This window comes from Phragmites australis, chromosome 4 (genome assembly GCF_958298935.1).
Source record: "Phragmites australis chromosome 4, lpPhrAust1.1, whole genome shotgun sequence".
NCBI classification, from domain to species: domain Eukaryota; kingdom Viridiplantae; phylum Streptophyta; class Magnoliopsida; order Poales; family Poaceae; genus Phragmites; species Phragmites australis.
In genome coordinates, this window is record NC_084924.1 from 22,082,136 (window position 1) to 22,154,224 (window position 72,089).

Below are 72,089 nucleotides of genomic sequence, written 5' to 3' on the forward strand. Positions count from 1 at the left end.
AAAAATAGATGAACCTATTAGTAATTTTGGAAAAGTCTAAGGACTAATCTATAAAAAGACACGGGCTTTTAGGTAATTATAGAAAAGATGAAGGGCTTAATTGCAAAAGAGTTATTTTATGGAATTTCTGGAATTATTTTTGTACTGGAAAAGAAGATTTATGATGTCAGTAGAGGAATTATGATGTCAACAGAGAAGAAAATAAAAGAAAAGAAAAGGCTTGCTCACAAGACATCATGACTGGCATATCGGTGATGTGGCATGGTGACTGAGTGGACATGTCAGCAAAGATGCTGACGTGGCAACCTAAGATGGCAAGCCTGGCTGACTTATGTATGGACACGTGGCAAAAGATGATTGGTCTGCAAAGGGGTAAGTTAGATCTAATTTGGGCCTTCAATTTTCAATCCAACGTCTTGGGAGTTTGGGGACAAAAGGACACTGGCGGGGAGGAAATCCACAGCGGAGCCGAGCTTGGGCACAGCAGAGACTCATCGGAGGACAGGAAAAAGGTCGTCGCCGACTTCTGACTTTGACAATGAGCGGTGGAGGGGTTTCAGGAGGGAGAGAGGAACCCGTTTAGGGTCTTACCTCGAGTGGTTCGACACCGAAGGGGACCAGCGGCGGTGAGGGAGGCAGTGGCGCACGAGACCTCGTCGGTGGAGGGGTTCTAGCGGCCGGGAAACAAAGAGAAAGGCACCGGCGCACTCAACGGTCAACAGGGAAGCTTCCAGGTGGCTCGATTGAGGCAATTTCAGCTCGGGGTGGTGGATCGACGAGCTCCGCTGAGATTCAACAATGGCAGTGGCGACGGCTCTAGGCTTTCGGCATCTCGGTGGATTAAGGTACGGAAGCGGCGACTTGCGATGGGAATCAGATCGAAGTGCAGCCAGGACCAAAATATATATAGGGCAAACGGGGGAAGACGTACGGGGAACAGAGTCCCGGGGTGGCGGCGCACTCGGCTCCAAGCTGGAGTCTAGGAGGAAGACAATGCTGATGCGGGCCCATGTGGTGGCGGCATGCAGCGAAGACGGAATGGTGCGGTGCACCTTCGGGCAAGTGGCTGGCGAGTGGGCTGGGCCACGAGCGCGGGCGTAACACAGGCGGGGAGGAACGGCAGGGTGAAGGGAAAAGGCTGGCTCGGGCCAGACCGGAAGAGAGGGAGGAGCGGGCCGACTCAGGCTGGGCCGAAAGGGAGAGAAGGGAGGGAGGGGCGGCCCGGGTTAGAAAAATAGGTTTTTCATTTTCTTTTTTTCTTTTCTTTTGAAATTCAAATCAAAGCAAATCAAATTCAAACAAAAACAAATAAAGTCTAAGAATTCTAGAAAAACTCCACCAAGCTTTTGAAAACATTTAGAAACCAAATAAAATATTTTGAGCTTATGAAAACATTTTAAAACTTTTGAAATTAATTTTTAACTCAAATAAATTCTAATAAACTCCAAAAGAGCTCAAATAAAATCCAATAAAAACCAAAGAAAACCTATATGACTATTTTCAGAATGAATGCATACAAACAACAATAAACCTTAATTCAATTTTGAATTTGAATTTAGAAAATAGTCTTTTTCCTATTCTAATTATTCAACATACAATCTAATCTTGAAAAAATTTAGAAATTTGAGAAATCTTAAAAATCAGGGTGCGACAAATGTACCCGCTTAAAGGAATCTCGCCCTCGAGATTCGGGCAGATCTGAGAAGAGATAAGGGAACTTGATCTTCAAACTTTTCTTCTCGCTTTCCAAAATACCTTTTCTTCTAGATGTTACCCTCATTGCTTTGACGTGCTTTGTTTACTTTGCTGTTGATGACTTTCTCATTTGTTAGTTGACCTTGGTGGACCTCCTTATCATTGACGACTTACTGAGGCTTATCTTAATTCCGAGGAAAGGGTACTTGCTCTTGCAAACATTTCTGGGATCGTAGTGTAGCTTCTTAGTATTGTCCTTCCTTTGGCACACCTTAATTACTCCATTAAACTTGTTGGTTAGCTATTTCCAATATTTGTATTTGGGTTCCAGAACCAAGAGATTGGCTAGAAATTCTACCCCCTTAAAAAGAACGAATTTACACTTTTCCAGTACTTGTGGTATCGACAAACTAGAGATAGGACGGAGAAACATCGAAAATTCTCAAGTGGAACGAGGGTCATCAAAACTTCCATTCAAATCTTAACACAGACTGTACTTTAAGCAATATGGTTCATTGATACTAAGAGATGACATCAGATCCACGTTATTACAAGGTTGCATTTGACATGTGATTTATCACTCTCAACTTCTTGGTGCTCACTAAGCTTCTTCTTGGAGTGACATAGTTGACCTTTCCACGATCGAAGTTTTTTTTTTTTTGCTATCCACAATTGTTCTGAGCGGCATCTAACTTCCATTACGTGCTTGAGGTTGAGACTGAGTAGGCTTTAGAGTGTTGATATTGACTAGTCCAGGATACTTCTTAGGACACATATTCACATAATGTCCTTCCTCTCCACAATGGAAACATCCTTTGCCTGTAGAGGGAGTAACTAAGCTAATCTTGGCTTGAGGAGTGACGGATGGAGTAGAACGAGATGTTTGATAATCTGAGCGCTGAACATGTGTCTGAGGTTGAAGCCTGTATTGAGCTTCTTTTTGCTTGATGTCATACTGTTGATCCTGACTATTTTGAGTTGCAGCTTGAAAGTCACAATGGTCTGAATGTTGAACTGAGGTCTTCATCAGTGGTTGATGGTTGATCCAATTCCAGGCGGAAAACTTCTTGGGACATCTTTTGGTCTTGTGCGTAGGATCTCCACAGCAGAAACACACTCTTTTCTTTCTAGAAGAACTCTGGAGTTTTTTTCCACCCAGATTTGTAGAATGGGAAATCTGAATATTGGGCATGGGAGGAGGGCTTTTTCTACGGCATCCTCCTTTTGTTGACTAACGGGATTGCCTTGTTGCACTGGTCCAACTTGATTTTTTCACTTCTTGAAACGTTTGGACCTGTTCAGTTGAAATTCGTTGTAGGTAGTCACCCAATCATTGAGGTTGAGATACTGAGAATTGCTTTGCGTCTGGGTGTTATGTTGGTCCTGGGAGTTCTGTCCTTGATCATCAATGTATTGGGTCTGATCTTGACGCCGCGGGGGTGTTATTGTCTGAAGATGAGAATTGCTTCCTGATTGCTATTGTGGGAGGGGCATCTTCATCTTCTCGTTACTGCTATGTTGTCTATGCTTGTCTTTTGCACTCAGGGTTTTAGTGATTTGCAGTAGAGTCTATGTCACCAGGATTCTGAGCTATGCTTTGAAGGATCTGAGTCTGTGTCACCAAAACTTATCCCTTGTTGAATTGAGGTGGCATCGGCTGGTTGTTGTCGTTGTTGTTGTTGCTGGTACCTTGACCACGCTGACCTTCCTTCGAGTTCACCATCTGATCAGGATTGCGGAGGAAGGTTGAGGCAAGAAGGGAAATGGCTAGAAGAAGAAAACCCAACTATACTTTTAGTTATAAATATATATAAAGAATGTCGCTGTTAGTAGATGCTACAACATCCCACAATGCATTCCAGCACTCAATCAAAAAAACCAAATCACACAAGGCACACAACACAAACACACGACCTAACATAGCTCTAACGTTTCTGAAGAATAGGGGAAAATCCTCCTATGACTCAAAAACCAAAATTGAGGGCAACACGGAGGTAGATCTTCATGTCTTCAGTGTTGCGGTAGATGATTCTTCCTTGTAGCGAAGGGTCTTCATCTTCATCATCGTAATCTTCATACGAGGTAGAAGCGTCAAGTGAGTTCTTCAAGGGCATCCTTCTCGATTAGAGTAACCAGGGCGGATCAACAACTAAAAGTTTTGAAACCGTGGGAGTGTTGAAAATTCATTTTGCTCAATAGATTAGAGTAGGTAAGTAGAGAGAGAAATTGAGGGGTCAGAAAAGCATGGGGATAGATTTTTCAAAATAGGATTTTAAAATATAACATTATGGCACGACCATTCTATCTAGGCTCGCGTCCTACGGTCAGTATGGCTCTGATACCACCTCTGTCATACCCGGTTTTAGCAGCCAAAACCAGATGTGGCTTATGTATAGTCAGGATGTTCATTACACATAAGGACGTCACAAGTGAAGTAACAAAAGCAATAATTTTATTAAATAAACGTTAACTCTTACAGCAATTGACATATATTATCTTCTATGAAGATATCTGCAGTCGAACAGAAGCACTGATGCCCAACAACACCGTAGGCAACCGACCAGGAGACACGCGCCTAGAACGTCACAACCTCGTCTTGATAGTCTTAAACATCTTCACTCACTGAGCAACCCACACATGTCACATGGCATAGAGAAAATAGCAAGTGTGAGCACATGACGCGCTCAGCACGTATACAGGAGAATAATGATATGCATAACAATGACATGCTACCACAAGGGTTTATTTGCATAAATGCGAGTAAAGAAAACAATTGAAGTTTAAAAGCATTGAACAATTATTAAGTGAATTTAACCCAATTAATCCAACCTTTATCCCACACCCAAGGCTACCCACCTTGTAAACTATAACCATAACCATAACCATAACCAACTAATCATGTAAGGATCCTAATCTCTCATGACCGCGAGCACGGCTGATATATCAGATTTTACATTTTGCAGAGGTTGTCCAGCTTTCCCCACGAGTCGTGATTTCCATGTTGTCATGTTTGCAAGACACTTAACACACGCTAGTGGTGTGCTGCCAGAAGATCACTACGAAGCATTATCCATTGATTAGGTCCTGGTACTCCAACAAATACCAGTCAGGCGCCTAACCAATATGCGAAACCTTACCCATATCGGTCTCGTGGTTGGTACGGTAATTTTTGGGTTGTTACTCCACGAACCAGTCCTTATATGTGACACTTTGGCAATGACTCTCCAACTATTCAACATCCAACTGGGAAATAACCAACCTAACATCTCTACCTAGAACGTATCCATAAGCCCACCACCTGAATCATCATCACCAAACCCATATTTGTCCAAGTCCTAGGGTTCCATAGTACTATACCAAATTCATCATTACCATTGCATAACTCCATTAATTATGTATATGACACTTCCCAACATTTTGATAGCATGGCTAAGCAACTCTACCCACAAGACACCTAACCATAAACCACATAGGCTTCAAGGAATAATAAGGGAATATCTAGGTAAAACCCTAACATAGGTGACTACCCATCAAATTGACAGACATTGCATGCAATGTATAAAATAAATCATTAAAAAATATAGGTTCAAGATGGTCAAGGAGTGCACTTGCCTTATTCTCAATGCTGCTCAGTGTTGTTGAAACCTTGGTCTTGAAGTCCCTCGAACTGATCTGAAGCATTGTCGACTAATCGCGAATTCTATCGACAAACAAAAGCAACATCGGATAAACACCAAATAAACTCCAGATTGCAAATAAAAGAAATAAAATGAGGATTGGGATTTGATTGGGCTAGACAAGAAGAACAGAATTGACCTGATTTCTTTCGAAGAAAGATGAAGAGCTAGGAACTAGGGCTTCACATGAAATGATAGAAAAGATTGAATGATTCATTAATATGTGTGATCTACAAATTAATATATTATTTTAATATCATAAACTTATGTTTGTAATACAATGACATGTAGATTTGATCAGGACCTATATGTCAAACTGGGAAATAAACAACCAAACATCTCTACCTGGAACGTATCCACAGGCTCACCACCTGAATCATCATCACCAAACCCATTCTTTGCCCAAGTCTAGGGTTCCATGTTACTATGCCAAATTCATCATTACAATTGCATAACTCCATTAATCATGTATATGACACTTCACAACATTCTGATAGCATGGCTAAGCAACTCTACCCACAAGACACCTAACCATAAACCACATAGGCTTCAAGGAATGATAAGGGAATATCTAGGTAAAGCCCTAACATAGGTGACTACCCATCAAATTGACAGACATTGCATGCAATTTGTAAAACAAAATATTTAAAAACATAGGTTCAAGATGATCAAGGAATACACTTGCCTTATTCCTAATGATGCTCAGTGTTGTTGAAACCTTGGTCTTGAAGTCCCTCGAACTGATCCGAAGCATTGTCGACTAATCGCGAATTCTATCGACAAACAAAAGCAACATCAGATAGATCATGAGGGAAAACCACTATAAAGATATGAGAATTGCTATTTCAAATTGGCATGGTTGGATAGATCATGATTTTAGAAAAATTTGAGCGCAAGAATAACTCAAATTGGAGCTAAAATGAAGAAGATATGGCTAAAACAATTTTAAGGTTAAATACGAAAAACAAAAGGACTTATTTTAAATAAAACAGAAAGTACAGGGACTTTTTTGTAAAAATTGAGGGAGCTATTTCCAATTTTGGAAAAGTCTAAGGACTAATCTATAAAAAGACATGGGCTTTTTGGTAATTATAGAAAAGTTGAAGGGCTTAATTGCAAAAGAGTTTTTTGGAATTTCTGGAATTAATTTTTTTACTGGAAAAGAAGATTTAGACGTCCATGCGCAGCGGCGCAGTCAGCTCCGAGTTGGAGTCCAAGAGGAAGACGACGTCGTTGCGGGCCCACGTAGCGGTGGCATGCGGCGAAGACGGAATGGTGCGGGGCACCTTCAGGCAAGCGGCTAGTGAGCGGGTTGGGCCGGGAGCGCGGGCGTGGCCCTGGCGCGGAGGAACGGCAGGGTGGTGAGAACAGGCCGTCTCGGGCTAGGCCGAAAGAGAGGGAGGAGCGGGCCGACTCAGGCTGGGCAGAAAGTGAGAGAAGGGAGGGAGGGGCAGCCCGACTAAAAAAATAGGTTTTTCATTTTCTATTTTCTTTGCTTTTGAAATTCAAATCAAAGCGAATCAAATTCAAACAAAAACAAATAAAGTCTAGGAATTCTAGAAAAAGTCCACCAAGCTTTTGAAAACATTTAGAAACCAAATAAAATAATTTGAGCTTATGAAAACATTTTGAAACTTTGCAAATTAATTTTTAACTCAAATAATTCTAATAAACTCCAAAAGAGCTCAAATAAAATCTAGTAAAAACCAAAGAAAACCTATATGCCTATTTTTAGCACGAATGCATACAAACAAAAACAATAAACCTTAATTCAAATTTGAATTTGAATTTACAAAATAGGGTTTTTCCTATTCTCATTATTCAACATACAATCTAATCTTGGAAAATTTTAGAAATTTAAGAAATCTGAAAATCAGGGTGTGACATGAGGGTTGCTTGAAGTCTTCAAAAGCTCGATCTTGTAGGTTCACAAACTGCTCACCTCCTAAACGGCACACCAGAAAAGCACACAAAAGAAGCTACTAAGAACAGTACACGAAATAGTAGTAAAACTAGATAAAAACCCTATAAAATGAGTCTGCATGACAACGAGAATTTGAGCATAAAAATTGCTCAAATTGGAGCTTCGAGCAAAAAGTTATGCGCTTTTGAGGTTCTAGGGGGTTTTCTACAAATTTTACTTAGTTTCAAGGAATAATTCGATTAATTTTTATATTGAAAATCCTTTTTATGATGTCATAAAGTGAAAAGGAATTGTTTTTCTATTGAAAAACCTACGGAATAGGTCCATGGACCCATGGACCACAGCCTGAAGGCTGGTCCATGGTCCACGGTGGACCAGTTACAAATGGGTGAAGGGGTATGCGATCTGGGCTGCTAGATCTTAATCGGATGGCCGAAAATTGATGTGGGAAAAGGACTCAGGCCGGTGGCTCTAGACAGAGAAGGCAACTGACCAATGACGGTGCATGGCTAGGGCTTCGCCGGAATCACGTGTGCGACGAGAAGTGCAAAATGAACAGGGTAACACAGGGAGTCTTTACCGAGGGGTATCGACGGCGGAGAGGGACGGTGGGTGGCCGGCGACAGAGAAAGGTGGCCGGTGGAGCTTGAGCTCGGTGAGGACAGTGCTCTAGCGGTGGAGAGAGGCCGAAGTCCGGTGCTACGGGATCCTCAAGAACATCCGTGCACGGTGAGGGGATCGTCTTGGTTAGTGAGAGCTCGATGGTGGAGGAAAGATGTGGTGGAGCAACTCACCAGCGACGGGGAAGAAGGTGATACCGATGGTGAATACTAGCGAGGAAAGGGGTGTGAGAGGGTGTGAGGGGTGCGGAAACTCACCGAGAAGGAGAAGGGCGGCTTATATGGGCGCGGGACGGAGTGGAGCGGCCAGTGCTCAGAGAGGAACGACCAACGGCCATGGCCATTAAGGCTGGCAGTTTCCCACTTTGATTTAGATATAGAGAGGGGTAAAGGAGTGGTTAATGGGTCGACGAAGGGGAATGGAGCCGAGCAGAGGAGGAAGAAGGTGAGCCGAGCTCAGGCGGGGTGGCTTGGGTCGCTTGGCACGGCTCGGCTAGGCTTGAGCCGGTCCCATGCATCGGTGAGAGGGGTGGGAGGGGGTGGCTCGGGCACAGGCGGAAGTGGCCGGCTTGTCGGCAAATGGGTCAGGCCCAGTGGAAAGAAGGAGGGGGCACAGAAATGAAAAGGAGATAGGAGAGAGGGTTTTGGGCTGGAAGAAGGAAGGATTAGGCCCAAGAAGGTTTTAGAAATTTAAGAAATTGCTTTTCAATTTATTTTTAAACCGTTTTCACAAAGAGTTTTAAACGAGCGCCTTCTAACGAACTTTTGCAACCATTTTTCACGCATAAAAGCCTATTGCAACTACTACAGTATGAATGCATAAAACACAAATATAACCTGTGGCAAATTAAATTGAACAAAACCTACAACTCCTATTTAATTCTAGTAAATTGTAAAATATTGCGAAAATTGAAAATTTAGGGTGTTACATTTAGCTTCATGTAGTACTTCCAGAGATTATCAAATGTTTCTTGGAGATCTGCGACTACGTCTGTCTTGGTCTTGCTCTTGACGACCACATCGTCTATGTATGCCTCGACATTTCTTCCAAGTTGTGGTTGGAGAACTAGTTGAGTACATTGTTGGTAAGTGGTGCCGACACTTTTTAAGTCTAAAGGCATTTTTATATAGCAAAAGACCCCCAAAGGGTGCAACAAAAGCTATTTTTTTCCTCATGTTCCCTCTCCATACTAATCTGATGGTATCCCGATCGAGCATCTAAGGAACATAACAGATCACTGCAGGCAGTTTAGTCAACTACCTGATCAATTCAGGAAGTAGGAAAAGATCTTTTGGGCACACCTTGTTGAGGTTGTTGAAGTCGATGCACATTATCCACTTACCATTGTACTTTCGGACCATTACAGGGTTAGCCAGCCATTCTGGGTACTGCACCTAGAGGAAGGTGATGAGTGTGAGTTCTTATTTGGGTCTAGCACGGCCTCTATTTGACTGATTTAGTCGGGTCGGTGTCATCTAGACTCACTACCTTAAGCTAATCGTCTGGGCTGGCGATGACATGGACCTTTACTGGCTGCCCACTGGGTTCAGCAGTTATGGGCTGAGGTCTAATGCAGTTGCCCACACCTCTCAGACCACCGACTTATATTCCCTATTAGAGGAATATGTTACAGTGCCTCCGAAGATGTGATTGACCATGAAATCGGCCTGCTGGTATCCCAGTGCCAACTGGTCAGGGGCGGCCCCATTCTTATCGTCATTGTTGTGCTTGTGCTTGCACTCTCCGAGCTCCTGGTCAATGATGCCTCGCACGACCTTGCACTCAGTCAGGTCATGGGTGTCTGTATGGTGGATTGAGCAGTAGCCTCAACCCTTTTTCCCATCTTTCTTTTCGAAGCGCCGGTGTGTTAGGCCATTTTGCTCGACCGCCAAGACCTTGGGAGGTCCGGCCTTGCGCTTGCTCTTCTTGTCCTTCCGGCCGGTTAGACGCAGGTCGTGGCCTAACATTGATCTGTCACTCTTAGGCCTCGATGGCCTGCACAGACTTGTTTACGAGCTTGAAGACCTCAGTTGTGCTTCGGATTACCTGGGTGGCCAGCTTCTCGGCCATTTTCTGGTTTTGACCCCCCGCTTGAGCGCTATGATCTCAGATTCTCCCGTGATCCTTGGAATGGTGTTCTAGCATTCAACAAAATGCCTGATGAAGTCTTGCAATAACTCACCTTGTCACTATCGAAACTAATATAAGTCGTCCTCGATCCCTTATCGGGTGTAGGTCCCCTAGAAGTTGGTGATGAACTAGTCGCACAGGTTCTCCCAGGAGTGAATTGACCCGCAGAGGTGGTTCATCAACCAAGACCGGGTCGATCCGGTCAGAGCAGTCAGGATGTAGTTGGCCATGACCTTACCATGACCTCCCGCAGCCTGCATCATGGTGGTGTTGATCTGCAGGAACACTTCCAGGTTGGTCGAGCCATCATACTTCTCGGCTGGGACCAGTCAAAATTTGTTCAGTCAGCGCACTTCCCGTAACTAGGTGGACAGGGCATTACACCCTGTCCCGTAATGGAGAGCCACTCGTTATTGGGAAGTGACACATGCCCAGGGAGAGAGACGGCAATCTCAGGGTCCCGGCGATAGGGTAGAGCCATCTGATGCCTCCCTAGAGGGGGAAGGAATGCGGTAGGGCTGCTTGCCCCTTTCCTTCTGCCGCTGAGCCCTGCCATCCTGCTCTTTAGTGGCCATCTGGCTCCGGATCACACCACGGAGGTCACGTTGGCGTAGAGAGTTGCGTAGGTTGGTGGGGTTGGCTATCCTAACGTGGCGGTGGTCCACAGGTACTCCATGTGGTTGGGGGAGCACGGGACCTATTCCACCATGGGCCATGTCATGACCCTTGGTGACCGTGACCCTCAACGGACCTTGTGATGGGTGCGGTGCATGTTGACATGGTCTGGCGTTGGGCGGTCTCGACCAAGAGGGTGAAATCACATAGCCATGGTGCCACAGGTGAGCCCTCTGGTACAGGTACCGATGGGTGGCTAAGGAGGACCCGCAGGGTCTTTAGGTTTTACACTGGCATCATGGTCTCGTAGTTGAGACGCTGGGCTCAAAGCAGAGATAAGTCTTGAGGTGGGAAGTCCCTGGCGTTTGGGCAGCGTGATGGCCTAGGCGATAACACCATCGTAGACTGCGCCCTGTGTAGGGGCTCCTCATGATGGTGCTGGGGATGTGGGAGCTGTCTTGAAGCACCTGCCTGTCCGGCACCAGGCTAGTTTCCCTCTGGGTGTAAAGTCTTGGGTTCGTCACCAGCGTTTGAGGCATGGGGGTCTCCAGTGCCCCCTACTACGTTGTAACACCCAATTTTAAAAGAACAAAACCGGGCACAACACATATATGCTAGGATCAAGTTTCATACATGCATTACATCATCATTGTATCATCATAGTACCCTTATTACAATAATGATATTAACTTATTATAAAAGGACACGAGGGTCTAAAAGAAAATACAGTGGAAAAAGAGAGCTTTAGCGCTAACGCGCCTTCCATCTTCCATAGGTGTCAACTTGGGGCACATTAGGGGACTACAAGTGTGAGCACAAAATGTACTCTGCAAGTGTAGGAAAAATATGCTATGGAGCTTAAGTCAAGGAAAGGTTAGACACTGGTTAACTACACTAAGCAACTATGACGTATGACTTCAACAACAGGCATCCTATTTACTAATTGAGGAGACACAACTATGACTAGGGGAACAAAGCATCGGATTCCATCCAACTATCAAGACTCACCAAGTAATTCCATTACCCGGCTACCCGACCAAGTATACCAAAACCCTGATCCCAACTAGTCAAGGAAGTCCAAGCCGCTCTTGACCGTGAGCACGGCTGATCGATCATAGTTTGCACAGCTTTCCCCGTGGTCGTGATTCCCGTGTTGATTCACACTTTCGGGGTGTGGAGTCGAGGTTTCACTACAAAGCCTTTACAAAGCTCCCACTAATCCGTAGGCACCCACTGAGGTTTCACCCCTAACAGACGGTTCCATTGCTACTGAAGCCCCCTCTCGTGCCACTCAACCGTCCATTAGTGCCCACAGAACCAAAGGGGTGGCTAATTAGTTGGCCAGACCATACCCATATAAGCCTCATGGTTATGCGGTTTAGCCGGGTCACATGCTTCAGGAACCGCTTCTTAGGATCCCACACAAGATCAACCACAAACCAACTATGCAATACCCGCACACGTGTATTCTCGCACCATCATCATACAAACATTCTGTTGGGATCCCCATACCATGTTGCTACAAAATTACCATTCCCAATTCTTGTTGCATAATTATTAGTCAAGAATAACATTTACCCAATTATGATAGCACTAGCATATCAACCCATCATTACCCATGACTCACCAACGATGACAAGGAATAATCATACCAAGCTAGTAAACCCTAACATGTGATTCCAGTTTAGACAAGAATGCAATGAAAGAATAAATAGATACACATGAATCCTAAAATGGGAGCAAGATGTTCAAGGACACTTTCCTTCACCTGAAGGTTGCTCGAAGTCTTGAAAAACTTGATCTTGCAGATTCCCGAACAAATCACCTCCTAATCGACAAACCGGAAAAATCACACAAGGGAAACTACTAAAAACAGTATACCAAACAGTACTAAGACTAGTTAAAAACCCTATAAATAGATTTTACACATAGCTATGAACATTTGAGCATGAAAATAGCCCAAATCAGAGCTACGAGCACAAAGTAATAAGCTTTTGAAGTTCTAGGGGCTTTTCTGCAAATTTTACATATTTTCCAAGAATAAACCGATTTTTTTTATACTAAACATCTTATTTATGACATCATAAAGTGAATAAGAATTATTTTTTCATAGAAAAACCTACAAAAAAGGTCCATAGACTCATTGACCATGGCCTGAGGGCCGGTCCATGGTCAATGGTGGACCGATTACAAAAGAGTGAAAGGGTATGTAATCTGAGCCACACAATCAAGATCGGACGGCTCGGGGTGAATGGGGGTGGACCAGGCGACACTAGACAAGGCCAGCGACCAACCGACGGTGGCGCATGGCTGGAACCTTGTCGTAGATGCATGAAAATGCGCATGGTGATGTCTCACCATGGGCTTCTCAACGGCGGAGAGGGACTGTGGGTGGCTAGCAACAGAGAGGGGCAGTCGAGTGGGGCTCAAGCTCAGTGCAGCGGCGCTCTGGGGGTCGGGCGATGTCAAAAAATGGACCAGGACCCTCACTGGTGATCCTGTGATGCTATTGAAGGGAAAAACGAGGTTGGAGGGGGCTTGACCACAAAGATAGACGTGGTGGTGGAGGTCTTACTGGCGACAGGGACGAAAGACATGGCGACGGTGCAAGAGCAAGGGAGAGAGGGCAAAAGCGGTTGGACGGGGTGGAGAACGGGCACACGGTGCTCAGGATGGACTTAAATAGGGAGGAGGGTGCTCATGGAAGGAGAGCGACACGGCTGGAGCTGTTTCCAAACCGGCAACCACCTTCCATAAATCGGATTGAAGAATGAAGGAAAGAGGGGAGGGGAACCCGAGAAGTTTCATGCAGCGTGCAAAGGAGAGGGCAGGGATCACGGGCACGGAATTGATTGGCGAGAAACGGCTCGGGGAGGCGCAGGATTTTGAATGGGCGGCGGGTTTTTGGGGCAGAAGTTGCGAGCGAGAGAAGGAAGAAATAGAGCCGGCGAGCTCAAGCACGCGGCTCGGCTCGACGCAGCCCAGCGTAGGGGAGGGGAAGGTGGCCCACATAGGGAGATAGGAAAGGAGAGAGGGGGAGGGAGGAGTTGGGCCGGGGAAAAGATGGCCGGGCCAGGCCCAAGGAGGAGAGGGAGGGAGGCAGCCTGAAAAGAAAAGAAAAGGGGAAAGGAGATTTGGGCCAGACTTAAGGAATTTGGCCCGGGAAGAGTTTTACAATTTTGAAAATCCTTTTCTTTTACATTTTGAACCAAATCCAAAAAGATTTTAAATGAGTGACTTCTAGCGATCTTTTGCAAACATTTTTCACGCATAAAATTCTTTTGCAACTATTGCAGCATGAATGCAACAAACTTAACTACAACCTAAGGCAAATTTAAATTTAGAAATTAATTTCTTTCTATATTGAATAAAATCTACAACTCCTATTTAAATTCTAGCAAAACTATTGCAAAAATTGAAAAGTTAGGGTGTTACAAACCTACCCCCTTAGGCTTTTGGAAGATTAGTTCCCGACAATATATCCATAAATTGACTGGGGACCTTCGAGTGTAGGGATTAATCACAAGGCGAGACAATCGATGTATACAGGTTTGTGCCTCAGATTGGAGTAATAACCTACATCCTGTGGGGCTGTTTTTGCTGTGTATTGATGATCTCGAGTACAAGTAAGGTAGCTAAGACTATTACAAGGAGTTGATTGAATCTAATCTATCCTAGGGCTAAAGTTGTCGGGTAGCTCCTCTATTGATGCTTGCCTCTCTCTTTGTTCTCTCGTGTGTTTTGTCATCTCTTTTGTCTTGTGTCCTCCCGTCAGCCTTTCTGTCTTATATAGGGGTGAGGTATCAACTCCTATCCAGCCGTAGTCGATAAGGAGTTGTCTAGATAGATCTGTTTTGAATACTGATCATATCTGGTTGGGTAACCAATCTAAACCTTCCTAGTATATACTTCCTTGATTCTGGGTGTATCAGGTACCGCTGATTCGGTTCCGTGATATTTGGAGTTGCCGAATATGCATCGTATATATCCTGTCTGTGTATGATGTACTCTCTATACGCATATACCCTATAGTTAGATATTCAACAGTAGCCCCCTAATTCTACCTCAAAGGAGAGGTTTCCATAAGCACCCACTCGAGTACCACCAAGCATAAGCTTGGTCAAGTAAAGTGGATCAGGCTCTTAGTCAAAAGAAATCAGTATGGACAGATCCTTAAAGAGTATTGAGTGGAAGCTCAGTCGGGTTGAGAGCCTTGTGGCTAACCGCACTCAAGACTTAAAGAAAAATATTAAAGAACTCAACTGATCAACAGCCGACTCAGAGTAGAGTTAAAAACACCTTTTGCAATTTGAATTGGTGGGTATAGGCGCATTTAATGCAGGCAGAAGGGCGTGCAGAGATTTGCATGTCATCATTGTTCCTCTTTTCGCGCCTTTCTAAGTGTTGTAAAGGTGGAGTGGTTGAAGAGGCGGTAACTTTTTGGTTATTTACTCGTAAGACCCAGACTTGTAGCGGCCATTCCTCATCATTGCCACCAGTCTTCCTGCACAAGCCTTTCAGCTTTCTCCGCCCCAGCATGCACCACCGCTAGAAAGAAGTTTAGATCCATGGATCCAAGAGCTTCCTCGAAGATCCTGACTTCCTCCTCACCGGTGAAGCGGTCTAACACAGAAGCCACCGGTGCCTCGCCCGATCAGTATGATGAGGCGAGGTTCATGATTGAGGCCTGGGCATCTTCCTTTATTGTTTTAACATCCCTCCTTCCAAGTTTCATCTCAATGTGCTCGATTGATACCAAATTGAATTTCACCACTTGAACCCCAACTCTGTTACCATGTTGAGTATTTTTGTTCATCTTTGTGAGGCTTTCCATGGCATCGAGCCAAGTTTGAATCTTTTTTAGTATTTTTATAAACTAAAGAGGATTACCAAAAATAAATGTGTCAGAGGATGTGGTTTCTAGTTGACGAGTGGAATGAAAAACTCCTATATCTTTGTTCCCCTAACCTCCTCTTGGTCGAAGGATTGGAAGAAACTTTGGTTTTTACATCTCCAATCCCGACCCAATTGGTTTCCCTTTAGTGTATAGAGGTATTTTTTCCGTCCAAAATCTTTCTTGGACACAAGAGCTTCGAGAGTCCGACCACACCACCTACTTCGACAACAGGATTGGCATGCTGAGGCAATTTGGCCTAACTGGGTGGCATGTGGCTAGAGACTTTATTAGTAAGAGATTGAGTCCCTTTAAGGCACGAACGCACCTGGCTTGGGAATACAGTGGGGATGAGGATGCTTCCAGGGATGCAGCTGGATGTAAGGCTTAGTTAGCACTTTGCCCTTTTCTTTTTGCTATGGTTTTCGAGCTTTGTCGAGTAAACCTTTCTTCTCTTTTTCAGCCCTACCTGCACAGGATGTCACCGCCCGGTTGAACAGGCTTTTTTCTTCTGGCGCACCAGAGTGTGGCATTCCACCTTACCCCTTAGAGAATCCTCGACCAGACGTAAGGATTTTCTTAATGGAAAAGTAGGACCAGTTATTGTTTATTTGGTCTGACTTGTCTGTATGACTGTAGGCTCCAGTCCTCCGCAAGAACATATCCTTTTGAGTGAGGCTTTAATCTAGACAGCGCTTCTTCCGCCGATGGCGTTGACAAGGGGAAAGGTCAACCAATGAGGAGGACGAGGGGTCTCTTCAATCAAAGAGATCATCCCCGTCTTCTCTCCTGCTCCCTGATCCAAGCCCTCTCAAGCGCAAGCAAAGGAGCCCTCGGGTATGCTGATCGAAATTCTTATTATCTTCTTATTTTTCTTTCAAAATATCAAGTGGATACTTGAATGCATTTGGTTTGGATGAGTGGCCTTTTGTTAGGGAACAGCGAGTGTACGCACCCAATCGCCTCCTCGAGCAACTGCCACTCTCGGTGACCTGGCCGAAAAGGTAAGTCTTCTCGAGTTATCCATTTTGTTTCAGTCATTCTACTAATGACGAATTTGCATGGGTGGCTTTTTTAGGGGACGCCATGCTTGCAATCGCCAACATGAGGGGCTGTCATGCGTGATGACTCGACTAGAGAGGTAATTTTAGTCGAATTATCACTCTTTAGCTGTTCATACTTTTACTCGATAATGAGTTCTTATCATTTGGTTCTTTGCAGGCTACTAATACCATGGCTTTGCCTGGTCCATGTGTAACTCCTCCACCAGCTCCGCCTGTTGGATCAAGAACAAAGAAGGTGACCACAAAAAGGCTAAAGTGAAGCAACATTTCGCACTTCCCGATTTCAAAGGGGTTTGTCCTGAATCCTGATCTCGACTAGTCATTTGGCAGTCTTTTCTTTTCCTCTTCCCTTATTTTGTTGATTGCAGACTATCGACTGAAGTGCATACCAAGGCTGCTAGTGTCTCGACCAATCATCCGAGGCTGACTTCCCCGGTCAACTCAACCTTGGCTCAAATTAGAGATCCTTCCTTGAGCGCGCCCGAAGAAGACCCGCGCAGCTCAAGGGAAACGAAACTTCAATATCAATCCCAACCAATGACCCGTGGGTAGCGATAAAGACTCTTCTCTAGGTTACAAGCACTCAGGTAGCTGCCGGCGATGCCAACCACCACAAGAAGCTCGAAGCCAAGAGGGAGACAATTGAGCGTAAGTTTGTCCCTGACTACAAGTGCGTGATTCGATTATTGGGTGACTAACAAAAATTACTTTCCGATTTACCTTTTCCAGGCCTTGAGTCCTCCTGTCGTTCCTATTGACGTAATGAAGAAGATTTACAATGACGTCAAGTATCGGGAGAGAATCAGGAATCAAGTGAACATTGCTCGAGCTGAAAAGAAGGCGATGTGTCTAAAAGGGATGCTTCCATCGCTGAGAGGAATGCTGCTGTCCTGTAAGAGCTGAAGGACTAGACCCTCGACCTTATGTCCCAAGCAGCAGCCTCTGCAAGCACCACCATATTGCTAGGTATCCTCAAGAGTTATAACCTAGCGCTCGATACCTCATTGGTGACAGTCGGGTTTAATTGCACTAGCAAGGAGGCCGCAAAACTTGTAGAGTGCGTCCAGCCGGTAGTTCCAGCTTTTGTCGAGTTATTGAGGCTTAGCCTGCCTAGTGACGATAGTGAGGGGAGTCCCTCGAACTGATGGTCCATCATGTTTTGGCACATGTAAAACACATTTTATGATCTGAGAATGCACGCAACAAGATTACATTTTGGCAGTCTACTATGCTTTTGTCAGCTATTTCCTTGTCGATGAAATAGGATTAGCATAAATAGAAGCAATAACTAATATGTTGTCATCGTTCTCATGACCATACAATTACGCATCTATCAACACCTGAAATCTTAACTAGATAAGCAATTAGATGCGCGGCCCTCGAGTACTCGAGAAAACCGTTATAGTGAGGAAAAGACGAATACAGATCTAGAAAAAGAAAGAGCATACGAACTTTTTGCGAACTTTTATCAATTTTCGCATTCGATCAGCATACAAGCATGAACTCGATAGAGAGCACACGCGAGGCAGACTAGGACTTCAGAACCCTTTTGGCCGTTAGGATTGAGATGTCTGACAATCTTTGTGTTGTTATGCCTCCTGAGGTATAGTTGTCCATCATCGACCCAACACATGCCTCCATTGGTTCTATTTAACATGATCAACGCAAACCTAGATAAAATTTTGCAAAAAAAAATGTATAAAAGAAATATGATATTACGATGTAGCCTCCAACTCTATGGTCGAGGAAGAAATTACTCGATCGGAGAGTAGAAAAGGACATACATGTACCATTGATCGGAGAGCAATGTTATAGCTCTCGACTATATACTAGATAATGGAGTCGGATGAAGAGTAAAGCTTGTTCTCGACTATGTACTCGATAACGGAGTCGGACAAAGAGTAAAGCTCGTTCTCAACCATGTACTCGATAACGGAGTCGGTAGATGGGTAAAGCTCGTTCTCAACTGAATACTCAAGAATGCAAGCCTCCGAGAGTTATGGTTTTAACTGCAACATGGTTATCGAGTAAACTCAAATCGCCAGGTAGGTGGGCATTAAAAGACCCCACTCCCATTTGTACTCATTTTCACAGTAATATTAATCCGATGTGTCATAATGGCCACCCATCCCTCTTTGTACAGTTGAGACAAGCCATAACGCCATCATGACTTCCACCAAACGCGCTACGCGCCCGAGGTGACACCATCGTTTCGGATCTTGAAAGCTATGTTTACATAGTACGACCCGTTTCCCCTGCTATAAATAGAGGGGACTCGAAGCTATTTGTCTGTCATCTCCTTTATTTCCTTTGCCTCCTAGGACTTGTCTGTCATCTCTATTCCTTTGCTTCTACATTGCTCCCGATTTGGGGTTGCAAATAGTTTTGAATACACCTTTGATACGTAGCACTAGCATTTTTTAAACCAAAAGGCATCTTTACATAGCAAAATACATCGAAAGGAGTAGTAAAAGCTATTTTCTCCTCATCCTCTAATCTCACGCTAATTTGGTGATATCTTAAATAGACATCTAGAAAATATAACAACTCGCAACCTACCATAGAGTCGACGATCTGGTCGATACGTGGGAGAGGAAAAGAATCCTTGGGACAAGCTTTGTTGAGGTCGGTGAAATGGATGCACATTCTCCATCTGCCATTGGCCTTCTTGACGAGGACCAGATTCGCGAGCCATGTAGGATGATGTAGAAGAAGAAGCTGAATTCGAGATCGAGTTTGAGTAGATACAGAGGACGCTCGAACTCTCAGGCATTCGCTCAGAGATCGAAGAACATCTTCATACAAACATAGAAGCCCAAGAACAAAGAGCTCGATACTCTAGGATAGACAGATATTCTTGTAACCAGTACATTCCTGAGAGACATTCTCAGAGTATTTATAGCATCCACACAGGAGTAGGGTATTACGCTCCGTGCGGCTCGAACTTATCTAAAAATCCCTCCAGTGCATTTACTGCGTTCTGTATTAAATCATTCCATCCCATCTGCCATCGTATTTACATCCATTTATTTCTCCAGCAAACATATTCAGAATTATCTCTCAACTGAATCTCTAAAAAGGGATTCCCAGGATACCTGCGACAGGAGTTAATCCTCCGACAGGTGGTGACGCAACAAAGATGACGGCGGTGGCTAGGTCTCGGCGCATGCGCTCGTGTTTCGGCGGATTGGGCGATGGAAAACCTGAGGACGGCGGCTGACTTATATATGCAAGCGGAGAGGTCTCGGGGTGGAGCGGACTCAAGGCGGCAGCTCGAATTCAACTCGGACACGGCAGCGGCGATGAGTCCTGCTCGGAGACGACGGCGCGGGTGCATTCTGGCTGGGCTGGCGCGGCTGCTTGCCTAAACACACCCTAATCCGTCGGGCAAACGGCTACATCGCCGCAGCGCGGGGCCAGCCCTAACCCAACCCACGCGGCTTTTGTTTCCTTTCGTTTCGACCCGCTCCTACCGGCTGCCAGTGCCAGCTCTTCCCAATAATACTGTATCTCCATCTGCCTGTCCGTCTATATAACGGCCGGTCCGCGTCCGCCCACCAAACGTGCCGCCTCCGCCTCCCCAAAACCGAAGCCTCCGCCGCCGCGATGAGCTACTACGGTCAGCAGCAGCAGCCCGTCGGCGTGCCTCCCCCGCAAGGTCCGCCTCTTCCGTTCGCTCCTCTTCTGGTTTCTGCCATTAATCGGTCTTGTTTCTGACGTACGTGCTCCTTTTCTTGGATGTGTGTGTGCAGGGTACCCTGGGAAGGACGCGTACCCGCCGCCGGGCTACCCGCCGCAGGGGTACCCTCCGCCGGTGCAGGGGTACCCGCCACAGGGATACCCACCACAGGGGTACCCTCCGCAGCAGGGCTACCCGCCGCCGTACGCGCAGCCGCCGCCACCGCCGCCCCGGCAGCAGCAGAGCGGCGGGCCCTCCTTCATGGAGGGATGGTGCGTGCGCTCCTCCTTCTCCCTGCAATTCGCTCTACTATCTCGTCTTCCGTATATGCGTGTCGTTATAGACGCTATCCAGTTCTTCCAGTCAGCCCAGTTTATGTTCGCCTTCCCAAGACGCTGGCGACGCACTGGTAGCGTTCGCCGGAGACGCCTCAGCCGCCGGCGGGGTGGACATTAGTGGGTGACATTTGTATGGTAGGCGAGCGCCAGCCAATAGGCGAGTGGTTGGGTGGTGGTGGGGGCGGCCTTCGCGCCCGTGAGCTGACCGCTTGGTCCTCGTAAAGCTCGACGCGTGGTGTCCACTCCGACAATGGCGTTCCTTTTTTCTGAATTTTCTTTTGTGTTTGCTCGGTTTGGCCAGAGTAGTGGCATCCATTCCTAACGTCTTATTTGATGAAGTTGACCTTCTATCTGACGTAGAGCTGGGGCTTCGGCTAGCTTTTTAGTCCGACCCAAGCCCGATACTCTATGCCTTAGCCCAAGCATGGCACGTCACGAGCACAAATGGACTGGGCCAGTCTAGCACGATTCTTGAGCTGGCATGGGCCTTGATACGAGACACAATGGACAACCTAGCTCAGCATGAAAAAGGCCTGAGGTTGGCCTACACTTCATTTCTTTCTTTTCTCTCCAGGCCCATCACGGCCTATGCTGGCTCAAGCCACCTCCTCTCGTTCTCTTAGGCTTATTCATGGGCAACCCGGCTCGAGGAACTTGACCCGACACGGCCCGAAAAAGCCTAACCCGACTCGATCCGACCAGTGCATTGGCCGGGCTTGGTCTTCAAAACATAGGCCCGTAGTTCTAGCCAGACCAGGCTTGGGCTTCAAAATAGGCCCAAAACCCAAAAAAACCCGACTCGACCCAAAAAAACCCCCAAAAAACCAAGCTCAACCCGAAAAAAATCTAATGTCGGGTCCAGGTCAGGCCTACGAGTTTCCTACCAAGATTTTCAAAGCTAGACCCAAAATCCAGCCGGTCTCAACGTTTGAACAGGCCTACTTTCTCTCCTTCACTAGGCTAAGTTCAACTGGACGTTCGGCCCTTCTTTCTCCCTTTTTCTCCCCACCTGAGCCGTCCCTGTGTGGCTACTCCTCTTCTCCCTCGGGTGAGCACCGCCATACTAGGAGACTGTGCCCTCTCCGTCTCTATTCCCAATCACGCTATCTCCCCCTCTACCGCCTGCGGTGGCAGCATTTCGTCGAGCACCATAGTCCCCCGCCATGGCTAAGCTTGCCTTGGCCATCCTCCGGCTCCTCGTTGTGGCGGCATCTACCTCCATCGCGGCGTCCCTCAGCGCCGGCGCCAGGGACCACCTGGACTTGGGCTGCTTCTCCAGCAGTAGCAGCAAGAGGGAGTGTTGGGGCACTGTGGCCGAGTGCCTGACCGAGGAGGAGGAAGAGCTCGGATCTGCGACAGATCCAGCACGGGGGAAAGCGGGTAGCGGAGATCCGGCTTCCGCGGAACCGCACACGGCTATGGCTCGGATTGGAGCTAGCTGGAGGGATTGGAGCTTGGAAGGGTCAGGCGGCTAGCTGAGCTCGACCTGGCGGGGCGGAGGGGGGAGGGGGAGGGGCAGTGAGGAAGCGGTTGCGGAGGGTAACCTCGGCGGGGTCGTGGTACTGGCCTAGCCGCGCGGCGGCAACAACGGGCATGGAGGAGGTCGAGGTGCTCAGCCGCGTCCCGCGGGAGTCAGGGCGAGGCAGTGGAAAGCACGTCGAGGGGGACACACACACAGGTCCTCGTGCCAGAACAGCCCGAAAGGGGCTAGGCCAGGCTGGGGCTAGCGCTGCCTAAGTCCCAGCTCTAATCTGACGCATTGTATATTTCTCTGTCAAATAAGTTATTATTCGGGCCCGGTCCGGCCCAAGTCCTAGCTCTAATCTAACGTATTGTATATTTCTCTGTCAAATCGGTTATTATTTGGATAATTACTTTGTTGATATTAGGTGCATAACTCGATTTGTTTTAGCTGCATATTAGAATTCTTGCTAGTTTTCTGTATAAGCTGCCAGCACGTCGTTGTTTACAGATGTTGATTGCATCCAACTTGTATATTCCTGTGTTGAGTTCACTGCATTGTGATTTCCGATTGAGGTGTCCATAACCCACACCGGGAAGGGAATCACGGGATTATCCCGTAAACTCTTTAGTTTTGATCTCTTTTTTCACATTAGGTAACAGGGTAGTTGAACTTTAGTACAAATTCAGACTTTCAGAACGCCATAGGAACTATCGAGTATACATGTATTTGAAGGTCACATCTTACCTTCTTTTGTTCTCCTTTGCCTTTACAAGCTTTCTGAAACTCATAATTGCGCTGGTAGTGGAAGCATTTCTGAGTTAATGACCCGACAAGTATTATATATCACCTGCCTTTGTTTTCGTCTACATAAACTTATGAAAACTAAAGTTCTATTTTTGTTTTTGTAGAGCCAAATGATAATTTATATCCAATTTTACCATTTCCTGACAGAATTCTTCGTTCCTGTTTCAACAGCTTGGCTGCCCTTTGCTGCTGCTGCCTGTTGGAAGCCTGCTTCTAAGTTCTAAGATACAAAACTTATTCGGGAACTCCTGCCGGAACTTGATATAAATGGGATTGGCTTGCTAAATTGCTACCTAGTGAAGATTACAAGAATTCTTATGCAATTCACATCTATACCGCCACTTATTGTTCTGTTTGTTTGTTGAGATGATTGGTGTACTTAGCAGTCTCATGAAGTTTATGTTTCCAATGGAATACATGGATTCTTTGGTCGAGCTAGCATTTTGAGATCTATTTTTTTTTTTCTGTTTTCTCATTGCATTTTGATCTGCGGCATCTATCTTCGTGCGTGTGGAATGTGTCTATAATCTTTTTCTTTGATCCCATCTATTATTTTTAAGCAAAAGTACGCTATTCTCGTAAGAGGGAAATTGAACTCTAGTTTGAGCACTCACTTTAGTGTTGGTTTGGACCTGTAGGGCATATGCTCAATCCCTTCGATTGGCCAGGAAATTATTCATTTTCCTGTCCAAGCCCAAGAGATTTTGTGTTGTCGTTGCCTATCCCAAATAACCTCCGGAGAATATAGATGAAGAAGCTTGCAAATGTTTTTTATTTCAACACAAAAGGCCTGAAAAATGCATCCAGTAGATATCCAGGTCCCAGTAAGGTGAATGCGTACAAAGTTTGGGCGAGTTAAGAGAGCCTTAACAAGGAGAAACCTTAAAAAAAAGTTGGCGTGCTATAGGTCTATCTGCCTGAAAATAACACAGATAACACACCCTGATCTGATCTTCTGTATAGAACCACAGCATCAGGTTAAGGGTTTTGCAATGGTTGTGAAAACATACGTGGAGAATTCACAGGAAATTGGGAACAATTCTTGTTTCTATTGGTGGTTTTATCCGAGTCGTCCAATCCTGATCCAACCGACCGCCGAGAGTTCCCAGGAATTGAACTATTTCCTATGAAGTTCCTACATGATTTCTCTGAAAATTCAGCATTCACTAGAGGACCTCAGTACAAATCCAAGACATCGCAGGGCCAACTTGACTTCTGTAGAAGGTAATGCAGTGTTCCCAGAATTATTCTGCACTAGTTGAAAGCACACATGAGTATCATCGCCTGGTTGTCACAATGATGACATTGCTGCTATGCTTAACTTAAAGATCACGGTCTGACAACACGGACATGGAAATTACAAAGCAAGTGCATAGCAACTTGCAACAGCGGCAGCAACGAAAATTGCCTCTCCGCTTTGAGTATTGCAACTTGGTCCTTATACATTACAAACGGCCTGACTTGCTATTTTGCGAGCATCACTCAATTAAGCGAGGGCCTATGCTATTTGTGCGTAGACGTATAACTCTAATAGAGGTGGTTCCTCAGTTACATCTGGCGTTTTTTCTTTAGAAACGGGTAGGATTATTATATATGTAAAGGTAAGTTTACATCCAGCCCCTTGAAAGGGGACCCCTGACAGAAATACAAGTACATTCAAGTCCTTTTAAGGTCCTCCTGGTTGTCTTCATCGCCTCTGATTGGAATCTTCGATGCTCATTGTTCCACCCCGCCAGTGAATGGTAGAGAAGAACACAGAGGTAGAAGCTTGAAGCCAACTTCCACACGGATAAAGAAGTATCTAGTTTTAGGTATGCCATTAGTGGCACGCAAAACAAGTTGAGGTGCCCTTAAAATGTTGAACGCTCCGATGAATGGTCATCGACTGTAACCTCATCCCAAAGAGTAGGACCTGACTCTGGTCGCCTCGAAGGAAGACCCCAAGCGACGTACAATGAAGACCCAATAAGGGGATCCAAAAACGCAAACCCACACATATAGTACAACATACCTCAGTGAACACCTGCCATGGTTGTCGTTGGAGCTGACGCAGAGGCCAATAAGCTCGTCAAAGGTCAGAAGAAGCATAAAATCTGACGAGAAGTCACCTCCAATGACACCTCCAGAGACCTAACCCTACCTTATCAAACCACCAAATCTACAAACTACTACCTACCTAATTAGGCACACCAACATCGATCCACCCGTTCCTCTCACTCTCTGACAACAGGAAGCCCGCCGGAAGAGGGCGATCAGATCAACACCGGGACAGAAGAGTTGCCGAGTTGTCGCTTTTTGCTACTGTAGCAGGGAACGAGAGGTCTGGAGCCTTCGTCACATCTGGCGGTTGGCATGTGGAGAACAGTGGATTTGAAGACGGCCACCGATGCTTTGAACCAGACCTGAGCCCAAGATCCGATCCAGTAAGGCCTGAAAATGTAGGCCCGATAGCTTTCTATGGTCAGGCCTGGGCATAGGTCAGCCAGGCCCGGGTCCAAGCCTACCCTGAAATTCAAAATTTTTACATTCCACGGCAGTTTCTGCCGGACATCAATAATCACAAGTTTCTCACCAGAACTATTCCGTGTGAGCTTCCAAGATCCATCACACGCAGGGAAAGACAAAAGAGAACGGCCTGACCCTTATATCCTGGTGACATGGCACAAGAACACCGACTGCACCAAACTCGAGGGGACCAGACTAAAGAAACACAACAATCGCATCGATTGACTGATTATTTACTTTCATAGATACATAAATTCTACAATGTACAACCACTGCAGAGGTCCATCACGGAAACTTCATGTGCAACTAGATTGTTCACTTAGTCTGTTTGCACCATTCATCTAATGGCAAAGTTGTTGACAGCAATATGTCCAATCTCTGCTGCCTGGAGCCGCTTGATGTAATATTTTGATCCACGCGAAAGGTTGATCCGTCTTCTCCTCACCACGGGCAGGGATTCAATTGAGCACTCCTTGAAGCCACGCCGAACAAACCTGTGGGAGATCCGAACAAAATGAGGAACATCTTTTCTGTAACCGAATGGGTAGCAATTTCATCTGCATGTGGGTGGATGGGTGTCCTGACTCCTGAACAGACTGTCAGGTGTCTTGGCAAGCAAAGAATGTGGTTTCCCCCAGATACAGGCCACGCTCTAAATGATTAGCAAATATAGAAGTTCCTATTTCCTAGTGCTACACTGTGATTGACAAGGCTGGAGTGTCAGAAAGTAAAACCTGCGTTATTAAGCACTACTGCCTAAACAACAATTCTTATTATCGCTAGTAGAACAAACACAAGTACATTACCAATCTGCTGTCCGTGTGGTAAGCAAGAATATTTTCTCAAGACCAAGTGCTAAAGCCTTCTTCTCAATGTAATCTGAAAAACAAAATTACCACTGTAAGTATTTGGTGAGTTGTAGTTGATTGCACTGCAAATTAGTTAGAGCTAGATTTTAAGATCGCAGATTTAACTTTTGCAACTATAACCACCAAACAAAAAGGTGGCCAAATTTTTGTACTTCAAAATACATGTTCTTGGTTAAATTCTTGTTAGGTCTTGTAAACAGAAAGAATATTCATTTTGTTTTCTTTTCTGTGTCATGCAGCTTTGAAAATGTATTAAATAGACTTTAGGGGTACAATGCAATGAAACTTTAGGTACAGATTAAGTCAGGCACGAACAATTCTAATAACACCAAAGCCTTGTTAATGAGTTAATCCAAAGTATATCATACATAATAAAGAAAAGAAACTTAATCATGGACGTTATATGGATTGAAGTGCAAGATGACTTGGAAATTAGTTCTGAGTCTGCAGGAAAATGATTAAAATTTTCAATACTGTACAACACCCAGGTGGTAGCATATATACCGAGTTTAAAGTAATTAAGATGTCTCAAATATGGTTCCATGCAATGAAGGTCTCCAGCTGGTACTACTGAACCCTCTGGCTTTCACTTTTCGCTAGAAGGGTCAAACCCTGGAACCTGACCGGTTCTAAAAAAAAAACTGGCCTCTTTTCAGTTTTTCTTTTTTGTAATAAAGGAAACAGTAGTGGAGAGCCTTCTGCTTTCAGAATTTTCCCAGTTCGTTCTGTTTCTCGATTTATCCTTGTGTTATTTAGAAATTAAATGTTTGCCATACCAAGTAATTTGTCTCCTTGACCCTGTCCTCGACATTCTTCAGATACAGCAATAGCAGCAACTTCCCCAGATTTATCCTCAGGAAAAGGAAAGAGAGCGGCACATGCTATGATCGAACCATCTCTTTCCACGACAATAAATGATGTCAATGCTTCCAGAAGCTAATAAAAAGAGAAATCTCTGTTTAGTTGCATAAAAGGCTTTGACTGAAATCGAGACATAAGGCTAATGATTCGGTTAATGTTTTAACTGCTCAAGATTCACAACATGCTAAATACAGACCTGTTTATCTGTTCTGTGCACCAGGACACCTGATTCTTCTAGAGGAGAAATGATTTTCCTAATGCCTGAAAGATCTTCCTCTCTAGCCATTCTTGTTCCTTCATACATATCCCTGCGAATAAGTGGAAAAAACATCAATTCCCACATTTTGTTGTGATAGATCAACACTAAAAAAAGTCCTACTTCAGATTACATGCAAAACATTCTTTATACAGAGGATCATGCTATATTGTGTTTGCCTCACCATATTATAATGATAGGTATCTTGGAACTACCACAGCCAAGTAAAACAATGAGGTTGGAAGTGGAAAACTAAACTCGACTTTCTTTCCAGTAGGTCTTTCAACAGTTACAATGACACAATAAAATATCATATTCAATACTCTACTTTAATACAACATGGTGATATGGTCAAATTCTCTACAAAATTATCAGCAACTGTTGTCCTAATTTTTGGCATAGGTCTGAAACATTCAATCTCCCAAAACCAGAAAACTAAATGAAGGCAAACGTGGAAAGGAAATGTGAACAATTCAAATCACTATGTATATTCCTGAACATGGATGGCATGCAAGCTTTTTGAGCAGATTTCAGGAGAGTGACTTTTTGTGAAGCTAGCATACATAGAAATCACTTGCTCAAAGAGGCACGGTGGTACATCGCAGATATGAATAGTTATGGGCTTACACATAAAGATGTTATGTTTAGCGACAGCTAAGATAAAACAGTTCAGTTATACCTAGCTATCATCGTTCCAACACCATCTCTTGTGAATAGTTCTAACAACAATGATCCACCAACAGTGCCATCTATTATATGCACCCTTTGGACACCACCCTGACATGAGAAAAAGAGGAAATTCTAATTAGGACAAAAGAAAGTGAATAAGGCCAATGATACAAAGGATGCTTGTATGTCACGAAGCATAACAATCCATGGATTAGAGTAGGCATCATATCCCATGCACCAACACAGATTCAAGTACAGAGGTGCAGTTTAAACGATTGTTCACATGAACAATCAGTCTACAAATGAAGTGTCATCGGGCAGGATAGTGGTCTTTTACCCTAATATTTATGCATAATGATATGTACTAATGAGACAGGTTATGACCGGCAAATACTATAGCCGGCGCACCAAAAGTGGCTAGCAGCAGCAAAGGAGATTAATTCGGCATTAGAAAGGATATCCAGCAGAATTTCGGCTAGAATTAGGAGATAAAATAAATTAGTTTATTTAGAGATAAGTATTAGAAATAGATTGTTTAAGAGAGATCAATTAGATTGTGCGGGCCGGCTGGGGTCATGTCCAGCTGGCTATAAATAGGGAGGGCCTCCTGGCCAAACAATCAATGAAAAATAGATCTATATCCCTCCTCCTCCCACCCTCTCTGCTGGCTTCTCTTCCTCACGGCTGAACTCTCTCTCCTCCTTTCTATTCTGTTTGGCCCTGCAGACCTCCCCCTCTGGTGCAGCTCTACCGTGATTACCAGGAGGTAATCGCATGTAACATCCCAAATTCTTAAAATTGTCTTTTAAGCATTCATGAGCATCATAAATTGATGCTGCTAGCATTCATGAAGCTTTGAGCTAGTAATTAGTTCAATTGAAATTAAAGAATAAATTGATAATTTTAATGAGAAATGATGCATTGTGAAGGAACTCAAAAAAATTTTATGCAACATAAGGCTTGAAATAATTTTAGAAATTATTCCATGCCATGTAAAGAATATTAGTGATTTTTTTCAAAATTTTGGGATTTAATTGAGGCCTTAAAAATTGATGCAAGTTTGAAAAGGTTGCAAAATTGGTGATTTTTCATTTAATTTTGGCTTAGGCTTCTTGGGCCAAACCACTTAAAATGGGTTGCTTATGATTTATAGCATAATACAAAAATTGTCCTAAAATTTTTGGAGCTTTGAAAGATCTATCAATGGCTCAAATCAGAAGAGATCTTTTTACCATGTCGATTACTATTCATCAGGACCCACTCGTCATCCCCTCCCTCCTTTGCCTCTCTATCTCTATCAAGCCACGTCGGTGGTGGCCGCCGATTTTGTTGTCCTTGGAGGTCGGCCAACCGGCCACATTGGCCACTGAGCCTCTTCTAGAGAGAACGACGGTCGCGCCCTTAGACCATCTCCAACCAATTCCTGTCAGGGTTCAGAATCCCTTCACGAAGGGATTTTCGTTCCCTTCAGCGTTCCAACGGTTCCCATCACGAAGAGATTCCCAAAGTCATTCCCTTCAGAACGGGATTCTATCTCCTTTCCCTTCACGAATCCTTTCGAAGAGAAGCTGTTGGAGATGAGAGAAAATAAAAGGAATGGGAACGGGGAAGGGAATCGGGAAGGAAACGAAATACAGAGAATATGGTTGGAGATGGTCTTATCTCTCCCTCTCTCGGTCTCTATCTCTCTCTCTACTTCACTCGTTCTCTCGACCAAGCTACACAGAGCAGAGCAGAGCACAGCACGGCATTGCCGCTACCAAATCCACCGTGTCCGAGCCCGTCCAGCCTCAACCCGAGTCGTGTTAAGCCTTAGGGAGATTCACCTGAAGCTCTCACCATCTTTCCTAGGCGAGTCCACCCTCTCCTCCACCGAGTCGAGCTTTCAGTGGTGTCTTCCCCAACTCTGGTCAAGTTCTGCACCTCGCCATTGAACAGTCACGTCGCTACTCCATTTTCCAATCCGAACCATGGTGAGCTTCTCCACGCTATCCTCTTCCTTGCACATGTGTCTGTTTCCCTTTGGCCAGACACCAGTGCAGCTCCCCATGGGAACCGAGCACCGCCGCCCTCCTGCGCTCGCTGCCAGCTATCTTCCAGCTGGGCCCATCGGCCTTTTTGCACACCATTGAGTCCGCATGCCCGCGCTGGTGCTTTGGGCGCCTTCATTCGAGCCATTTGCGCCGTCGTTTAGCCGCTGGCATGCCAGACCGAACCATCGCCGTAGGTTCCCGCCGTGCGCCGTCGCTTGCCGCCTTCCCAGTTATCGCCATGATCCGCGATCGTGATGAGTTCCTTGTGGCTGTTCGCGAACACCTTCTTCAAGCGCAGCAATATGGCAAGAAGTACTATGACGCGTAGCATCGCAACATGATATTTGAGGTGGGCGACTACGTCTGGCTCCGTCTCCTCCACCAGCAAGTGCAATCCTTGGTCTGCGCTTCGTCGGGCCATTTCAGGTGGCTGCTCAGGTAGGCTCAGTGGCCTATCACCTCCACCTTCCATCAGGCACACGCCTTCATGATGTATTCCATGTGGGCCTCCTCAAGCGCTATGGCACACCTCCGGAAGTCCCACCTACGTTGCCACCCTTGGAAAGTGGTTGTGCCATTCCGGTCCCTACTCAAGTGGTTCGCGCAAGTCACCATCAGGGTGTGTGGCATGTCTTGGCCCGCTAGGAAGGCATGGAATTGCAGACGCTACTTGGGAGCCCGTTGAGGCATTCAAGAAGGCCTACCTCTCGATTCAGCTCGAGGATGAGTGTTTGCCGAGGGGGGGAGGGGGAGTGATGTTATGACCGGCAAATACTATAGCCAGCGCACCAAAAGTGGTTAGCAGCAGCAAAGGAGATTAATTCAGCTAGAAAGGATATCTAGCAGAATTCCAGGTAGAATTAGGAGATAAATAAATTTGTTTATTTAGAGAAAAGTATTAGAGATAGATTTGTTTAAGAGATAGAGATCAATTAGATTGTGTGGGCCGGCTGGGGTCATAAATAGATATATTTCCCTCCTTCCTCCCTCTCAGCTGGCTTCTCTTCCTCATGGAAGAGCTCTCTCTCTCTCTCTCCTTTCTATTCATTCGGCCCTGCTGACCTCCTCCCCCTCTGTTGCAGCTCTGTCGTGATTACCAGGAGGTAATCATGGCCCCAACTAGTAGGATCCTCAAGTCCCAAGTGGCTGGGAAGAACAGGTACAATCTGAGAAGAAGCCCTATCAGGTTAAATGTCAGCTAAGATAGCAACATGCATCGAATCAAAAGCTGTTTGGAAAATATGGGCATAACATTGTTGGAACCCTAAGAACAAAGTAACCCTTGTAAAAATGTGACTTGAGAACATCACATGTTTTGTACCACAATCAAGAATAAAGAATCAATAAATCATGCAAAAGTTAGAAAATGAAAATCGTGTAAGAAGCTCAAAACTTACATGGCATACATATGCTCCTGCAGTCAACTCTGAAAGGTAACCATTTGACCTGCTCAACCGCTCCTCCCCACCAATAGCAAATCCTTGCTCACCAGACAGACCATTTCCATTATTGAAGCCCACACCATTTCGGAAAGATGCAGTATACCCATTAACATAGTCCATTCCATTCAAACCTAGTTCTATATCCTGTTTGATAGGTAGGTTGCGGACATGATTAATATCCTCCTCGCCAACAACCTTCACATAATTTGCAGCAATCTCACTCTGCTTGGCACGTGTTCTGATTAACATATCTGCTTCCTCAATAGACATGAAACGATTGACTCGGCCATGCTCATCGAATATTTGGCCATCAACAATGCAGATAAGTTTGTCCGCCTCTATGGCTAAAGCACATGCTGTAGCAACTTCATAGGTACTAAAAATATCCAGACACACATAAAAAAGTTATTTTAGTAACATAAATATAAAAATGGTGCAACTGCCAACGTGTCTTTCTTCGAAGCATTGCCATGAGTGAAGATACATAACATTTATTTTCTGGAGAATTTTAGTATTGCTCAGATAATGAGCACATATTTAAATTTGATAAAAAAAGTACATATATGAATAGAGTAAGCAGCATACTTGCAATTTAAGACCTCTCCAGCACTGGAGTACCCCATATTGCTCACAACAACTATGCTATCTCGATCAAGCCTCTCCCTTATACGTGAAACATCTATTTTCTTAACTTCACCAGTGAATCCATAATCAATGCCACCAACAACCCCTCGTCTCTGCCAAGAGGAGAGAGGTAAATAAATTCACCATTTCAGGACTAAGCTCCAAATCATTTAAGATGCAAGCACACATTGACTAAACTTTACAGTTTCTCTTTCTTTGAAAGATATGTATCCATTATACTGTCAGATAACACAATGGAAACAGTATAATTTCAACATTAATTAAACATTTAAGCATGCATAGCATGTCTCAATTTTTTTAAGACACATGAGAGCTGGATTCAAAACTAATCCATTTTTGTGAAGTGGAACAGTATCACCAAATAAGAATGAAAGGAGTGGCGATTAATCTTTAGTTGTTTCTTGTTAATATAATATTTTACTTTCAACTCTCAACATTCATAAGAGCTGGCTATGTCTTACTTAACCATTCTTCATTTTCCAAGCTTTATGGCTCCAGCATCACTGGACCTTGTCGCATTCCTTATCTCCGCAAAGATTCTCTCTTGAATGTTGGGACTTACCTGGTTCTTAGCTCTAGTATTGCACCAAGCATGTACTGGTGGCACCAGATTTACTTACATTTCTAGTACAACAATACTAGCCATTCTTTCTTGATATCCTATACTTGCATCGGTAATACACCAACATTGTGCTACTGTTTTCATTAGCAGCTATTAAATAAGGTGAAGGGACTCAAATCCAACATTTCACAAAAGTAGGATTGACACTAATACAATCCAAGAGTGATGAATTGGTGTTATGTGGATTGGATTGGATTCTCTCCTTCCAATAGCTATTCCCTATAGGTGATATCAGAATACAATTTTCAAAGTAATTCCAATAGCCTTCCTCCCCTCTATCCCACCACACGTGATATGGCTGAAAAATGTTATTCTTGGTATAGTAATTCCAAAAGTCTTCTCGATTACATTTTCTCCCATAGCTATTCCCTATACGTGATATCAGAATACAATATGCATCTATGGATGGACAAATGAATGAAATGTTGTAAAGAACAAGCACAATTTTACTAACCTTAGCACCAAGAAAGTTTCCACTTGCAACATTATCAGCGATTTCGTGCCAATGGCCATTAACACCATGTCGACGAAGATTTAACATTGGTGGGCCAGGAGATAGCTTTGCTTCTATAGTTAGCCGTATTCGGCCAGCTGCCTCCATTGCCGCCTCTAATGAATCTGAATCAGTAATACGGTAACGACCGCCATACTTAGCCTTCTTTCCTGAGAAATTCATAAACTGAGCTCATTCAACATCACAAACACACTAGGGTATCAAAATAATGAAAATAAGAGAAAAACATCCTAAGCTGCAAGCAATAATGACAAGTTAACAAAGAGTGCAAAAACAAAGCATGAACTGCAACAATAGTAACAAAAACTGCAGAACGGATGAAGTTGCAGCTTTTAATTTTGGGGCTTCACCAACAACTATGCGAAAAACTAAGAATTTGTTAACCTACTGTTCATTTCCAGAAGTGTAAAACTCAATATGAGATGAGACAATTATTACTACAATGCAGAACGGATGAAGTTGCAAATGGATGCAATCTCTCCAGACACCATAAGCAACATCACATTCGCTATTGTGAAGAAAATTCAATTAATATGTCATTTTCCGGAGTCTCCCTGAAATTTTGATGAATTTTCTGAATTTGGAAAAGCTTTATTCATTCTTAAAGTAAAAAAGGTATTTATATTGAAAATTCAAAATTTAAAACTGATCTTGACATGAAAATACTTTATTTGGATTACATATTCGAATTTGCATCAACTATATTTTTCTGAAATTTTTGGAATTGGTAATCCTTATCATGATCCTTGCATGCATATTATTTGTATTAGCTATTCTTTACATAAGTTTTACATGTGTATAATTGCATCTGGATTAAACAACTCGCTCAGTAAAAAAATGTACTTGTTCAAACACAATGCTGCTTAGCTATCGAAATCAAGACCTGGTCAGTTACCCATGGGCATGTACTGATGGGTATCTTTTGAAGTTACCTTGTTCCCATTGCAAGTCGATTTCGATTTATGCACATGCAAGTAAATTTCGTAAAACTTTGTCCCTAAGGCATATCCAAGATAAATAATAATATCCAGTACTTTATTACTTATTCATAAATGTGGTTTATATATATCAATGTCATAATTATGCCCACCACCTTTATCATGCAGAAACACATAACATAAACGGTACAGGTTTGCTAATTCGGGTCCTTACAGCTGTGTATCATAGATGTTCAAAAACCAAATTGAAGAATCTAATTTATTGTGTTATTGCAAATAAATGCATTCATCTCCCTAGTTATTGTATATTATTTAGTAACTAAATGTGTAAAAGAAAACAATGCTCAAGTTTATCCACAATTACTATTCATTCTCTATAATGCCACACTACTTGATTACATGCTACCATATCAAATGCTGCATATGAAAAGAACAAAAACAGGGATATGGATCTACTTTAAACTAGGCAGTAACTTTTCTGGGAGGAAAAAAATTGCTTCTGAACAATCATCTTTTATTCTAGCAGCAAGAGCGAAAAAGAAACTGAGGCTCAACACAGAATTCTAAAGCGGTTTAAAGCATCTCAGGATACAAGAGTAAAGAAGAAAAGCCATAGCTAACCTCTCTCAGCCAAGAGCTTATCAATTTGGACATGTGTTCCTGGAACAAGGACAAATTTGATCCCAAGACCATGAAGAAGGGATATATCCTGCATGTAAAAATAAATATAAGGAAGCATACAATTAAGGAGGCATGAAACTGCAGCAATCTCTTTATTTTATAAAATATTGTAGGAAGCTCTGCCAAATGACTTTAGCTACTTTACTTTTAATATAACCCAGCATATAGTAGCCTTAATAGGACAACTGACTGAATTGAAGAAAACAAGTAGCACAGGACATTCTTAAGGAATCAGAGAACAATGTGGAGAGATAACAATAGTATACTATGAAACAGCTAGATGTGCCATAGATACTAGCAGCGTTTTCTAACACTCAATAGCTGCCGGCCAATGGTCATTTAAGAATACTAAGATTAAGTTAACAGTAAAATTCTTTAAGCATATACAATATCTTATCCACCTAACCTCGTGGAAAATAGGGCCAAACAAGTAAAATATAACAAGCCACAAATAAAACCCAACCAATGAAGGATTTTTCTTTGTGTTGAGTTAATAGAGCTAAACAAACACAAGTATGTAATGCAACGTATCTCTTAAAATAAAAATTATAATCCTTCCAAAAAAAAGCAAATGATAAAGCAATGAGCATATATCCTTCAGAAAACTCCCATAATGTTTCAATAAGAAAGAAGTTGCTTCCTTTTGTTGGGCAGTGAAGCAAGAGGAGCTGGTCAAACTATCCAAGACTTTGAAAACAATAGTATCCAACGGAAGACTGGGTGAGAAGGACTGAAACAGAAAGTGACATTAATAAAGAATACACGTGCAAGTGGTAAGCTGAAATCTTTTACCAAAATCGTAGGTGAGCCAGAACAGGTCTGAACAAGCATAACCTCACCGATTGAGCAACTTTTATGACTTTTTCATGCCGTTATCTTCTAGCAGCACAATAGATATCCAACTCAAACAATAGCAGAACTAAAGCCAGCCCTCACGCCCATCAAAATGGTTAAAATATCTCTTTGGGCCGGCACTATAACACCACGAAGCTCATGAGCTTACGAAATGGATTGATTCACTAAGTTCACTAAAAAGTAATGGAACGAAGGACTGTCCACTCCTGATAGTTCCATAAGCACCGAAATTGACCATTTCACTGTTTTTGAACTACAACAATCAACAGAGCAGAACCACCCCAAATCGACACAAGCCAAATTAGACATCCAGTCCATTTCATTTATGTAGAGCAAACTAGAGCCGAACCCTGGGTGTGAGAGCGATACCTGCAGAATGCCGTCGAGGTGCGGACCGGCAACGACCTCCCCGGAGATGACGACGACGAAGGTGCTCCCGCGGTGTCCCCGGATGTAGGGCCACGCCTCCCGGAACCACCCCACGAACCTGGCCCCCTCCTCCGCCTCTTCCCCCTCCCCTAAAACCCTACCCAGCGACCTCGCCCCTCCGCACCGCACGCCGGCGGGGCACCGGCGCCGCCCACTACAGGGGAAGCGCATCGCGACCCTCCCGGGTCCAGGACGCCCTGATCCAGCCGCGGCCGCCGGCGCTGGCGATGCCTCGCCGGCGACGAAGCGCGCGGCGAGGGACGCGGCCATCGTTCGAGGCTCGGCGGAGCCCTAGTAACCCGGTACCGGAGGTCGGTGGGGTCAGTGGGTTAGCGTGTACGCGGCGAGAAGGGAAAGAGAGCCGGCGAGGCCGGAGGGCGGTACGCGTGTACGCGACCGGAGGGCGGTGGAGGCGGCGAGCGATTTGGCGCACAGCTAGACGGGACACGGGGTTTGGGCAAGTGAAGGAGCCCGGCCCCAGGGTTTATATACACGCACACGCGGTGGTACGTCTGCCATTCTTGGTTGTCTCGCGGTGGACTTTCTGGCTCGCATATTTTGGCTATAATAAGTAGAGTAAATAATCCGATGGGATCAGGTCAGATGGTCCATGGCGGAGGCGGAAGGTGAGGTGAGAGGCAAGCCGGCAACGGCGGCGTGCGATGCGGTAGGTGGGTGGCCGGCGCCTGGCGGCCTATGCGCACGTGGAAGGCCGAGAAGCTACAGTGAGGGGGGAGGGGGCGGCTCAGCAACAGGAACGCAGAACGCGTGACACCGCACGTGCCCGGGATCCACATCCGTTTTGACACAGCAACAGAGCGTGTGAATGTGTGTTCTTGTTCCTTCTTTCTACTACTTTTCCTCCGTTTCAAACGTTGGCTGTGTAGGCCTTCACGAGGACCGTTGAAAATTTTCTTCCATCCTCTTCGAACTGCTAACCTTTTGATCGTACAACGTTGATGCAGATTTCAAGTATAAAGAGGCTAGTCTCCAATCCCGTGGATAACAAGAGATTCCTAGCTCTGCGCTGGCTTAAAATTAAAATACGGTGGGTTAGCAGACGACGAACTGAGTAGAGAAGAGACCGTGTGTGCTCGTCAATTGTGATTCCCAGGCTCCCAGCTACATACATTGTCATCATCGTTCACTGGACCACGACAAACTGTATGTTCTGATGGCCAGCGTTGGTCGGATGCTCACGGGATCACTGCATGAATCATCCTGATCAGGTTTGAGGTCGACGTGGGATTTTCTTGTCTGGGCTTGATCTTGCCCTCCGGGATATGCTCATCCTCCCCATATTTTTGACCTCGCAAGAAACTGCATCCAAAATGATGTCCAGATCAGAGACGTGAAAGCAAAAGGTAGAGAAGTGCCTGCTTAGTGCCCACCCATGATTAAAAATTTAAAATACTGAAACCTTTCACCTTTGCAGTTCTACAAGCAGCAAACTATCGTTTAGAGGAAACAGAGCAAGAAAAGCCTCCAAATGGACTTGCAACCTTTGGCACTATAACAATTACAAAACTAGATATACAAAAGCTGCATGAGCCTTGAAAGGGACCAGCTTGAATGATTTGAGAAGGGCATGCATGACGATATGGCATATGCGGATCAATGGTTATACATGGGCGCCTGGCCGGACACCATCACGAGTTCAATAGTTAACGGAGGAAAACATGTTGAACATGAAGATGAACTTGCTTTGAATCCTGAAATTTCGTGGAAGCCTGACTCACAATACTATATGGATAATCAGAACATATTTATCATGCGGTCAGTGAAGATGTGATAAACTCGTAGTTCTAGTATAATTTATTGTCTACCGACCAATCCTTTCCACAACCCGCAATGCAATAAGACTTTTAGTAGTGTACTAGTCTGCAGGAACAAATTCGATCTCACCCTGTTGTCCGTTACTAATCATTGAGCGTTCTGGTGCTGTTGTCATCGATGCGATATTTGACAAAGTCGGTTGGGGTCAGTGACATGGCACAAGAGATTAAGCAGGTCAATTGAGGGAACAATATTTCCAATTAATTTCGTGACATCACATCTTAATGGTAAAAGAAGCTGGAAGAAAATAACTATCCACAAAAAATAAAGAGGATTCTGTACTCTAGGAATCTCAAATCATCAATATTTTCAGTCGACGAATCATGGCTATTGGATGCCAACAGACTAGAGATTGTCTTCTTTCTTCAGCTTCGCCTGTCTTCTATCACTAGCACGTCAGCGTTACTCCCTTGCGCCCTCCTGTTTTCTCCCGTTGAAAGGATAGAATGAAAGATGAATTGGACCCTAATTAAAACTATTTCAACTAAATTTTAGAATAAATAAATAATTTTATCCTAAATAAATAGTAAAGTAACTATAACCATTAAATTTGATAGAATGCTAAACAAGAAAATATAGGAGCTACAACATGAAGAGAATTACAAAACTTTAGTATGCAAAAAAATAAATATGGGAAAGTAAAGAGATAGATAAGAACACACTAAATTTTTTCCTAAGGTATCGAGAAGTTAGCACTCCCTCTAATCCTTGTTGGAGCATCTACTAAGAATATCACTCCCCTTATAGTCACCAAAACTCAAGTGCTCCCTAGTGATATCCACTTCTCCATCTATGAATTGGCAGGCTTCAAACTAAGCACAAAGCTTCTTCTTAAGGTTCTTATAAGAACTCTAAGAGTTCACCAAGACACCTCAAATCATCAAGACTGGCTAGATATTACCAACCATTAAAAGTAACAAGCTATTTTATCTTTATTTGACCCAAATCAAGCCTAGACTACAGCTAAATACACACTTACTACTTTTATTGCACTAATGATGCCTTTAATCTTCAATTAAGAATTTTGCAAATCACTCTAATGCCCTCTATTACCTCTTGATCACACACTAAGTGTTTCATCTCTTATGAATCACAAGATGGTAAGTGAGATAAAATGAGGGGGTATATATAGGCCAGAGCTCCAAAACTAGCCATTGCTCAATCACCTATATATTTTCGTGAACGTCGGATGATCCGACGTGTACAGGCTCCAAATACCGAATCATCCAGTGTGAATCATTCACCCAAAACTAGCTGTTACTTCACTAAATGCTCCGATGAAACCTCTGATGTATACGCACTACTGCAAAAACCCTCATCAGTGTCGATTCAAAATCGCAATCAGTGGCGAGCTTTAAACTTACACTGATGAATTGGCACTAATGGTTGTAGCATCTAGGCCCCTAGGTAAGTGGTAAGTGTTTCGGTGATTAATGACAACCATATTACTGTGACTAACAATTTGTTTTAAAGGGAATCAAAAATTCAGTATACAATGACATTTGGTTAATCTTGGTCCCTAAAGTGCTTATATGGACAATCAAAGGACATATGCTTTAAGACTAAGGATCTTCTAGTTCTAAGTGTCACAAAGGAGATGGAGGATACTTAGAGTAGTATAGGTCTCCTTTTCTTTTTGTCTTTTGACCGTACTATAAAGGGGGGCTAAAAGTAGTAACTTGACTTAGTGAGTCTAGACGTAGATGATGCACACTTGTTAAATTCTAGCACTAGGTAGAGCATACAAGTCCATGGTGAAGCTGTCAAGGAATTAGAGCTCAAAGAGAGTTGAATTGGACAAGCTCACAAAACATTTATTCACCGGATTATCCTCTGATGGATGTCTAATACTCACCGGATAAACACTAATTGAGGCATCCGAATTATATGAAAAATTTCAGAAGTGTTACACCGGAATATCCGGTGATGAAAGTCCGGTGACCACCGGAGCTTTTCCAGCAGAGAAAATTTTCGGAGAAAAACAATTTTGTACCCACCGGATTATCCGGTGAATGCATAATATGAACACCGGACTATTTCTTGCAGAGAGCATTGCTTCGGGCCACAGTGGAAAATTACGTTCACAGGATTATCCGGTGACTTAGCTGGCAGACCACCGGAGAAATGTTGTGAAGAAACTCAGACAAATTGAACTCACCGGATTATCCGGTGGTAGCAAAAATATCACCGGAGTATTTCTTGCAGAAGGTTCTGAAATTCGAAGGGTCGGGTGAGTTGTACTCACCGGATTATCCGGTGTTGACTGTTGTTCACCGGAGTTTATCACCGGACAAATGTTGCCGTGCAACGGCTAGTGACAGCTGGCTCTGGGTTTGAACCCACCGGACTATCCGGTGATCTTAAGGATATAGCCAGCGGATTATCCGGTGATTACAGTAAAATGAAAGTGGTTAGCCAACGGCTAATTTTTGATCTCTAGGCTATAAATACCCACTCAGTTGGTTTCAACAGTTGCTCTTGCGACCCTGTAGCAGCTCATACACTTGGTGTGTCATTTAGAGGCAAGAGAGGGAGCACTTGTGTCCATTTTAAGTTCTTAGTTGAGGATTAAGGACTTCTTTGAGTGCTTGGAGAGTAACAAGTGTGCATCTAGCTGTTGTCTAGGCTTGGTCTTTGTCAAGTGAAGCTTGAGGCTTGTTACTCTTGGTGGTTGGCAACACCTAGACGGTCTTGGTGATCGGAGGATTTCTCGGTGAGCTCTTGGAGCAATTGTGGGAGCCCCGAAAAAAGAGGATGTACTTGGTTTGATACCCGCCAATCCGGAGATGGAGAAGGGGTAATCAAGAGGGAGCACTTGAGCCTTGGTGACTCAAGGGGGAGCGACATCCTTGGTGGATGCTCCAACGAGGACTAGGGGGAAGTGCCAACTTCTCGAAACCTCGGAAAAAAAATCGGTGTTGTCTTCTCCAACTCTTTACTTTCTTGCATCTTATTTTGAGCTTTGTTATTATTGCAAGTTCTTCTTAGGAATTGTCTTTCTTAGTTAATTCTTGCGTGGTTAGCTATCTTGTGCTAGTTAAAATTCCTTACTTGCGTTTCTTATAAGTTTTATTTGGTCAAGCAGTAGTTAATTAAAAAAAAAATTAATATCCCAATTCACCCCCCCCCCTCTTGGGCTATTCGATCCTTTCAATTGGTATCAGAGCCACGTTCTCTTGATAGGCTTAAAATCCTAGAGAAATGGCCCCGTGGAGCGGAAGTAGCGTGCCAAGGTTCGAGGGAAAGAACTTTGCGTATTGGAAAGTTCGCATGGCGAGCTATCTAGAGGCTATTTCCCCCGAGTGTTAGCAAGCAACCTTCGTTGGGTTTGAACAACCTTTTACCGAACAAGAAGTTAGGTGGAATGCTAAGGCTAAGAATGTTATATTTGAGGGAATTAGTGAAGAAGTTTTCTCTAGAGTTAGAAGTAAGGAATTCGCTCATGACATTTGGGTCGCTCTTTGTGAAATTCATGAGGGATCTAGGAGAATTCGTGAAGAAAGATATCATGTGCTTATGAATGCTCTAAATCAATTCAAGATGTTTCCAAATGAATTATGCAATGACATGTATTCTCGTATGAACATGCTTGTGGAAGAAATCAATTCTCTTGAACTCACTCAATTGTCCGATGGAGATGTTATTCGTAGGATCTTGATGGTACTTCCCAAGCCACAATACAATATTGTTATCTCTCTTCTTCATGAAAGAGACATCAATGACATGACCATCACAGATGCCGTTGGAAAGATATGTGCGCATGAAATGTTCTTGTTTGGAGATCATGAGTCCTCATCCAAGAAAAACCTTGCTCTCAAAGCAAAGATGGTCGGCAACAAGAAGAAGAAGATCAAGCTTCCTTCATCATCAAGTGAAAGTGATGAAGATGACGATAATGATGAACATGATGATGATGACTCCGACACCGAGCTTGCTCTTCTCATGAGAAGAACCACAAGGATGATCTCTAAGTTTCAAAAGAAAGGCTACAACTATGATCCCAAGAAGAACAAATTTCGTCCAAAGAAATTTGACAAGTTCGGTGGTGGAGACAAGAAGAAGTGCTACAATTGTGGTAATCTTGGTCACATATCATATGATTGTCCTCATCCTGACAAGAGAAACAAGAACAAGTTCAAGAAGCTTGATGCAAGTGAAGATGAGGACAAGTACAAGAAGAAGGATCAAGATAAGAAGAAGAAGAAGCTCTTTAACAAGAGAGGTGGAGGACGTAAGGCCTACATTGTTGGTGAATGGGTCTACGGTGAGAGCTCAAGTGATGACTCAAGTGATAATGATGACAACAACTTCGCGGGTCTCGCAATCGTCAATGATGATCCACCTCTACCTCCACCACCTATGTGCCTCATGGCAAAAGGTAACAACAAGGTGAGTAGTGAGGAAGATGATAGTAGTGATGATAATGGTCTTTCTCCTAATGATCTATCTAAGCTAATGAATAACTATGCTGCTATCATCAAGAGGCAAAAGGCTAAAATCAAGTTGCTTGAAAATGCTAACTCCATGCTTAGTTCTAAACATGATGAGTTGCTCACTAAACACAATAATTTGCTTGGAAAATATGATGAAGTAGTTGAATCCAACAAGTCTCTTAAAGCAAGTAACTATAAGCTAAAACTTGAGCATGATGGCCTAATATACAAACACCAAGAACTTGAATATGCCTATGATGCCATTGATCGTAGCTTGGATGAATTGGTTGATAATGATGTAGTTAAGGTCAATGCATCTACCTCTTGTGATGATCTTCTTGATATATCATGTGATATTACATCATCATCTAAGACTAACCATGCAAGGGAGCAAGAGCTTGAAAGTGAAATTGCAAGTCTCAAATCTTGTGTGGCCCGGTTGACTAAGGGGGAGTACAAGCACAAGGAAATCCTCATGATGAATGCTTTGTACTACAACAAGAAAGGACTTGGATGCTTCCCCAACCCGGTAAAAAGGGTCATAAAGACACCGGAGATCAAGAATTGTTTCATCAAGGAAGTTGGTTCATATTGCCAACATTGTCAAGTCACCGGACACCACACAAGGGAGTGTCCAATTCCTACCAAACCTCTCCCTATTTTGCCTTCTAAATACAAGTCCACATTTAATGATCATCATTTTCTATTACATAAGCTTAAAAATGGTCAAATTATGGCAAAATTCATTGGAACTCAAGCTAAGGGCAAACTTCCTAGGCAACTTTGGGTGCCTAAATCTCTTGTATCTCACATAAAAGGTACCAAACTTGGTTGGGTACCTAAACAAAAGGCTTGATCACATGTGTGTAGGTGAACTACAAAGTCGGTGGAAAACATTGGGTGCTTGATAGCGGATGTACACAACATATGACCGGCAATGTAACGATGTTCACCTCGCTAGAAGATGAAGTGGATAATCATGATAAAGTCACTTTTGGTGATAACTCTAAGGCAAATGTGGTAGGTTTGGGTAAGGTGGCTATCTCAAAAGATCTCTCTATTTCCAATGTTCTTTTAGTAGAATCACTTAGCTTCAATCTACTCTCCGTAGCTCAACTATGTGATTTGGGTTTCACATGCTTGTTTAGTGATGTTGATGTTATCATAACGAGTAAGAAGCATAATGACCTAATATTCAAAGGATTTAGACATGGGCATATCTATCTTGTGGATTTTTCCTCTAATGATGCTAGCTTGACTACATGTCTCTTCACCAAGACATCTATGGGTTGGCTTTGGTATCGTCGGCTTGCACACATTGGGATGAGCCAACTCAAGAAGGTATTCAAAAATGGGAAGGTGGTTGGTGTGAAGGATGTGATTTTCGAGAAGGACAGGTTGTATAGTGCGTGTCAAGCCGGAAAACAAGTTGCAAGTCCTCATCCATACAAGTCCATGATGTCTACGTCAAGACCCTTGGAACTTCTACACATGGACCTCTTCGGACCAACTACCTACAAAAGTCTTGGTGGTAATTTATATTATCTTGTCATTGTTGATGATTATACAAGATATACTTGGACTTTCTTTTTAGATGACAAAGGAAAGACCGTTGAAATCTTCAAGAAGTTCGCAAAAAGGGCTCAAAATGAGTTTGAGTCCATACTTGTGAAGATCCGGAGTGACAATGGGACGGAGTTCAAGAACACTCAAATTGAAGATTTTTGTGAAGAAAGAGGCATCAAACATGAGTTTTCATCAACCTACACACCTCAGCAAAATGACGTAGTAGAGAGGAAGAACAAGACCTTGATTACACTTGCAAGAGCAATGTTAGATGAGTATGGTACTCCGGAGAAGTTTTGGGCGGAAGCAATCAATACGGCATGCCATGCTTCTAACCGAGTCTACCTCCATCGACTATTGAAAAAGACGCCATACGAGCTTCTTATTGGGAGAAAACCCAATGTCTCCTACTTCCGGGTGTTCGGGTGTAAGTGTTTTATCTACAAAAAAAAGGAACGCCTAGGCAAGTTTGAAAAACGTTGTGACATTGGTTTTCTTGTTGGCTATGCATCAAACTCCAAAGCATATCGAGTATTCAACAATGCCACCGGCTTTGTTGAAGAAACTTGTGATGTGGAGTTTGATGAATCTAATGGCTCCCAAGGAGAGGATATTTCTTGTGATGATGTAGGTGATGAACCCTTGAGAGATGCAATGAAGAATATGGCAATTGGGGATATCAAGCCTAAGGAGGACGATGAAGATGTACCCTCTACTTCAATACCACACACCTCAATGGCACCACAAGTTGATAAAGATGAAGACAAAGATGATCAACCACTTCCATCACATGATGTCCATATCTCTCAAGAGGAAGCTCAAGCTCAAGCTCAAGATGTTGGATCACCACAAAATACACCTCAACAACCACAAGTGAAGCATACACATATTTCCAAGGATCACCCGATTGACTTGATCATTGGAAGTCCATCTAGGGGAGTACAAACTCGCTCTCGTCAGTGTGCTTCATTTTGTGAACATTACTCGTTTGTCTCTTGTTCAGAACCCACACATGTAGATGAGGCTCTCACTGATCCTGATTGGGTGATGGCAATGCAAGAAGAACTCAACAACTTTACTCGAAATGAGGTATGGATACTTGAGGAAAGGCCTCAAGACAAGAACATAATTGGAACAAAGTGGGTCTTTCGCAACAAGCAAGATGAACATGGTGTGGTGGTACGCAACAAGGCAAGACTTGTCGCACAAGGCTTTGCACAAATTGAAGGATTGGATTTTGGCGAAACATTTGCTCCCGTGGCAAGGCTTGAGGCCATCCGTATCCTTCTAGCATTTGCTTCACATCATAACATAAAACTCTATCAAATGGACGTGAAAAGTGTATTCTTAAATGGCCTTATTAATGAACTCGTATATGTTGAACAACCCCCCGGTTTCAAAGATCCTAGATATCCTAATCATGTTTATAGGTTGGTCAAGGCACTTTATGGTCTCAAGCAAGCCCCACGAGCTTGGTATGAACGCCTACGTGACTTCCTCATCAACCAAGGATTCAAGATCGGGAGGGTGGACACCACATTGTTCACAAAGATCATCGACAATGAGCTTTTCTTGTGTCAAGTTTATGTTGATGATATAATATTTGGTTCAACTAACAAAGAGTTTTGCAAGGAATTTGGTGATATGATGTCTAAGGAGTTCGAGATGTCGATGATTGGTGAGCTAAATTACTTTCTTGGATTCCAAATCAAGCAATTAAAGGAAGGGACATTCATCCATCAAGAGAAGTACACGAGAGATATCCTCAAGAAGTTTAAGATGGAAGAGTGCAAGCCAATCAAGACCCCCATGCCTACAAATGGACATCTCGACTTGGATGAAACGGGTAAATCGATTGACCAAAAACTCTATCGTTCGATGATTGGGTCACTCCTTTACCTTACCACATCTAGGCCCGACATAATGTTTAGTGTATGCATGTGCGCTCGTTTTCAAGCTAATCCTAAGGAATCTCATCTTGGTGCGGTAAAAAGAATCCTTAGATACCTAAAGCATACACCTAGCATAGGCTTGTGGTACCCAAAAGGCGCTAGTTTCGTACTGCTTGGATACTCGGATTCGGACTTTGCCGGATGCCGTGTGGATCGCAAGAGTACTTCGGGTGGGTGCCACTTGCTAGGGCGATCCCTAGTCTCTTGGAGTTCTAAGAAGCAAAATTCAGTAGCCTTGTCCACAGCTGAAGCAGAATACATTGCCGCCGGAGCATGTTGTGCTCAAATCCTCTATATGAAGCAAACCTTGTTAGACTTTGGTGTTCGTCTAGAGAAGGTTCCACTCCTTTGTGATAATGAGAGTGCCGTAAAAATTGCTAACAATCCCGTTCAACACTCCCGCACAAAGCACATTGATATCCGTCATCACTTTCTAAGAGACCATGTGGCAAACAATGATATCTCTCTTAGTAGTGTTCGATCGGAAGATCAACTGGCGGATATCTTCACTAAACCTCTAGATGAAGCCACTTTTAGTAGATTACGAAATGAACTAAATGTGATCGATGCTTCTAATGTCATTTGATACCTTGTCATATAGATGCATTCATAATAGGACCTTGTCTAACCTTCTCAAGGTAATGGTGGACATGGGTTTTGCTTGAAATGGTGGGTCACTAGTTCTTCTCAAGGCATGTTGTTGGGTTCACCATGAAGAAGCTTGAGAAGGGAAGTAATATGACAAGATAGATTAATTTTACGCTTCGCATTCACATGTCATATAATATGCACTCATGTCTACTTTCATGCATATGTCTTACATTGCTTAAGCATTGGTGGTAGAGAGATCACAAAGGAGAATATCACTCTTTGAGATTATAGTTCGCTCTCAATGTGAACGTACACTTCTAAAAGTGTGATTAGAAAGATATAAGTGCTTAATGCCTATTGAGTCATGACCTAGCGAATTTAAAGCCTTCATCTTTAAGTTCATAGGAAATATGGCTCAAATATTTCCTTGGTGTTTTCTACCATCTTCTTTGGCTCTTATTTGATTATTTCAAAAATTATATATGTTAGAGCCTTTTTGGCAAATATTTGTAAATGAGAGTTTGAGAGGGTAAGGGATTCACTCAAACTGGTCCAAATATGTGTTTATGTTGAGTGGTTATTTGAAACTTGGACTCAGTGAGAGAAATTAGTTCAGCCTGGTTTTTCTCATATCACCGGATAGTCCGGCGCTCCTTTCATTTTACCAGCGGAATATCCTGTGATCTCTGTCTCAGATCAGTTCAACCATGGCAATGGTCCGGTGATCAGTTAGTTATCAGCGGACATTCCGGTGCTCATCAGTTCAGTGAACTTCAAAATCTTAACATAAGTCCGGTGATGTTATGTTGTGATCAGCGGAAAGTCCGGTGAGTATAATAGGTTTCGGCCTTCAAAAATTTAGTTCTGCAAAAATTAGTCCGCTGCCTTTTCCTAGTGATCAGCGGAATATCCGGTGATGTCATCCGGTGCTAAATATAAGCTCAGCGGAACATCCTGTGAACAGAGTTTTCGGTCCCTGAAAGTTGGTTCTGCAAAAATTAGTCCGGTGGTCTATCCGGTGCTCTCTGTTGCCTCCATCGGATTATCCGGTGCTTTCAAAACTGCGGGACCCACCTGTCATATATGTCTTTCCGGTCGGCCGGCTCTCTCATTTTTCGCCGCCGCTCGTACGTCGTCGCGCCACCTCGCCGACTCGCCGCCTCCCAGTTCCGTAGCGCCGCCGCCGGAGTTGCGCCGTCCACCGGCGCCACCAGTTCGCCACCGCCGGCTCTCCGCCTGTCGCTGCCCAGAGATCCCGCGCGTAGAGCAGCCTCCGCCGTGCCCTCCTCACCGCCGCCGCTCCTCTTGCGCCGCCGGCTATCATCTCCGGCATCACCACCGCCTCCTCTCTCTCTCCTTCATCGTGGTGAGCACATTTGTGGCCGGTGTACTCAAATTGATGAAGCCCTAGATCAAATTCATACAATTGTGTGCCAAAATTCATGAAATTTCTTCAAAAATCAAAGCAAATTTGATCCAATTTGTTGCTATTCCATCTTTTAGACATGAATTGAGTACATGATAGTCAAAATTGCGCATAATTTGGCCAAATTCGTGATTATTCAAGACAATCCATGCAAATTCCATTCAAATTCATGTAAATTTGAGTCAATTTCTCTCAAATTTGTGATCATTCAGTTTCAATTGACATAAATTGAGAGCATGTTCATCAATTATGCGTCTTCCTTGTTAAATCCGTTGACTTTAATACAAATTTGCCTCAAACTCATGTCAAATTAGATGAATTTTGTCAAATCTTGCCTCTTGCCGTGATCAAATCAAGAAATTAGCTTCATCTCCACCTTTTCATCACCTACTAGGGCATGTTCATCTGTTTGTACCATATATCGCTCATTTCACTCAAATTCAAGCAAAATCGTTCACATTTGCTTCAAATTCATGCCTATTTTGATTAATTTGCCCAAATTCAAGTCTTACTCTATGCAATTGATCACTATCTATTGTCTCTTGCCTATATCCATAGCATGATTGTCTCAATTCATATCCATCCATGCTTAGGGTTCCGTTTAGGGTTAATTTTATTCGAAATCTTAAACCCAATATGATCACTCATCTCTATTTCACGTTGCATCTGTCAGATGGGTCGTAATCGCAGTGACAAGGGCAAGGGCAAGGCAATTGAGCAGCCGAAGCAGAAGAAGTCAAAGACTCAGAAGGAATGGGACAGAGCGCTTGCTGCTGTTGATGCCTACAACAGGCAGGAGGGTTTTGTGATCAGAGATGAGACCACCCCTCCTACACGTCGTTCCACCCGCACTCGTGCTTCCGGGAGGTCAGGTTCGACGCCTTCCAGCCGGTCAGGGGGCCGGAAGAGGGTTCGCCAGGAGCTAGAGGCAGTAGAGACACAGCAGCAGCAGTCCGAGCAGTCCGAGCAGTCTGAACAGCAGCAGCAGTCCGAGCAGTCTGAGCAGCAGCCTCCAGCTCAGGGAGAGGTCCGTTTGCTTGATCTCACGTCCTGCAAGGGTCCGAGGATCAAGAGGCTGAGATTCGTACCAGTCGAGGAGTGGTTCCCTGAGGTCAGAGAGGAGGGGATTGATCCCCGTTTCTGGACAGTGGTACAGGAGAGCTTCTATCGCTCATTTGGCAGGAAGAGCGTTCAGTTAAGTCAGCACAGGACGCTGAGATGGGAGTACTTGCAGTCAGCTGCAGGGGGAGCAGATGTGAGACGACACTTTGATGCATTCCCCGGTCTCACCACTCTCCTTACTCAGGTGGACAGATATGTTGGGGATTGGGTCAGAGTATTCTATGCGACAGTATGGATCGCTCCCGACAGGTCGTTCATTCAGTTCATGTTTCAGGGAGAGGTCTACAAATTGTACCGGGCAGATATGCTCGAGGCTCTGAGGCTTCAGGAGAGTACCAGATTCTTGCATGAGGTCGTTCATCCGAACGCTCATCCTCCTCGTCGTCCTCTGACCGGTGGCGTTTTCCCGACGGATGACAAGATCCGTCTGTTGTTCAGGTCGCCTTTTCCTCCAGGTTCACTGAGACTGCCAGAGATGCTGACTCCAGAGGCGAGGGCAGTTCACTTTGCACTCAGACGCAGCCTGTTGCCTAGGATCGGGAACGCAGAGGCTATCACCAGTATCCAGCAGTGGTTGCTCTTATCTATCCTCACTCATCAGCAGTTCGACATTTTAGATCTCATCTTGTGTGAGATTGAGGATAACATAGCAGAGGGTCTGGGCAGACAGCAGCCATTCGCGCATTTCATCTCATATTTGTTGGCTCGCTCGATTCATTATCCAGAGCATCTTGGCGTCTACCAGCGATCCCCGAAGCGATTCCCGGACTATATTCCTAGCGCTCCGACGGACAGACGTCGCGGACAGCGTGCTATGGCGCAGGCTCAGCGGCAAATCCCAGCAGAGGAGCGAGACAGAGTTGCCGCTGAGGACCAGGCCCTTGCAGAGGCCGAGGCAGAGCTACCTCATGCCTTCATAGACTTGGATGACGACGATAGTGACTCGGAGGATATCGAGTTCATTCCACCACTCCCGAGACGTCATGATGCTGAGGCTGGTGGTTCTACTCAGGGTGCGCCTCAGGCTTCAGTTCCTTCCTCAGATACTGAGACAGCTACCACCGAGCCCTCTGCTGCAGTGCCTTCGGAGATCACTCTTATCCTTCGGTAGATGCAGCAGCAGCAGGCAGCTCAGGCAGAGGATGCTCGCCGCCGAGAGGAGCAGCAGTTTGCACTGATGCAGTCACTACAGCAGCAGCAGCAGGCCATGTTTGCAGCACTTCAGGCAGACCGTGAGAACAACGCCAGATTGTTCTCCGTTCTTTTCCAGGCACAGGGCCTTCAGTTGCCAGCTCCAGCACCTGCTTCGGCTCCTGCCCCGAGTCATCTCCCAGGCAGTGTCAGTGCACTCTTGCGTACTCCAGGGTCCGATTTCCCTCTGTCAGCTCTCTTGGCCTCCGGAGTGTACTCTCTGCCTGCTGGGATGTCTCAGAGGCCAGTGTTACCATCGTTGACTTCTCCTATACCCACTGGCCCTCTGAGCTTCGAGGACACTCCACAGCCGACAGTCCCCGAGCAGCAGCAGCCAGTCATCTCTCCTCATGTCCCTCAGCTGTCAGTTGTGCCCTCTTCAGTCGCTGAGCCAGCACTTGACGCTCCAGATGCTACTCTTCAGTCAGTGCAGGATCAGATCGTTGAGGCGACAGCAGCTGCGGGTCACAGTTCGTCCAGCTCCGACTCCGAGGCCGACGGTTCTCAGTTCGTCGTGGCACCTTCTTCGACAGCATCGGGTCCTCCATCTTCTCCAGCTCCGGCTGCTTAGTCATGTCCTAGTTTTTCTCTTTTTGGTGCTTAGATGCCAAAGGGGGAGAGTCTAGTAATAGGGGGAGTTGGTAGAGAAAGTAGCTGGTGGGTCTAGTGAGATTTTGATTCAGGGGGAGGTTAGATTTTTGGGTAGCTAGTTTTGAAATGTTGGATCTTATGGATTGATTTTGATGTTATGACAGGCTATCTGGCTCTGTATATGGATGTGTTTCGCCTGTCATCACATTATGTTTATTTTCATGCTCGCATAATTCCTACCTATTCTAGCATGATAGTTTTGTAGCGCTAGGCTTTATCTCGCTTTTATTGCTTTATACATTCTTTTGCCTAGTATGATAGGTTGCTCTTCAAATTCATATCTCTATTGTTATTTGTGTTGTCATCAATCACCAAAAAGGGGGAGATTGTAGCATCTAGGCCCCTAGGTAAGTGGTAAGTGTTTCGGTGATTAATGACAACCATATTACTGTGACTAACAATTTGTTTTGAAGGGAATCAAAAATTCAGTATACAATGACATTTGGTTAATCTTGGTCCCTAAAGTGCTTATATGGACAATCAAAGGACATATGCTTTAAGACTAAGGATCTTCTAGTTCTAAGTGTCACAAAGGAGATGGAGGATACTTAGAGTAGTATAGGTCTCCTTTTCTTTTTGTCTTTTGACCGTACTATAAAGGGGGGCTAAAAGTAGTAACTTGACTTAGTGAGTCTAGACGTAGATGATGCACACTTGTTAAATTCTAGCACTAGGTAGAGCATACAAGTCCATGGTGAAGCTGTCAAGGAATTAGAGCTCAAAGAGAGTTGAATTGGACAAGCTCACAAAACATTTATTCACCGGATTATCCTCTGATGGATGTCTAATACTCACCGGATAAACACTAATTGAGGCATCCGAATTATATGAAAAATTTCAGAAGTGTTACACCGGAATATCCGGTGATGAAAGTCCGGTGACCACCGGAGCTTTTCCAGCAGAGAAAATTTTCGGAGAAAAACATTTTTGTACCCACCGGATTATCCGGTGAATGCATAATATGAACACCGGACTATTTCTTGCAGAGAGCATTGCTTCGGGCCACAGTGGAAAATTACGTTCACAGGATTATCCGGTGACTTAGCTGGCAGACCACCGGAGAAATGTTGTGAAGAAACTCAGACAAATTGAACTCACCGGATTATCCGGTGGTAGCAAAAATATCACCGGAGTATTTCTTGCAGAACGTTCTGAAATTCGAAGGGTCGGGTGAGTTGTACTCACCGGATTATCCGGTGTTGACTGTTGTTCACCGGAGTTTATCACCGGACAAATGTTGCCGTGCAACGGCTAGTGACAGCTGGCTCTGGGTTTGAACCCACCGGACTATCCGGTGATCTTAAGGATATAGCCAGCGGATTATCCGGTGATTACAGTAAAATGAAAGTGGTTAGCCAACGGCTAATTTTTGATCTCTAGGCTATAAATACCCACTCAGTTGGTTTCAACAGTTGCTCTTGCGACCCTGTAGCAGCTCATACACTTGGTGTGTCATTTAGAGGCAAGAGAGGGAGCACTTGTGTCCATTTTAAGTTCTTAGTTGAGGATTAAGGACTTCTTTGAGTGCTTGGAGAGTAACAAGTGTGCATCTAGCTGTTGTCTAGGCTTGGTCTTTGTCAAGTGAAGCTTGAGGCTTGTTACTCTTGGTGGTTGGGAACACCTAGACGGTCTTGGTGATCGGAGGATTTCTCGGTGAGCTCTTGGAGCAATTGTGGGAGCCCCGGAAAAAGAGGATGTACTTGGTTTGATACCCGCCAATCCGGAGATGGAGAAGGGGTAATCAAGAGGGAGCACTTGAGCCTTGGTGACTCAAGGGGGAGCGACATCCTTGGTGGATGCTCCAACGAGGACTAGGGGGAAGTGCCAACTTCTCGAAACCTCGGAAAAAAAATCGGTGTTGTCTTCTCCAACTCTTTACTTTCTTGCATCTTATTTTGAGCTTTGTTATTATTGCAAGTTCTTCTTAGGAATTGTCTTTCTTAGTTAATTCTTGCGTGGTTAGCTATCTTGTGCTAGTTAAAATTCCTTACTTGCGTTTCTTATAAGTTTTATTTGGTCAAGCAGTAGTTAATTAAAAAAAAAATTAATATCCCAATTCACCCCCCCCCTCTTGGGCTATTCGATCCTTTCAATGGTCATTGACCATCACTGCCGGATTTGGAACTGGCACTGAAAATCACTATCAGTGTTGGTTGGTAAAAATCAACCGACATTGATAGGAGTTTCCCACCCTTTTCAAAATATGTGGGTTGCGGCCAATACGTGCCCATTTTTAAATATTGGCGGTCACCAATAGTATACGGTATATTTATAGATACGCATATTTAAATTTAATTCATGAGACGTCAAGTTTCATCGTAGCATATATACAGCACATATAAATTTTAGTTATAAAACATGAAGTCTCATCACAGTATATATATACCACATACATATCAAGTTTCATTACAAGAAGGATAAAGAGTTTAATTATATGCCGGTTGGTTTTATATGTCAAGGTTTATTACAACAAGGACAAGAAGTTTAAGATTTCTTGTTAATCGAAGGGTATGAACTCCGCCCTTTCTTGTTGGTTGAAGGTAATGAGAGAGATAATCCAATTTCATTGAACTTGCCGGTGTCACTGATGATTTGATCATTGATAAATCCAATAAGTTGTTCTTGAAGTGTGATGATTTCAATAGGCATGATATGATCTCTAGACAGATTGAGGAGCTGCAATTTCAAGAATTAAAGAAATCAGTCCGTATGAACATGTATCATATCTGAAAATTAGTCATAAATATGTATACCGCCTACCTTAGAATTGGTTGTCTAGAGCGACACATCTCTGTTTAATCCGTGCATGAATTCCAAACCACATACATTATTGCCAGGGTCCTGCTTCCTACAAGAAAAGTTGTGTTGAACTATCCATTCTTTCGTGTATGGCTGGTGTCTAACACTCTTCTTGATGTATCGTTAGCACACTCTGTATTTATCTAATTATTACCATAAGTAGACTTAGATTCAATCAAATAAAATATTACAAGAGCAATAACAAAATAGCCGGGATTTACCTTTGTAACAAGTTAATGATGGGTTGGTAGGTTTCTTTTAGATTACTTATGAGTTGAAAACAAAGATCTTGCTAATGTCTGGCTGAATGACAAGATGGATCCAGTGATAATAGCATGTAGGTCACCATAGGTTAGTTGGTCCTAATTTCTAACGATGTATTGCTCAAAAATAGTAGAATATTTATGAAGAAAAAAAATATACCCAAAGTGGTAGTGTAAAAGTATGTATTTCTTCAATTGTAGCTCCAGAAGACACCTCAATGCATAGTCCTCAGCTTGTTGAGGATCGGATCGATCATTGTCGGGTTTACACGACATGGGTCAATAAATCCCACATGATGGATGCCCTCCGTCCTGCATCTTTGTACCTCAATTCTACACAAGGAATAAGTTAAGATATTTAATCCAATGATATAGAAATATATACTATGAATTATACGTATACGACACTTACATAATCCAACAGCTCAAGATAGACACGTCGAGGACATCTTGCTGGTACACTCAATACATTTCTTCAAATAATATATAAATAGTATCATCCCCATAGAGGAAATCTCGATCCTTGATTCTGGCCTTGAACATTTATTTACCCTCCCTCGACTCCTTCATGTACCATGCACGGAATTTTTGAAGTTGATATGTCATTTGTCCCATATGTCTGGCGCCACCAATAGTTCATCCAGCTTAAATTGCTATCCCTCGGCTGCTTTTGGTGCCAATGACTCATCTAGAAATTGCTATTTTATCATTTTGGCATATTCAAGAAATCTTTCTAAATTATGTTCCTATAGTACCTATTCGATGGAAGACTGCTACAAATACTTCTTGCTTTTGATGCGCATGTAGTCTGATTTAAGTTTACGCTCAACAGGTTTGGCCATCTTCAAGAAAAAATTATGCATTTCTACATGAATTGACATTTTCTTCATAGGCTCTAGCTTCTGAAAGAATTTCATGACACTGGCGTCCACTATCACTCTCCTTTCCTGTTCAGTCATCTCAGAAGGCAACTTCTCAGGTGCTGCCACCTTCTTAGGTGCCCTTTGCTTCTGGGATGAAGCTGACTTCTAAGATGAACTCAAATTCTTAGACTGTGCACGTGTTGTCAACTTTAGAGAGGGAGGAGTTGGCTCTCTTGGTAGCGGTGGAGCTGACTTTAGAGGGGGAGGATTTGGCTCTCTTGGTGGCGGTGGAGGGGGCAAGTTTTTCCCTATTTGTAGCAGGAGGGGGATTGCCCAGAGCGACCTTTTTGCCAACTCCTCGTTCTCATCTTCCTTTGTCTTCGGTGCCTTTTGCTTTGTGCGAGTTGTCCTTTGATCCCTACTCTTCTCTCTCTCGTAATCCAGCGCCTTTCACCATCCTCTTGCGGTTCTTATGGTTGCCTTGAGTACCCTGAGTGAAGCCGAAACTTGGGCGGCGGGGGAGATGGCCAGAGTAGCCACGGCGGGGGACCCTCAGGTGGCGTCGGCTTTCTCATCACTGATGGGGCTGCCACCAGGAGTGGAGCTCCGGCATGCCAGCAAAAGCCACTCCCAGCAAACCACTATGTTGGGGGCATCTATCATTGGTGACGAGGAGCTTGACTGGATGGTTAGGGAGGGGAAGATTCTCTCCCGAGCTGTCGCTCAACCTTCGCTGGGCGAGGAGGTCCTGAAGCCCTTGGCCCATGAGGTCGTGGTGTTTGAGGCCTTCTTCGAGGCGGGCCTGGGGTTTCCCTTGGTGCCGTTGCTTGAAGAGGTGCTCTGGCACTTCTACGTGGAGCTTCCGCAGCTCCAAGCCAACGCCATTGCCCGCCTGACCACCTTTGAGTGGGCCATGCGGGCGGAGGGGTGCGAAGGGAGGGCGGATTTCTTCGCGGCCCTCCACTTTGCTAGTTGCCAGCCAAAGTTGATCAAGGTCGAGGGGACGAAGAGGCCCCTTAGCTTTGGGAGTGTCAACTTCCAGATACGGCCGTAGTATCGCGATGCCTTCCGAGCGAAGGCCATTAACGGCCGGTGGTATACCGGCTGGTTGCAGCGATGGTTTTACTACAACATCGGCCCTGGATCACCCCTTCGTTCCATGAACCGGGATATCGCGTATGTTCCAGAGCTGGAGACGGGGATTACGGACGACCAGTTCGCCTCAGAGCTAGCCCTTCTCCAAAGGGTGGCCAAAAAGATGAGCATGCGTGACCCTGTGGAGGAGTTCACCATGTTGCGCGTTCGGTCCCTTCAAACGAGCTGGAACTGCGTCTTTGAGCAAGGTGCAGAAGAGTGGCCAAAGGTGTATCCTGGTCTGCCCGTTAGTGCTAGTGAGTTCCCTTTGTAGTTTGGTTTTTGATCTGCTGATGTGAGCCGTCTTTTTCCTTCCAGAGAGTTGCCTCCTGCTGGAGCGCGCGGCAGAGATCGCTGAGGTGATCCTGGGCCCCCTACTCTCGCAGAGCAGGAGTGGTGCACGGAGCTGGGAGCGGTACAACCGTGTCTACTTTTACCTCGGTGTGGGGGTTCCGGCATGGCGGGATCCTCCAGAGCCTAAGGCTGTTGGAAAACGAGCGCGTGCAGGCCCCCCCATTCGTGTGAGGATGCTCCAGGCTCGGAGGCCTTTAGCCTCCATAGGCTCGCATACCGGTTCGACAGCCGAGTCATCGGAGGTGCCCCTGGTTCGCAAGAAGCACCTGAGGCAGGTCAAGAGCATGAGCGACCAGTTCGGAGGCGAGGGCCAAGGTGGCGGTGATGACCAGGTGAAAGTCAGGCCTCCCTGGATATTGCGGGTCACGGCCAGAGCCAACGGAGAGGTGTGGCCTCCGTGGACTATGACTTCGGTATTGTTAGCTTGGATGTTGAGGACGCTACGAGCCCTCCTGTAAGAGGTTTGGAGGAACTAGGTGTGATTTGTTTCGTTAGTCATATCCTGTTTTTGGTCGTACGCTGGGATCTTGATTTGTGTTTCTTTTTTGTAGTGACCTTTGAGATGGATGCGTCCTTGACTCCATCCCCTGAGGCTCCGGAGGCCTAGTGGAAATCAAGGACTCCTCCGGATGGGTATCCGAGGGCCCGTCCCGGGGGACGTGGCTTCGTTTCTGTGGGGCCCTGAGCCAGCTGTTGACTTGCCCGTGGCGGCTGGTGCCAGAGGCACTGTGCCCTCCGTCTAGGGTCCCTTTGGAGCGGTTGAGGGGAGCCTTGGCCTCGGGGTCTTGACCCCGGATGACTTCGTGTTGCGCCCGGAGGTGTCAAGGGCCTTCGCTGCGGCCTCCTCTCTTCTCCGGAGTGGAGAGATCGAGCGATCGTTGGCCCAGCGTCCTCTAGAGGAGCTGGAGGCACGGTTGGTAGCGGCGGCCCTTCAGGTCAATAGTATTGGTTATGATTTGCTGGGTTCGGTGTTGGGTCCTGAGTAGCTAATTCTGTCTTTTTCCATCTTTAGTGGTGCCTTGTAGCAAGTAATTTTGACAAGGGCGCTGGGAGGTGGAGGGTGCCAGGCTTTTGCTGCGGCCCATGACGGGGTTGAGGGCCATCGTCAAGCCTTGGAAGAGGCCCAAAAGCGGGCGGAGTCCGTGGAGGGTTGTCTTCGGGAGGAGATGGCGCTTCGCAAGGGTGGGGAGGCTAAGGTGCAGAAGGCTACCGAAGACTTTCGGGAGGCGAGGGAGGATGCCGATGCAGCCAACGCAGCCCGTGTGTCCGCCGAGAGTAATGTTGACACCGTTCGGGCGGCGACGGTAAATATGCGGCGAGAGCTAGAGGAGGTTTGGACATCGGAGGGGCACTACATTCAGAGTGCCAGCAGTTAACGGTGCTTGCGTCGGAGGTGGCCCGGATTACCTCTAATGTCTTGAGCAGCCTAGGGGCTCAGTGCCCGCCACTGCCCTCCGACTTGGAAGAATCGGTCATGCCGCTCTTCTGGCTTCGGTCCATCGTGAAGGTCATGGTTAGGGTCGCGGAGGTCTATGTGAGGTCCAGTGCTCGTGTGGCCGCTGTGCTTCAGCTGACCTTACTGCACCAGGCGGGGTTGGTCCCTTCAAAGCACTGGAGTAGTAGGTGCTGGACTCCGTGGTCGAGGCCTTCCAGCCAGAGGCACCTTCGGCGGAGATTTGCGTAGCCCTGGAGAGCTTCCATCGCGGCGTATGGGCGAAGCATGGTCGGAGCATGACATTGCACTTCATGGCCGGTCAGGGGACTCTGGGTGCTCCTCAGGGGGCATTCACCTGAGTTCTTTTTTGGGAGGTCCGGTCCTTCACTCGGAGTCTACGGGCACTTCGCGGCCCTCTGGGGAAGCTTCGTCTGGCATTGTTGCCCCACCGGAGCCGAGCGTGGATGCCCTGGAGGTGTAGCTCTACCGCGGGCTGTCTTTGTTTTCTTTTCTTTCCCAGGGAGGGGGTCGAGTTCTAGCATGTTGACTGCCTCCTTCTGCTTTATGTATATAATCTTTCCTTTATTTGATGGAACCGTGCCTGTCTTCATGTGGTTTACCTGTGTTGTTTCTGGAATATTTGTACCTTTGAATTTTAACCGGAGTCTGATCTGCGTGTATAGGTATGACGGCCCGAGGCCGGAGGAGGCCTCGTCCGTACCTTGGATAGTGCCTCTGGGGAGGGATCGAGTGCTTTCGGAGCGTCGGGGGCAACTCCGTTTGTTCGTCAGCGGAGTTGTTTCGTTATGCCCTGCGATTTTGAGGGGCGTATTGATCAATAGGTGGCCGCCGATGTCTTGGTTAAGGTCGAGCCGGAGGATCCCCCGGTGAACACTTCGGATGCATGTTTTGCTGCAAGAGATGACTGGTGTGCGGCCCGAATAGCTCAGGAGGTTGCCGGCTCACGCTTCTTACAACGCTTCATCCTTCCTCGGGGTTCTGATGGAAGGGTGCCCTCGGAAATTCTTGAGTCTATCTTGGGCGAGGTGAAGGTGGAGGAGGTACAGGCCACGGAGGCCTCGCCGGCAAGGCAGGAGGAGGAAGAGCTGGACTACTTGGCCTTCGACTCGTATCCTTTCCCAACGGATCCTTCTTCTTCCCGAGGCTGAGTCTCTGTTTTGGGCAGTAGCCCTTCTTGCGGAGGGGGCTCACATCGGCCTCCCATGCGCAGTTGTCGGGGACGACTCTCTCTAGGTCCCGCGGTGTGTCCAGGAGGCGTGGTGGTCGAGCACCCTCATCTTCCCGTAGTGGTACAGGGGGGCATAGTAGGCTAGCTAGTTTGCTGGGCATAGATTCGATGTACATCAGTTAATTGTATAAAAGGCTCTTTGTATGTTATGTGTGTACAACTTGCATTGTGTTAGCTTGTTGTTTTTGTTTCTTTTCTCTCCCTTTTTTATGATTGATCGCACCGACGCTTCGCCTGTGCCCCCTGTGCCAGCCCCTTCGCATCTTGTGGCTACTCAGTGGCCATGAGGTGCGAGACTTTGAGGGGCATCGGAAGGGTCGGGTGATGGAGGCTTTTAGTCGTGTTGGTGCCGGGGTGCTTATCCCTTCGCCATGTTAGGATGGTCTAGCCTTAGAAATGACAGAGGGTGTTGTGCCTGTCCGGTATGAAGGCACTACCTTCAAGATGCCGAAGCAGTCTTTGCCTATCCGCCATTTTAGGTTTGCTAGTCCAAAAGGATGATGGGCGGAATGCCTTTCCAGCATGGAGACTTACGTCTTCAAGATGCTGGAGCGGTCTTTGCCTATCCGTCACGTAGGTTAGCTAGACCTTAAAGATGGCAGACGGAATGCCTATCCAGCACGGGGGATTATGCCTTCAAGATGCTGGAGCGGTCTTTGCCTATCCGCCACATCGGTTAGCGAGACTTTAAAGATGGCGGACGAAATGTCTGTCCAACACGGAGGCTTATACCTTCAAGATGCTGGAGCAGTTTTGCCTATCCGCCATGTAGGTTAGTGAGACCTTAAAGATGGCGGACGGAATGCCTATCCAGCATGGAGGCTTATTCCTTCAAGATGCTGGAGTGGTATTTATCTATCTACCATGTAAGTTGGCGAGACCATAAAGATGACGGACAGAATGCCCGTCCAACACGAAGGCTTGTGCCTTCAAGATGCTGGGTGGTCTTTTTTTTTGGTATCTTCAGAGAGGACTAAGCCTAGGGTTCTCTATACATAGTACTTGCAAAGGGTCTCCACATTCCAACTTTGTTCGAGGGGGGTCCCCTATGTATCGGCCAGGCAGTAGGACCTGGGTCTGTTAGACTTGAGGACCAGGTATGGGCCTTCCCATTTGTTGCGTAGCTTTCCTGGGGCTAGAGCGCGTCGAAGCACTAGTTCACCGGGTTTGAAGTTTCGTGGCGCAACCTTTAGATCGTACCAGGCCTTAGTTTTCTTAATGTAGTGATCTAGGTTATGAATGGCATGGAGCCGCGTGCCTTCAGTAAGGCCGAGGGAGAGCTCCCTTTCTTCATCAGTTTGTGGAAGTTATACCCTGAGTGAGTAGCCCTTGACCTCGGTTGGGGTCATGGCTTCGTCTCCGTACAGGAGACAGAAGGGTGTGAATCTGGTGGCCCGCATGATGGTGGTGCTGAGGGACCATAAAATCTTGGGAAGTTTGTCTACCCACAGGCCTCAAGCTAAGCTAACGAGGCTGTGATTTAGGCCGGAGAGGATGTTGTCATTGGCCCTTTCGATGGCTCCATTGGACTGAGGGTGTCGAAATGTTGCAAAGCATAATTCAATGCCGAGGTCATCGCAGAACTGTCTAAAAGGCCCGGAGTCGAATTGTGTGCCGTTGTCCACCATGAGATGTCGTGGGACGCTGAAGTGGCAAATTATGTTCTTCTAGAAGAATTTCTGGATATTTTTTGACGTGATTGCATTGAGGGGTTCGGCTTCGACCCATTTGGAGAAGTACTCCAATGCTACCACTGCGTACTGAAGGTTTCTTTTGGTGTGGGGAAATGGACCGATGAGGTCCATACCCCAACGAGACAGGGGCCAGACATGGGCAATTGGTTGCAAGGGAGTTGGAGGTCGGTGGCTTCGGCATCCCATCATTGTCATCCTTGGCAGGTGCGAACGAGTTCTTCCACATCGGACATGATTGTAGGCCAATGGAGTCCCTAGAAAAGTGCCTTATCGGCTAGGGCATGAGGCGCCAGGTGATTGCCGCAAAGGCTTTTGTGTATTTACCGGAGGAGGACAACTCCTTGTTTAGTAATGCATTGAAAGAGGGGAGCGCAGACACCTGTTTTGTAAAGGGCGCCATTTATGAGATGGTAGTCCCTGGCACGATGCTGGATGTGGTGGAGTGCAATTGGGTCGTCTTGTTCTTCTATTCCTCTCAGGAAGGATAGGACGGGGCCCCTCTAATCTGCATCTTCGATGGGGAGGATGGCGATGGCCATCTCATCAAAAGCTCTAGCGATCGGCTGGTGTAGGGTCTCGAGAAAAGTGCCTATGGTGGGTCTTTACCCATGGCTGCGGCCTTTGCTAAGGTGTTTGCTTGAATGTTGTCCACCCGCGATATGCTTTCATGAAATGATTAATGCTTCGTTATGGTCACGGCGTATGTAGGTAGCTTCCTAAGTGTCATCAATGAGAAGAAGTTTGATATTCTCTTTAAAAGGAGGCAGGTTATCGAATTTGTCACAGTCTTCTTCGTCGACAACATCCTTAATATCGACAACCTTTCTTTTTCCTTAAAGAAGCACGTGACATTCCTCCTTGTTAGCTGGGTCTGGGTCCTTTACATAGAAGACTTGTGCAACTTCCTTGGCAAGCAAGAATGGTTGTTCTCTGTATCTGACGAGTTTGAGGTCCACGGTAGTCATACCGTACTTGTTGATCTTGACTCCCCTGGGAGTCTGACCCATTGGCACTGAAACAGAGAGACTATCAACTTACCATATTCAAGCTCCTAAATCTCATCTATGAATCTATAGTAGGTCTCCCTGTTACTAGCGTTGTCATAGGCATCAATACGAACACTACTATTTTGGTTAGTGCTCTTGTTGTCTTGTGCTCTCGTATAAAATTCATAGCCGTTAATCTTGTATGCTTGGAATGTGCGAATCGTAGTTGATGGGTCATTAGCCAACAGTTCCAACAGAGCATCGTCAGTATCCTTACCCATCATGTGTTGACATAACCAATTACCGAACTGCTTCTTGTTCTTGTAGTCGACACACAAACAACATATATAGTGATCGGCACACTTCTTTTTTAGCTTCTTGTACACCGCGGTAGCCCTCAGAAAAGCCTCAATGCCAACAACGAACTCTAGCCCTCGATCCTTGTACATCCTTGACTGGTCCATCTGTAAATCATTATAATTAAACACATTCAACTTATAATCATTAAACATTTCAAAATCTAGAATAAGTTCATTAAATTACCGATATTTGAGCTGGGCTAGGAGACCCGCCTTCCAAAGGCTGCCGTGTCCGATTACAACCTGTGAGTGGACATGCCATGCCTAAAATGCAATATTCTATCAATTTTATTAAATTCACTATGTTGATTAATGAATAGAGGAAATCCATTGAATTATTATATAAATTCAAGACTTTAAAAATAAACATAATCCACATGCTAGAAAATTGGAGCAAGATTTTAGGGGCATTTGTAAATACCTCATTGATTTTTTATTCTTTGCAAGGATGCCACTCAAATGACAGTTCTAATGGTATTTTTGTAATTTTTTTAATGGCAATAACAATGCAAGTAGTGGCAAATTTATAATTGCCCCTAGATTTTAATGTACGCACCCACATCTATTTACATGTGACTTTAATCTACTCATTAAATCATCTACAATGACAAAATTGCGATCTTTCTCTAATTTATATTGATATTAGAGCTCTTGCTCATTCCAAAGTTAAATACCAAGGAACAACCACCTAAATTCAAATCTAAAGCAATCTAGCAACTAAATCCAACTAAGAATCAAATGTACATCATCTCTATACATCTAACAATGACAAAGTTACAAACTTCTCCTAAATTAGATCTCAATTACATCTCTAAATCCATAACCATGGAACAAGCACTAACCATCAACCCTAGAGCAATCTACCAAGAAAATCTATCTAATATATATATATATATATCATCTTACTAACCTTAGAGTACTCGACTCCTCGAAATCTTGAATCCTCCAACCGTAAAGACGACAAAAATGGCTATCGACGCCGTTTTGGGTGGGCTTGCCGCGTCTTTGTTTTGGTCGCGCTTGGGGGTGGGCTTTTATACTATAGCAACTATTAGTGCTGGTTGATATATAGAACCGGCACTGATAGTGACTATCAGTACCGGTTCTTAGCGCCTAAGTCATGGTTTGCGCATGGGAGTTTAAGAACCAACACTGATATGTCAATAGTAGCAGTTACGCCTGAATTGACACTGATGGGGGTGCTACCTATGTGGTGTTCTATAGTAGTGACGCTAGACCATCAGCGTGCATAAGTCCATTTTCCAGTCAATAGAACCTCTGGACTTTACTCTGGTGAAGCATCTGATGTATGCGCTGGACCATCTGACGTGTATAAGTCTGTCTTCCAGTGAACATAAAGAAATCCTCTGAACTTTACTTTAGCGAAGCCTCTATGGTACGCCGGACTATCCGATGTGTTCAACTCGTAATCCTTGTTTTGAAAAAATAATACTCCGGCTTTGCTAACTTCTCTTTGCCGGATCATCCATCGTGTACAAGATCGCTGAGATAAAAAGCTTTGACATGTACAACGCCTTCACCGTTGGACCATTCAACAAGTATAGAGTTTTCAGAACTTATTCAATTCAAATTTCTTTAAGTCTTATCTTCACTTCAACTCATTCATAGTCTTCTCTGAGCTACCTAGTGTTAGAATTTCATCCAACCAAATCTAGTCTCAATTGGGTTAAGCTACTACTCTTATCCTCTCTTTATAGTATGATCAAAGAATAAAAGAGAGTCTATGCTACTCTAAGTGTCTTTCATCTCCTTGTGACACTTGGAACTAGAAGGTCCTTAATCTTGATGTTCACATCCTTTGATCGCTCAATGATTCAATTAAGGGACCAAGATCACCCAACAATATTGTGAACTAATCTTTTAATTATCCTTCAAAACAAACTTGTTAGTTATAATGATATGATTATTATTAATCATCGAAACACTTACCAGTTATGTAGGGGCCTAAATGCTAAAATCCCCCTCCCTTTTTGGTGTTTGATGACAACACAAAAGAGTAGAGAAATTTGAATAAAAATACACCCTATCTACTTAGACATACAACGGCATAGAACGATAAGGGAAAGCCTAGCACTAGATCAATCTATTGTGCTAGTTTGAAAGAGAATTAAGCCAAGCATGAATTAAACCACAGTGATATGACAAAAGAAATACACCAAAAGTCTTGTCATTACATCAAAAATCATAAAGATCCAACATACTCCCAAGATCCCCCAATCTCTACTCCACTCCCACTAATTCAACTCCCCCTAACTCTCTCCCCATTTGGCATCAAAGCTACAAAAAGGAATTCATCTAAGCAATCGGGGCCAGAGGGGAGGGAACAACTCCAAGGAAATGTAGAAGCCATATTGTCTATGAACTTAAAGATTGATGCTCTAAATTCGCTAGGACATAAATCACTTGGCATTAACACACAGACATTGTTTCAAGCACACTTTTAGAGTTGTATGTTTACATTGAGAGCAAACAACATTCTCAAATAGTGATATCCTCCTTTGTGATCTTACTACCGAATGCACATGCAATGTAAAACAAATGCATAAAGGTAGACATGAGTGCAAGCTATATGACAAGTGAATGCATAACATAAAACAAATTTATCTTTTCATATTACTTCCCTTCTCAAGCTTATTCATGGTGAATCCAACTACATGCCTTGAGTGAAACAAGGGGGCCACCAACTCAAGCAAAACCCATGTACACCACTATCTTGAGATGGTTAGACAAGCACCTATATGAAATGCATCTATATGACAAGGCATTGCATTATGTTTGAAGCATATATCACAAAGGAGTGGAACCTTCTCTAGTGAACACGCCTATGCTAAGTGTATGCTTTAGGTATATAAGCATTCCCTTAACCATGCTAAGGTGAGACTCCTTAGGATTAGCTTGAAAATGACCACATATGCATAAACTAAACATAATATCGAACCTAAATGCGGTAAGATAAAGAAGTTGCCCAATCATAGAAGGATAAAACTTTTGATCAACCAGTTTACCCTTTTCATTCATATAGAGGTGTCCAATTGTAAGCATGGGAGTCTTGATTGGCTTTCAATCATCCATCATGAATTTCTTGAGGATGTCTTTCGTGTGCTTTTCTTAATGGATGAATGTTACTTCCTTCAATTATTTGATTTGAAACCCAAGGAAGTAGTTGAGCCCTTCAATCATCGACATTTCAAATTCCTCAAACCTACTACATTTCCTGTCATATGTTGTGTGCATCCATTATCACGCACCTAATGCTTTTAGCCGACTTTATAGTTCACTTACATATAAGAGATAAAGCTTGTTGTTTAGGTACCTAAACAGGTTTGGTACCCTTGACATGAGACGCAAGAGCTTTAGGCACCCAAAGTTACCTAGGAAGCTTTCCCTTTGCTTAAGTGCCAATAAACTTTGCCATAACTTTGCCACTCTTAAGCTTATGCAACAAGAAATGATTTTTATTGAAAATGGAGTTGCTGTTAGGAGGCAAAGTAGGGAGGAGTTGAGTAGGAATTGGACACTCCCTTGTGTGATGATCGATGACCTCACAATGTTGGCAATATGAACCTACTTCCTTGATGAAGCAATCCGTGATTTTCGGTGAGTTCGTGATGTTTTCCACCAGGTTGAGGAAGCACCCAAGACCTCTCTTATTGAAGCACATCGTATTCCTCATGAGGATTTTCTTGTGCTTGTATTCCCTCTTGATCAACTGATTCACATAAGAATTGAGTTTTGCAACCTCATCTTTGAGCTCTTGCTCCCTTACATGGTTAGTCTTAGAAGATGCAATAGTATCACATGAATAAGAGAATGGTACACCAAGAATATCTTCATAATAAGTCAATGCATTGACCTTAACTATATCAATGTTAGAAAACTCATTATTGCTAGGATCAATGACATCATAAGCAAACTCAAGCTCTTGGTATTTACACTTTAAATCTACATGCTTAAGTTTAATCTTCTAGTTGCTTTCTTCAAATGACTTGCTAAGTACAACTACTTCATCATGCTTTTTGAGCAGATCTTATATTTAGCAAGTAAGTCATCGTGGCTAGAGCTAAGCTTATGATGTGTATTTTCAAGAGACTTGAATTTAGCTTTTTGCTTCTTGATGATAGTATCATAGTCATTCATGACCTTGAATAAATTGTTACGTGAAAGACAATCATCATCACTACTACTATCACCCTTCCTCGTTACTCACCTTGTAGTTACCTTTTTCCATGAGACACATAAGTGGTGGAGGAAGTGGTGAATGCTCATTAGTGATGGCGAGGCCCACAAATTTCTTGTCTTCCTCATCACTTGAGCTCTCACTGGAGACCCATTCACCAATAATATAGGTTTGGTGACCTTCCTTCTTGTTGAAGAGCTTCTTCTTCTTTTTTGTTTTGACCCTTCTTCTTGTGCTTGCCCTCATCATCATCACTTGAATCATTTGACTTGTTCTTGTTTCTCTTGTCCGGATGAGGGCAATCATATGACATGTGGTCATAGTCACCACAACTGTAGCACTTCTTCTTATCTCTGTTACCGGACTTGTCAAATTTCATTGAGTGAAACTTGTTCTTCTTGGGATCATAGATGTAGCATTTCTTGCCCAACTTGGATATCATCTTTGTGGTTCTTCTCATGAGGATGTCAAGCTTGGTGTCAGAGTTATCATCATCTTCATCACTTTCACTTGATGATGGAAGCTTTATTTTCTTCTTCTTCTTATCTTTCTCAACCGTCTTGTCCTTCAGAGCAAGGTTCTTCTTCAAGGAAGATTCTTCATCTTGATCACCAAACAAAAACATGTCATGAACACGAATCTTGCCCACAACATCGGTGATAGTCATCTCATTGATGTCTTTCTCATGAAGTAGAGAGATGACAATGTTATATTGTGGCTTGGGAAGTACCATCAAGATACGATGAATGATGTCCCCTTGAGAGAATTGAGTAAGCTCAATTGTGTTAACTTCCTCAATAAGCATGTTCATGCGAGAATACATATCATTGAATAACTCATTTGGAATCATCTTAAATTGATTAAGATTGTTCATTGGCACATGATATCTTTCCTCTCAGACTTTCTTTGAGCCCTCATGAATTTCACATAGACCGGTCCAAATATCATGTGCTAACTCCTTCCTTACTCATTACTCTAGAAAAAACTTCTTCACTAATTTCCTCAAAAAGAATATTTCTAGCCTTAGCATTCCATCTAACTTCATGTTCGGTAAAAGGTTTTTCAAACCCAATGGAGGTGGCTAGCCAAACTTCAGGGGAAATAGCCTCAAGATAGCTCCCTATGCGAACTTTTCAATAAGCAAAATTCTTTCCCTCAAACTTTGGCACGTTACAGCCAATCCTGGGGGCCATTTTTCCAGAGTGTTAAGCCTAAAAAGAGCACGAGGCTCTGATACAATTTGAAAGGATCGAATGGACCAATAATGGGGGGGGGGGGACTGGGCCCTAATTAAAATAAATTTCAATCGAACTCTAGAACAAGTAAACAAACTCATCCTAGATGATTAGTAAAGCAACTAGAATGACCAAATTTGACAGAATGCTAAGCAAGAAAACATGAAAGCTACAACAAGAAGAGAATTGCAGAACATTAGCTTGCAAGAAAGTAAATGCGGAAAGTAAAGAGATGGGCAAGAAGATACCAAACTTTTTTCTGAGGTATCGATAAGTTGGCACTCCCCTCTAATCCTCATTGGAGCATCCATTAAGGATATTGCTCCTCCTTGAGTCACCAAGACTCAAGTGCTCCATAGTGATAGCTACTTCTTTATCTTCGGATTAACGAGCTTCAAACCAAGCACAAAGCTTTCTCTTGCGGCTCCCATAAGAACTCTAAGAGATTACCAAGACACCTCCAATCACAAAGACCGGCTAGGTGTTGCCAACCACCAAGAGTAACAACCCAATAGCTTCACTTGACCCAAATCAAGCCTAGACTATATCTAGATGCACACTTGTTACTCTCCTTACACTAATAATATCCTTAATCTTCAATTAAGAACTTTGCAAATCACTTTAGTGCACTCCCTTGCCTCTTAATCACACACTAAGTGTTTCAGCTCTTCTGAATTGCAAGGTTACCCAGTGAGATGAAATTAGGAGGTATATATAGGCTAGAGGCCTAAAACTAGCCGTTGCCCAACCACCCATATTTTTTGTGAATATTGGTTGATCCGGCATGCACATGCTCCAAACACCGAACCATCCGGTGTGAATCGTTAACCCAAAACTAGCCGTTACTTCACTAAAGGCTTTGGCGAAGTCTCTGTTGTATACGTCGGACCATCCAACATGTATAAGTCCATTTTCTAGTGAAGAGAAGCTCTGGACTTTACTCCAGTGAGGCATCTGATGTATGCGCCTGACCATCTGGCGTGTATAAGTCTGTCTTCGAATGAACACAAAGAAATCCTCTTTTCTTTACTCCAGAGAAGGCTATGATGGTATGCTGGACCATCTAACGTGTTCAACTCGAAATCCCTCTTTTGAAAAAAAATACTCCAACATTGTCAACTTCTCTTCGCCTGATCATCCAGTGTGTAAAAGAGCACTGAGATAAAAAGCTCTGATGTGTACAATGCCTCCACCACCGAACCATCCAATGAGTATAGAATTTTTAGAACTTATCCAATTCAAACTTCTTTAAGTCCTATTTTCACTTCAACTCATTCATGAGCTTCTCTGAGCTATCTAGTACTAGAATTTTATGAGTGTGCATCCAACCAAATCTAGACTCAACTAGGTCAAGCTACTACTCTCAGCCCCTCTTTATAGTATAGTCAAAGAATAAAAGAAAGCCTATGCTACTCTAAGTATCCTTTATCTCCTTATGACACTTAGAACTAGAAGGTCCTTATCTTGATGTTCACATCCTTTGATCGCTCAATGATTCAATTAAGGGACCAATATCACCCAACAACATTGTAAAGTAATCTTTTAGTTACCCTTCAAATAAATTTGTTAGTCATAATAATATGATTGTCATTACTCACCGAAATACATATCATTTACCTAAGAGCCTATATGCCACACCTATCTCAATCGTCGTCCCCACCATGCTAACCTGACTTTGCCATGACCGTTGCCTTGTCTCCTCATCGCTGTTGTCGCCCAACCATCAGTCCTTCATCGCCCATGACTGATGGTGCCCCCGTTGTCTCGCCACCTCAGCCCCCACATCCATCTCCTCCACTGGGCCGCCCTACCTCCAAAAGAGCTCCCTTTAAGCTTGGCAACGTCCTGAACCTCAAATCCCTAATTGTCAGCCATTAATTCTTCACCGACATCGTCAAATGAACAACTCAGAAATTTCGGTCGCCTTAAATTTAGGAGCCACCAAAAATAAAACATGCAGTGTCATGCTGGTGTCTTGTAACACCCTACTCTATTTCTAAAGCATAAATTTAGTCAAAAGTTCAAAATTTTGGCAGCACCTTATCTGTATTTTGAGGTTTAACTAACACATCATCACATGCACGGCAATATAAGATTCATATATACAACATAATCATAAACTGAAACTCTACATGACACCAACTCTCCATACAACTCCTTACAACACCAACGAGACTAGTTCTCCTCTACATAAAAGCTTATCTCAAGAACCAGTGTCACATTACTAACTAAGTTTCATAGCCTGAATAGGATTATAAACAGTGTCGTGCGTGCAACTTCTAATCCCATGCCCATTATGCTTGCCAAAATAGTCTAGACATACATGTAAAAGAATTAACAGGGTGAGATAAACTTAGTAAGCAACAACTATAGTTATATACATATTTCACTTACTATTAGGTCGTGATTGCAACATAGTGAACAATACTTGTAACTGTTGGTGTACTAATTGTTCCTCCTTTATTACACTAGGCAAGTGTGGGTATTTATAGGTATACCTCAACCACTTCTTGGATCATTACATTTTTACATCTTATTCACAGGCATATTTTTTTTAACACTAGGGAATATCCCAAAATATTCCTAGGGTATTACAATCATTGCACACTTACAGTACCCTATGGGGCCTAACCCTGACACGTGTCCCAAAGTGACCCACATCGAGCACTTCGCTAGAATTGCCAGCGATCTCTCTCTGGTGACCTCCTGGCCGTACTCTAGCTAACTTGTAGGCTCCTTCTCAGATGAGCCTTCGCTTCATCCCCGAAGATCCTTATGCCACCTCCATTCGGCTTCTGGAGTTTGCTGTATCCTTCGTCCCTTGGGCCTCATCACACTCCTTTGTCATTACGTTATGACCCTTGGGCTTCGTTACTACTTTCGCCCTTCAGTCCTCATGTACAAGCTTGTTCCCTGGGCTTTGTTGTATCTTCTTGAGCACTCCTATGGAGGACAAAGTAAAACATCTATGTTTTACATTAGCCTTGCTACTTTTCCTTTTGGATTGACTACCGTGATTGAAGTCAACAAACAGGGGCCCACTTATGTTACAAAATAAATGATATGAATATATGTATTAAATAAAGGCATAGCCTTCGGCTATCATGTAGTGAAAACAAAATACATTATTCGCACGATGATGTCAGCCCTTCGATAACCTGCTAATAGTGTTCAAAATATAACCCATGCATGACCTATACAAAATATCTATGCGTTGCGCAAATGATAAGATCTTCTCCTTCTCTCGCAAGGCACGTTACTCCAGACTTGGCATGAACCAAGTGCCTGGCACCCATTGATTTGCTGCAGGGATAACCTGACCAATGGCTGGGATATTCGCTATAATGTCTGAGTGCCACAGATAGTACTGGGCCCAACCATGGCCATCAATCCAGCTGAGGAAGTGAATGCAGCCTTTGCGAAGGTCTGCGAGGTACCTATCCCCTACGAGGATGTATCATGTGTCATCCTAGCTCTGCAATATGATCTTCCCATGGATCTCTGGGTTTGTATGGTAGCCTACACGACCTGTGAGGTTCCAGAACCTGTTGTCGAGCACGTTCTTGTCGTCAAAGCTGTCCAGCGCTCGCAGGGGTGAAGTCCAACAGATATTGTCAGGTGGTGGAACCCACAACTTGTCGCTTCAGAGGAGAAGTATGTGGCCCCCTGCTTGAATGATCCTTGTAGTTTCTCCCCGTTCAGACCATATGCTCACCCAGAGGTCCTCCTTTGGCTCTAATACCCAGCCATCTGCGCTACCGACTCGCCACCATGATGCTTCCTTGAGGCACTCTCTATTTGTGAGGTAGTGGTTGCGGTTTGTATAGACGATGATCATTTTTCTTGGTTCGGCCCCCGTTTTCAGTCGTGTAAAGAAACCTTCGGGTTTTCATAGCAAGTCTACTCTGGGAGCTAGGGCAGCATGAATGCTTCTCTGGTCAGCGGGTTTGCGACTCTCACGGAGCAGTCACCGTAGTCAATCCCTATCAGCTAGCTCCCCTCGAAGGTCCTGATTCTCATTCTATGCCCCTTGAACGACGGGATATGCATGGTGAGGATCCACTCCTCTATCAACAAATAGAAGGAAACTTCGCCTGACTCATGAACCTCGTCAGTCCATAGGATTCAGGGCACGAATTGCGAATGCTCTTCGCAACAGATGTTTTTGTGCCACCCGGAGCAAACCACCCTATAACACCCTAAAATTTAAAATTAAATAGGAGTTTCAATTTTGTTCAATAACAGAAATTAATTTCTAAATTTAATTTGGCCATAGGTTATATTTGTTTTTGGTGCATTCATGTCACTGTAGTTGCAATAGGTTTTTATGCATGGAAAAAGTTTGCAAAAGATCGCTAGAAGTCGCTCGTTCAAATCCCTTTTGAATTTGAAGCAAAATCTAAAAAGAAAAAGGTTTTCCAAAATGGAAAAGGGTTCTTAGGCCGATTCTTCTCCCGACCCATCTCCTTCCCCTCCCGTCTCTCTCCTTTTCTCCACCCGCGTGGGCTGCCTCCCCCTTACCGACGC

General features: G+C 44.3%; 2 protein-coding genes across 3 annotated transcripts; one reads left to right on the forward strand and one right to left on the reverse strand.

The window, feature by feature from the left end:
• The first annotated feature begins 19,808 nt into the window (after positions 1–19,808).
• LOC133915902 (cysteine-rich and transmembrane domain-containing protein WIH2-like) lies at positions 19,809–23,340 on the forward strand. Of its 2 annotated transcripts, none has more exons than XM_062359292.1 (3): positions 19,809–20,278; positions 20,373–20,571; positions 23,054–23,340. In XM_062359292.1, coding segments are annotated over exons 1-3 (252 nt in total). In that variant the 5' UTR covers positions 19,809–20,226; the 3' UTR covers positions 23,055–23,340. The 2 variants fall into 2 exon arrangements, with proteins under 2 accessions (XP_062215276.1, XP_062215275.1); XM_062359291.1 differs by having other exon boundaries at positions 19,817–20,278; positions 23,078–23,340.
• A 2,267-nt stretch (positions 23,341–25,607) lies between these two features.
• LOC133915903 (probable amino-acid acetyltransferase NAGS2, chloroplastic) lies at positions 25,608–36,963 on the reverse strand. The gene is made up of 10 exons (XM_062359293.1): positions 36,166–36,963; positions 34,882–34,969; positions 33,263–33,471; positions 32,127–32,278; positions 31,497–31,917; positions 28,077–28,174; positions 27,338–27,449; positions 27,057–27,216; positions 26,218–26,290; positions 25,608–25,905 (listed from the first exon to the last, which is right to left on the reverse strand). Exons 1-10 carry the CDS (start codon positions 36,493–36,495, stop codon positions 25,749–25,751), a joined length of 1,800 nt encoding a protein of 599 aa, XP_062215277.1. The 5' UTR covers positions 36,496–36,963; the 3' UTR covers positions 25,608–25,748.
• Between the last annotated feature and the right edge of the window lie 35,126 nt (positions 36,964–72,089).

Bases quoted from the DNA above. Each gene is read 5' to 3' on its own strand.
- LOC133915902 (XM_062359291.1), top strand. From the start codon at position 20,227: ATGAGCTACTACGGTCAGCAGCAGCAGCCCGTCGGCGTGCCTCCCCCG. The intron at 20,279-20,372 runs GTCCGCCTCTTC...GTGTGTGTGCAG, and splicing joins CGGCGTGCCTCCCCCGCAAG to GGTACCCTGGGAAGGACGCG. The intron at 20,572-23,077 runs GTGCGTGCGCTC...CTGTTTCAACAG, and splicing joins CCCTCCTTCATGGAGGGATG to CTTGGCTGCCCTTTGCTGCT.
- LOC133915903 (XM_062359293.1), bottom strand. From the start codon at position 36,495: ATGGCCGCGTCCCTCGCCGCGCGCTTCGTCGCCGGCGAGGCATCGCCA. The intron at 27,217-27,337 runs GTCTGTATTTAG...TCTTTTTATTAG, and splicing joins TGCACAGAACAGATAAACAG to CTTCTGGAAGCATTGACATC. The intron at 25,906-26,217 runs GTAATGTACTTG...GATCTCCCACAG, and splicing joins ACCACACGGACAGCAGATTG to GTTTGTTCGGCGTGGCTTCA.